General features: G+C 39.9%; 1 protein-coding gene and 1 pseudogene across 2 annotated transcripts; both read right to left on the reverse strand.

Moving 5' to 3' along the window:
- Nucleotides 1–407: 407 nt before the first annotated feature.
- Nucleotides 408–2,347, reverse strand: LOC306872749 (protein-lysine methyltransferase METTL21E-like; the record flags this gene model as incomplete). Its single annotated transcript, XM_079421509.1, has 3 exons — nt 2,204–2,347; nt 2,018–2,135; nt 408–724 (listed from the first exon to the last, which is right to left on the reverse strand). The coding sequence occupies exons 1-3, from the start codon at nt 2,324–2,326 to the stop codon at nt 408–410; spliced, it is 558 nt and encodes a 185-aa protein (XP_079277635.1). The 5' UTR covers nt 2,327–2,347.
- A 3,031-nt stretch (nt 2,348–5,378) lies between these two features.
- Nucleotides 5,379–21,157, reverse strand: LOC306872750 (DNA excision repair protein ERCC-5 homolog; annotated as a pseudogene). The gene is made up of 10 exons: nt 21,083–21,157; nt 18,104–18,247; nt 17,817–18,006; nt 16,062–16,709; nt 14,509–14,741; nt 10,369–10,609; nt 9,467–9,611; nt 7,817–8,022; nt 7,690–7,760; nt 5,379–6,010 (listed from the first exon to the last, which is right to left on the reverse strand). The product of its transcript is annotated as a DNA excision repair protein ERCC-5 homolog (transcript).
- Between the last annotated feature and the right edge of the window lie 50,932 nt (nt 21,158–72,089).

Here is a 72,089-nt window from a genome sequence, read left to right on the forward strand (position 1 = left end):
GATGGTTTAACTGTTTGTTTGTGAGTTTGCAGTGGATTGTGGGGAATCTGCTACACTTTTGGACCAAAAGTCAAATCCACCATCCAGTGCTTCTCCACAGATCACAACGGTGATGCTTCTTTGTCACATTATTATATTATTGATGGAAACTTAAAGAAATAGTTCACCAAAAAATTAAAACTTGCTGAAAATTTGCTCACTCTCAGGCCATCAGAGATGAGTTTGTTTCTTCATCAGGTTTGTAGAAATGTGTCTCTGCATCAGTGTCTCAGCAATGGATGCTCTGCAGTGAATGGGTGCCGTCAGAATGAGAGTCCAAACAGCTGATAAAAACATCACAATAATCCACACCACTCCAGTCCATCAGTTATCATCTGGAGAAGACAAAAGATGAAATAAATCCAGCATTAAGATGTTTTTAACGTTCTATAATCCATAATAACTCTTCCTCCAGTGGAAAAGTGCATCTCCTGTTGTCTCTCTGAGCTCAGGTGCATGAAGGTCTCCATCAGCTCCTGCAGGTACGGATGCGCATACACCACATCTGCGGCCATGATGTAGTCAAAGTGACAGGTGTCTCGCGGGAATCGCTCCTCCAGCTGTATCCCCCAGCTGAGCTCTGTTACTAGCGGCTCGTGTCTGCAGAGTCCTCTGGTGTTGCGCTTTACATTATGTCTCAGGTTTCCCAGGACATCCGGCAGGTCCGTGGAGGTCACCTTTGCACCTGCAGGTGGAGAACAACATTGTGGTATGGTTTTGCTAATATCTCCTCAAATATAACTAAATAATGTTATATTGTTTATTTAATTTGTGTTACATTTATATAATTTAAAACTAATATTTAAATTAAAAAATATATATATTTTCATTTTTTATCAATTTCTTATAAATACAATTTTGTTACATTTAAAAAGAAAATTTTAAATATTAAATTTTCACTAAATTGAAATAATTAAAAATAATATATTTTATCAATTTTAGTCGTTTTTAAATAATTAGATTTTTTGCTAAATTTCATTAATACATTTTTGCTAAGAAAAATCATTAGAAAGAAATATATTAAAATATTTAAAAATGTTAAAATAATTCTTAAATCATTTTAATTTTCACTATAAATTTCATATTAATACATTTTCGCTACATTTTAATTTAAAAAAGGATAAAAAATGTTACAAATAATTATTTAATAGTTTTAATTTTCACTAATAATTAAAAAACGAATATATTTTTATATTATAATACTGTTACATATTTTAAGTTATTTAAATGCAGTTAAACATTTAATAAATTTGATTTAAATGCAATAATGAATTTTATATTCATACATTTTTGTGAAGTTCTTTAATTAAAAAAAAAATAAAAATATGAAAATAATGAACATAATTAAAATTAAATACGTTTACATTTGGCTAAATGTCATATTGATACATTTTCATAAAATTGAATTGTTTTAAATAAGTAATAAAAAAATATTTCAAATATTTTCAAATCATTCTTAAATATTATTTAATTGACCTTTTCATTGAAATATTTTTTATAAATTGCATATTTATACATTTGTGTTGAATTTAAATATATATAAAAAAAAAAACTAATATTTTTTAAATCATTTCTGAATAATTAAAATTTTTTATTAAAATTATTACTCTTTCATTTTAAAACTATTAAAAATAAAATTTCATATTCGTAAATGTGAATATAGTAAAGCCAAACCTTTTGTATTTGATTCTTGAAAAAGAGACTGGAATATCAGGCCTATTCTTTATTCAGATGACAAGAAAGCTGTTCGCTATTAGCCTTTAATGTATGTTATTGTATTTCTATTTGCACTTTGAGTTTTTTGTGTGTCTGTTTTTACTTTACTGGAATTCAATGGGAAAAAACAATACCATGTACTAATACTATTCCAATACCAATGCCATGGGTTTTTTTGTGGACACAACTATGATGGTGATACCATTGTATTATTTGAAGTATTTCTGCATAACTAATGCACATTCTGATTGGCTGCTCTCACCCAGGAGGCTGGTTACTATGGTAACGAGGCCGGTTCCGGCGCCCAGCTCGATGATGCTCTTGTCCATCAGGTTATACTCGTCTCGGTGAGTGTCGAGGAAGTGACACAACACCATGGCCTGCGAACAGAGAATGCTTAGTGTTTTACTCGTGCTCCGTCTGAAGCATGTGAGCGAGTGATACTCACCGAGGGCCACAGAACGGCCCCGTAACAGTCCGTCGACTCCGTGATTTTGATCTCCATTTCTGCGAACTCGTATCCTTCCCACGCTTCGGTTCTGATCAGCGACGGACGAAAGTGTCTCTTCATAATTGCCGCTGTCAGCTCAGCGTCTGCAAACACGCACAGATCTCTCACCTTTACTGTTTTTATGCTTTTATTTTATGCTAATAGATTTCAAAGGCCCCTCATTGTCCAACACAATATTCAAAGGCCCCCATTTATGCTATAAAATGATTTTTCAAAAATTGCAAAGTAGTGCATTTTACAAAAAATACTATTTTAGTTTTTCTTCTTCACAATGTCACATTTAATTCAGTGTTGCTTGCTGTTTCTTCCTAATCACACTCTCGTGCTTAAAAGCTTCTTCACAGCGATGCCATAGAAGAACCATTCAGCCAAAGAACCATCTCTTTCTGACCTTTTTATAATCTGAAGAACCTTATTTCACCACAAAGAAGCTTTTGTGAAACAGAAAGGTTCTTCAGATGTTAAAGGTTCTTTATGGAACCATTTAGACAAAAAGGTTCTTATGTTCTTCTATGGCATCATGAAGCACATTTATTTTTAAGAGTGCATTTGTGAAATTTACTCGCAATTTCTGAGTAAAAATTGCTTCTACATAATTTTTAAATTTTTATTTTAGGTTAAAATATCAGTATTTCAAGAAGATATCAGCTGTAATTATAACAAAATGACTGTGTTAATAATATTAATTAACTGTGATTCATTTTGTGATTCCATAAGATTCAAGGACTGGATGTTAAATAAAGCCAATAGTTATTATTTTGAGTTTTAATACTTCAAATAACATTCTTTTAATATGTAATTCGAATACATAAGTCATTCATAATATAATTATTAATTGCTCGACCGGTTGAGTTTCTGGGAAACGTTTCTGTTTAACTCGATGGAAGCTTTTCATCAGAAAGTTGCTTGTGTATTTGTTTTAAACATTAAAAACAAACAGAATGTTTTTATTTTAAATTTTGTGCTAAAGTAGTTTTTTTTTATTTTAAGGAAAAGCAATTAACATCAGTAGCTGCTGAGAGGTTAATTATTAAATGTGCAACACTGTAACAAACTGTATTGCATTTCATATTTTATTGTTTATTGCTATATGAAATAACAAAACCACACAAATAAGGGATTTAACAGGTGTTTTTTTTAGATATTTCAACAGCTGCAAAAATGGCAGTCCTCTAATTAAATTATGAATTAAATGTATTAAAAGTATTATTAATATATTATTATTATTATTATAAAGAAATAATAATAATAAAAGATAATATAAAAAATAAAATTAAGACACATTTTCCCCAGTTCTTGAAACTTCTGCAGTCACAAAATTAATGATGATTAATTAATATACTGACATTCCCACGCTGAAAAAATTATACTAGATTTTTTTTTAAGGTAAGTGGTTGCAAACAATTTATTTTTAGCTACATTTAATAAAAAAATATTTTTTAAATTGTCAACTAAATTTGTTTATTTAAATGTAGCTAAAATAAGTTGATTGCAATTTTTGTAAATTCGACGTATTATTTTTTTCAGTGAGCAGCTTTGCCATAATTTCAGCTGAAATACTGAAGAAAAGATTTTATCCTTCATTCAATTTGGTGTAGGATTTACTTTGAAACAATTACTATTCTACAGGTATTTGGGCAGCAGAGGAGGAACACTATTATACAGAAATCACCAACAAACAAGTAACACATTGAATTAAACATGACATTTTCATGTAGAATGACTAAAATATTATTTTCTTGTAAAACATACTACATTAATCTTTATTTCCAACATTGAAAAATAATTTTTACAGTGCATACAGGGGCCTTTGAATATTGTGTTGGACAATGAGGGGCCTTTATTAATTGTTTTAATAATTAATAAATAACTTTTAATATTTTGACTTCTAAAGTTGATACACATCATTTTTAAAGATGCTCCTTTCACACATGAACGCAGAGCTGATCTATAGACGTTTCAGCAGCGAATGAAGCACATTTCTCATCTACTCTCTGTGGATTTTCTATGTTAGTGGCGTATGAAACTATAGAAAGCAATATATTCACACCCACCCTCGTTGTTTTCATCCTGCTCCATTTTTGTGTCTGAAAGCCAAAGGTCAGTCCTTATAAGAGCAAATTCATACGAGTGCTTTGCTTCCCCTCATTGGTCTCTGTGTGTGTGTGTGTGTGTGTGTGTGTGTGTGAGTGTGTGTGAGTGAGATGATTGACAGCAGCAGCCGTGCAGTAAATGCAGGTCAGTCAGTGAAGGGAAGCCGTCAGATCCTGCAGGAGTAAACAGATCTTCTCAAACACAAGAGACGATCTGGATCCGCTTCTGGAGCAGAATGTAGATTGTTTTACTGAGATCATAATAACATATAAATCAAACACCATGAGCAGCTGAGCTCCTCTGACCTTTACAGTCACACAAACACTCTGCGCCAAGAGTTTCACTGTAGTATTAGTTATATAACTGCAGCAATAATCCAGCAATCTAGGGCAAAAATAGCATCTTTGTTATTCTCCCTTCAGGTCAACACACACACATAAAAATAATTATAAATAAGTGAAATAATCATATATATTTTTAAATTCCATAGCTGAATGTTATTCATGGTTTACAATCTTTATTTCCAATTAATCTATGTTTCTAGTTTAAAAAAAAATAATATATACATATACTGTATATACAATTTAATTTAAGATTTGTACTCACAAATAGAAATTTCTACTCAAATATATATATAAAAACATTTATTAAATATAAACATTTTGGCCACAAAAAAATATAATTTTGCCATATGATAAATTAAGTGAAACCTAAAAAATACATAAAAAGGACATAAAATTGAAAGATGAAATAAAAAGTAAATTTAAAAGTTTTTATTCTTACATCCAGATCCAGCATGCAGGATGGAAAATTGTGGCGTGTAAATTGCAAATTTGCTGTCCTCTATCTATATATATATATATATATATATATATATATATATATATATATATATATACAGGTGCTGGTCATAAAATTAGAATATCATGAAAAAGATGATTTATTTCAGTAATACCATTCAAAAAGTGAAACTTGTTTATTAGATTCATTCATTACACACAAACTGATATATTTCAAATGTTTATTTCCTTTCATTTTGATGATAAAAAAAAGCAATAGTCAAGGTAGTAAAGGTTGGTAGATCTGTTCTAATGTGAAGAAAGTTCATTATTTTTCATGATTTCTTGTTTGGCATTTCTCAAGTAATCACAGTATATTAATTAAACAGCATCATCGTTTATAAAAACAAGACATTTCCCATGTAAACTGTTTATTTGTATGTGTTTATTGTCATCATCATCTGTTTCTGCTCCTTCCTCTTCCTCCTCGTTTTCCCTCTTCCTCTTATTTTGCCCTCGAACACAGAACACGCTGTAACCATAGCAACGCCCCGCCCACGCGCCTCCTCTGAGCTGGAGCTGCTTGACTCCGCCTTCGATGACATAAGCAGTGTGGCCCCGCCCCTCGTCTCGTCCCGTGTGTCTGCAGGTGAGCTCAGGTGAGACACTGGCCCTATGAATCCTCCCGTTAGCGGCCCGTGGCTCCAGGGGCCCTGCTCCTGACCTGCTTAGACAGAGACGGTTCTTCCTCCTCCTCCTCCTCTCTCTCCTTTCTCTTGAGGCAGGTGACGGCTCTGCGCAGACGCTGGCTCCGTATTGACTGCCACTCCTGCTGCTCCAGACGGAAGAATGAATCAATGCGTAGCTGCGTCTGCAGACAGACAGACAACAGTCAGACAATAAATAAATGTGTCCCTGGAGCACAAAAGCAGTCATGAGTAGCACAGGTATATTTGTAGCAATAACCAACAATACATTGTATGGGTCAAAATTATACATTTCTCTATTATGACAAAAATCATTAGGATATTAAGATCATGTTCCATGAAGATATTTAGTAAATTTCCTTCTGTAAATATATCAAAACTTCATTTTTGATTAGTAATATGCATTGCTAAGAACTTCATTTGAACAACTTTAAAGGAGATTTTCTCAATATTTAGATTTTTTTGCTCCCTCAGATTCCAGATTTTCTAATAGTTGTATCTCAGACAAATATTGTCCTATCATAACAAACCATACATCAATGGAAAGATTATTTATTCTGCTTTCAGATGACTCATTTGTCACAATATTGACCCTTGTAACTGGTTTTGTGCTCCAGGGTCACATATAGAAAGCAAACAACTTGTATCTTCTGCTCACCAACGCTGACATTATTTGATCAAAAATACAGTAAATATTGTGAAATACATAAACTAACTGTTTTCTATTGGAATAGATTTTAAAATGTAAATTATTCCTGTGATTAATTAAAATGGATTAAAAAAAGAAGAAGAAATGAATACTTTTTCGATTTCGATTTCAAATAAATGCTGTTCTTTTGAACTTTCTATTCATCTGTGAATCCTGAAAATATCATGGTTTCCACAAAAATATTGTGCAGCACAACTGTGTTCAACATTATAATAATCAGAAATGTTTGTTGAGCAGTAAATCAGTATATTATTATAATTTCTGAAGATCATGTGACACAGAAGACTGGAGTAATGATGCTGAAAATACAGCTGCAGATCACAGAAATAAATTACACTTTAACACATATTCACATAGAAAACAGCTGTTTAAAAAAAATGAAATTCATAATTTCTTAGATTATTTCTTAGATAATTTCTTACTGTAATTTTGATCAAATAAATGCAGCCTTGGTGAGCAGAAGAGACTTCTTTCACAAATATTAAAAATCCAAACAGTTGATTTTCAGTGTACAGAATTTTAAAAATGTGTTCAATAAAACAGTGCTATTGTAAGGGAACTGTTGTGTGTGTGTCATGTGTTCCTGCCTCTTGTGCCCATATTTGGTTTGTTTCCTGTCCTTGTTAAATGTAATCATTAGTTTAATTCTTGTCCAGCCATGTTCGTCTCATTATCTATGATTTACCTGTGTATTTATAGTCCTGTCTGTGTAGTGCCATTTTGTCTGGTCTACTCGTTATCCCCGGTGTTGGATGTCTGTGTCTTACCCTGCCTTGCCTTGTCTTGCCCTGCCTTGATGTCAGTAAAGAATGTTATTTGAGTTTATATCCTCGTCTGCGTGTTCCTGGTTCCTCCCTCGTGTGTGCACCGTGACCGCTATTTTAGAATGATTAATTTTTATACTGTCAGTTTTTATTTTAATTTCATTTATAGTAATTTCATAATGTTTGTCATTTTTAAACCTTTTTAAATAATTATTTCAATTAGTTTTAATATATTTTTTTTGTTTTAGTTATTTCAAACTTATTTCATTTAGTTCTCAAGGCAACATTTCTAAAAGTTTTTCATCTCGTACACATTTTATTTCACCTAATGTTAATAAAAGTAAATGTTGAGTAGTTTTAGCTCGTTCACCTGGAGCTGTTTGAGCACCGGCTGCAGCGTTTCTTCAGTCTTCCTGCTGCTCCATCCGAAGCAAGTTGCAACTCTCACACACACATTCATAACGTGCTAAAAGTCAGCTAGTTTAAATGAGGTGAAGGATATTCTTTGATGAGCTCCAGGTGTGGGCGTCCCCAGCTGAACGAGGCATCTGATTGGTCGACGGTGGGCTCCAGGTAAGCCTGAGCCACGGCAGGGTTCGGGAAACCAGTATGAAGCTGGAGATTCCTCAGTTTCTTCTTCACCTTTGTGTCTCTAGGGTTGGAGGCCAGTTTCTTATTCTCCTGCGCTTCAGTCCACTATTCACTACATCACACACACACACACATGTTGGTTTTTGTGATTTATGGGGACTCTCCATAGGCGTAATGGTTTTTATACTGAACAAACTGTGTGTGCTATTGCCCTACACCAACCCTACACCTAAACTTAGCCCTCACAGGAGACTTTGTGCATTTTTAGATTTTCAAAAAAACACCATTTAGTATGTTTTTTAAGCCTTTTGAATTACGGGGACATAGGCAGTGTCCTCATAAACCACCTTCATATTGTAATACCTCTGTCATACCCATGTCATTATACACATTTGTGTCCTCATAAACCACATAAACATGCACACACACACACACACACACACACACACACACACACATACACACACACACACACACACACACATACACATACACATACACACACACACACACACACGTATAAATTGAGAGTAAAAATGGCAGTGATAGACAGCACTTTACCAAAAACATATGGAAGCATCATTTTAGGTTTTACAGGACTGAACTTAAATTTACAGTAAAAAACTGACAATTTTAATATTCCATTGATAGTAATTAAATCTATTTTGCACCTGTATCGTATGCTGATATAACTGTAATAATACAGGTGTAAAACAGACACATGATGAATCAGAGTACATCACCACAAACAGAAGTAAAAACTAATATACTGATGTATTTTAATAACTAATAACAAATTAATTAATAACAAAGACTAACAAAAAGCATAATTATTTAAACAAAATACCATCAAATGCACATGGAAAAAAATCTAATAATTTTATTACTTAAACATAAAATTGGTCAGAAGTGGCAGTAAATAATATTTATAATGTTACAAAATATACTATTTTAAATAAATAGCAATAGATGACATTTAATTAAAATAGAAAACAGCTATTTTAAATTGTAATAATATTTCACAGTTTTTACTGTATCTTTGATCAAATAAGTGCAGCCTCGGTGAGCAAAAGAGACTTATTTAAAACATTTTAAAAACCATAATTATTCTAAAATTTTGATTTAATTGTAATAATTTGTTCAATAAAACATGAGTCTGATTATTCAGACGATAGCTCTAAGTAAATCCATCAATGGTATTTTAGTACAATTTATATAGTATTTAAATGTGAAATAGCCTTTATTTTTATTAAAAAAAATATATATATTTTTATATAAATTATAAAATAAAATAAAATAAATTCAGTTTTCTTTTTTTTTTTAGTCTTTTCAGTTTTCAGGGAATTGTGGAAATGTCAGATTATATTTTTTTCACTGTAAATTATAAGATTACAATTTTTTACTACCCAAATCTGTGCAATTTAAAGTATTTTTTTTATAGTAAAATGACATAAAATTCCAGTTTTTCACCATATATAGTGTCATTAATGATTTACCGGAGCATTTTTATGGTCTTTTACAGTTAAAATAAGTATATTTTCCGCAGCGTTTCTAACCTGAGCTGAACGAGCGGCTCTAAACCGGCTCCGGGAAACTCGTTGAGGATCTCCATCCCAGAAACGTATCCCACCCCCGGAACGCCTTCGGTGTAATCACTGCCCAGAAGATACGCCAGATTGATGAGTTTGCTCCTGTCCAGCCCTGCAGACGGACACAAGCTCAGGTCTGTCTCTCTCCTGCAGTTAAACATACATTCAGTGGAGGCCAAAATGATCAGAACACTAGTATCTTCAGCAGATAAAAATGGTTTGAAGTCAGTTATTTGTATCTTTTGCTGTAGTGTGTCAGTAGGAAACATTCATTTAGCCATTAATTGTAATAATCCAGTGAGATTTTTGAGATCATCATCAGTCTGTCTGGAACGACATGAAGAAACAGAACAAACTGAGACTAAATCCAGAAGAACTGTGTCTCTGCTTCAAGAAACCTCCTGCAAAGCTACAGTGCTGTTAAAAGCTTTAGGCACTTGTCTAAAAATGCTGTAAAATGAGGATGCTGTCAAAAATAGATTTTCTTTATCAATTAACTTTATTAACTAAATGAAATCAACATTTGTTGTGAGCATCCTTTGTGTTTAAAGCAGCTTTTGTCCTCGGTGCACTTGAGCAAAGATTCTCAGGAGCTTTGCAGGAGGTTTCTTGAAGCAGAGACACAGTTCTTCTGGATTTAGTCTCAGTTTGTTCTGTTTCTTCATGTCATTCCAGACAAACTGGATGATGATCAGATCAGATCTCAAAAATCTCACTGGAGTATTACAATTAATGGCTAAATGAATGTTTCCTACTGACATACTACAGCAAAAGATACAAATAACTGACTTAAAACCATTTTTAGCTGCTGAAGATACTAGTGTTATAATCATTTAGTTCAATCACTGTACTAATTGATCTCAGCTCACCCAGCTGGGTCTGCATGTCTACACACTGGTAATGCTCCACGTATTTGTTCTGGCTGAAGAAGTTCTTGTAGACGTGGCGTCCGCCGAAGAGCCAGATGTCGCTGTCGTCAGTGATGGTGCCGTGTGTTTGGTCCAGTCGGTCCAGCACCGCACACTGGGCCTCGGCCTCCATCGGCGCCACGATGAACGGCACACCGAACAAACGCAGCAGCTCCTGAACGCCGTCAGAGGAAGAAAAACACTTCATCGTCACGCACACATATGCATCACAGGTGATGTTTACTAGTGCACAGTGTTGGGGAAATTTACTTTTAAAAGTAATGCATTGCAATATTGCGTTACTCCCTAAAAAAGTAACTAAGTACGTTACTTAGCTACTTTTTATGGAAAGTAATGCATTGCCTTACTTTTGCGTTACTTTTTAAATATGAGCAGGGCTTAATTGTTTTTAATACAATAAGTTCTAATTATAGCAAATGTAAAAGCCCTTTCACACCAAAAAGTTTAATGAATAAACCTCAGGCTGAAGGAAAAGTAAATTCACGTCTGTAAAGTAGAACGCAGGAGAAGAGGGTTCAACAATCTTCAGCAAAAAAAAAACAATGAAGCACAATTGTTAATTTATCTAAAGTCATTTTGGCTTATTAGTCTGGTTGAACTGGATCATCAAAGGTCAGCAGCAAAGACATTGGTTAATAAAATGGAATTAGATATATTTGTGTTGTTTAACATAAGTAATGCAGGTTTGCGTCATATTCTGAGTTTGCATTTCACTGTTTTAATTCATTTTGATGAATACTAAATCTGTTTTTTGTGCGAGTGGGATGAATTAATGCACATTCACATTTAGTCTAGAATTACAGTAACAGCATGTTCACAGCGCACTGTCAGTCAATAAATGGGAAAAAAGTAACTGGCGTTACTTTTTTGAAAAAGTAACTCAGATATTTTCTTGTAGATTAAAAACTAAGGCGTTACTTTACTAGTTACTTGAAAAAAGTAATATTATTACGTAACTCGCGTTACTTGTAATGCGTTACCCCCAACACTGCTAGTGCACTACTCATACATCATGTCAATGACCTGTAGCATGTTGCATTATGGGATACAGAATCTCTCACAGTGCACCAAAATGAGATCCTGTATCCCACAATGCAACGAATGTTCTTTCATGTTCCTTTCCAGAGATTTTTACATAAAAATGGATTAAAAATGCAGCAAAGATGATAACTGTATAATAGTTTTTCATGTTATTTTTACTTTTTATTATTCAGTTTCACATACTATTTAAAAAAAGAAGCATTCATAATGCAGTACTAAACCCAAATTATGTTATGACTTTGGATGATTATCAAATTGCAATGGATGCAATTTAATTAAATAAATATGCAGTGTTTTCCATAGGGAACTCTATTTTCTATTATTTTTTAATCATTTACAATGATATATTAGAATAGGATTTGAAAGAAAAAAAATTATTTAATATGGTTATTTAGTAGTAATTATACTCTAAATACTCATAATAAAATTAATCATTATTATTATTATTAATTTTAATTAAATTTGATCATTTTTATTTAGCCATACGGATATATAATCACAATATATTGCCCAAATTGTGCAGCCCTACAAATAATCACAGCAAACTTGGAGCTCATAATAATTATACTTATAAGAAAATGAATGATAATTGTTATAATTAATTTCAATTAAATTAATGATAATAATTATTATTCATTTCAATTAAATTATAATTATAATTATTTATTCATAAAGATATATAATCACAATATTTCAACCAAATTGTGCAATCTTATAAATAAGTTAAAAAAATATATATATATAAACAGAAATGATTCTCTTATAATAAAAATCACAATTAGATATTTCTAAAATCACACAGCCCTGTTACGCAGGGATGTCACAGTCTTTAAAAAGTAAAATTAAATTGAGCTAATCTCCTGTAATCCAGCTGAACTCTGGGACAAAGGACAAAGAGTGTTTATCCAGTGCGCGCTGAAGCCTGTGCTAAAGCTTAAACAAACACGGCCGTGTGAATCAGGAATATGATGTCTCTGAACTCTGAACACTGACGGATCAGTTACACAACCAGATTTACACCAGATCCTTCAGGTGCACCTGCTACCATCACACACACACACTCACACACACACTCACACTCACACTCACACACACACACTCACACACACACACACACACACACACTCACACTCACACTCACACTCACACACACACACTCACACACACACACACACACACACACACACACACACACACACACACACACACTCACACTCACACTCACACTCACACTCACACTCACTCACACACACACACACACACACGCTTTAATAAGAGCAGTTATAAAGCTGTCATACAGAATTAACAGATGAGAAGATGCACACACACGTTCTGACAGAAAATAACAAGATGTGAAATTCACTCTTTAACCTTCACAATCACAGAAAAATGCAAACATCAATATCCATGTGCAATAATGTCTGTGTTTGTTGTCATGACAGCAGCAGCTGTAATCATAATTTTTATAATTTTTTCTCCTGTAAATCACGTATTATATTTTCAGGTTTCAGCAGAGCTTTGACTGGGAAGCATTTTGTGTTGTGAATGTTGCTCTGGTTTTATTATAGATGGCTCTGGTGCCATCTATAATAATAATAATTATAGATAGAAGGTTTTGGTCTTTCATTAGAGCAGTGCAGCAAGAGTGAAATGTGTAACCTTATGCTTTACATGTCATGATCTATTTCTTCCCTAAAGGTCACAGAGCCATGTCAGGAGGTAAGGGTGACCTCCCATCTACGCGAGCAACAGTATCTGAGACTTACGTGTGTGCTTAAAGAGATATTTGATTTATTAAGAGATCCTGATTTATTCTGTACTTCTACTCTCTAAAATGATGACTGCACAATATGTGTGTAACAAACCATACTGATAAAATTCTAGCTAGGGTTGGTTTGGGATCAGTAAGATTTTTAATGTTTTTTTCTGCTCAAAATACAGACAAACAATAATATTGTGAAATCTTATTGCAATTTCTAATATTGGTTTCCTATTTTAATATACTTTAAAATATAATTTATTTCTGTGATCTGCAGCTGTATTTTCAGCATCATTACTCCAGTCTTCAGTGTCACATGATCTTCAGAAATCATTCCAATATACTGATTTATTATTGAAGAGTTTTGAAACTGTTGTGCTGCTTCATATTGTTTTTTGGAACGTGATACTTTTTTCTTTGATTCTTTGATGAATACAAAGTTAAAAAGCAGCATTTGTTCAAAATATAAATCTTTTCTAACAAAGTCTTTACTATGACTTTTTATTAATTTAACACATCCCTCCTGAATAAAAGTATTCATTTCTTAAAAAAAAGAAAAGAAAGAAAAAATTTACTTATCCTAAACATTTGAATAGCGTTGTATATTAACACATAATTTCTTTTTTAAATAAATGCTGTTCTTTTAAACTTTTTATTAATCAGAGAATCCTGAATAAAATATCACAGGTCTCCCCAAAAATATGAAGCAGCACAACGGTTTCCAACATTGACTATAAATCAGCATATTATGATTTCCGAAGGATCATGTGACACTGAAGACTGGAGTAAAATTCAGCTTTGATCACAGAAATAAATTATATTTTACAGTATATTAAAATAGAAAACTGTTATTTTAAATGGCAATAATATTTCACAAAATAAGTTTTTTTCTATATTTTTGATCAGATAGATACAGCCTTGATGCGCAGAAGAAACTTCTTTAAAAAACATAAAAAATCTTACTGATCCCAAACTTTTGAGCGGCAGTGTATATCAAAATTAAAATTTTGATTAGTAATATGCATTGCTAAGAACTTAATTTGAACAACTTTAAAGGAGATTTTCTCAATATTTAGATTTTTTTGCTCCCTCAGATTCCAGATTTTCTAATAGTTGTATCTCAGACAAATATTGTCCTATCATAACAAACCATACATCAATGGAAAGATTATTTATTCAGCTTTCAGATGATGTATAAATCTCCATTTCACAAAATTGACCCTTATGACTGGTTTTGTGGTCCAGGGTCACATATAACGCAGATTTAGTGTGAGACGTACCTTATTGATGTGATCCCACTCGCTTGCAGCAGGAGCCTTATTTACAGACTGATTGACTTCTTCACTCTTATCTGGGCTCTGAACACCAGACTCTTCCTCTCTGCTCTCCTCTTCTTCTGTTCTCTCCTCCTCTTCCTTTTCTGAGGTGCTTTTATCGGCTGCTTCTTCTGCTTTGACGTGAGACTCCTCTGTTTCAGACAGTTCCTCCACATCAGACACCTCGATAAAACTCTCTGCAGGGAACAAATGAGCAGGTATGAAAACAGATGATCACAGGTTTTTGTTTTCCTGAAAAAACCTTTAAATATCCTTTAAGCCAGGGGCTGTGAGTTGATGAAAAGTTTTAAAAATCTGAATAAAACTTATACTCAAAATTACTATAAAATTTTAATACGTAATTTTAAAATAAATAAACAAACACTTTCTAAAAATTTGTTATATCATAAAAATGTAAACAAATAATTCTAAATTAAAAATAATCAAAACATGCTAAGAATATAAATCATAAAATGGAAATAATAAAAATTTAAATTTATAATAAATCGTTTAAAAATAAAAACAATCAAAATAAAACATACTAAAAATTAAGTAAATGATAAAAATAAATAAATAATTCTAATAAAAAATAAATAAAAATAAAACATACTAAAAACTAAACAAGAATTGTAATATATTATTTTAAAATAAATCAATATAAACACAAAATTGTATACATTGTTAAATCATAAAAAAGTAAAAAAAAAAAAAAAAAAAAAAATACACCAAAAATTAAGTAAATCATAAAACTTTAAAATATAAACCATGAAAATGTCAAATTAAAATAAATATATAAATAATTCTAAAATTATAACATTTTAAAATTAACATACTAAAATTAAATAATTTTACTAAATTGTTTAGAACATAAATCAAAATATAACATACTAAAATTGTTAAATAAAAATGTAAAAAATAAATTAATCATAATTTGAAATAAAATATAAAATCATAAAAATGTAATATTAAAATAAAACATTTTAAAATGTGAACAATCAAAAATTAAATCATTAAATAATTAAATGATAAAAAAAAAATCTATAAATAATTTTAAAATTATAACATTTTAAAATTAAAAATACTAAAATTAAATAATTTTACTAAATTGTTTAGAACATAAATCAAAATATAACATACTAAAATTGTTAAATAAAATAAATGTAAAAAAAATTAATTAATCATAATTTGAAATAAAATGTAAATCATAAAAATGTACGATTCATAAATATATTAATATAATAATAAATATAAACCATTTTGAAATTAAAAATAAACAAAAAATAATTACAATTAATATAATGAATTATTAAATATTTTATTAATTTACCTGCATGTCACATGACCATTAACTGGCATTAGAAAACCATAAACCAGCAAATGTGTTGTTAAGTTATTGAAATATTAAAAGGGGCTTGAAGAAAATACTTTAGCCCAAAGGTTTGGAAATCACTACTTAAAAGCCGTAATCGCTGTGCCAGAAACACAAACAGGAAGTCTGTGTCTGTGCGCATTTGTACCTTCCGAGCTGCTTTCCTCCTCGTCTTCACTCTTCACTTTATTTTCCTCCGTCTGATCCGTTCGGTCTGCATTCACAGGTTTGGGGTCAGAGGAAGTGTTCGCGTGTCTTTGCATTAGAAGAGGATTTACCGCAGGCTCACGTGTCTCCTCCTGGCTTTCAGATCCAGCAGATCTGCGAATCAGAGGCGTTCTGGACTGTGAGGAAACACTGATTCCAGGATCCTCTCCATCACAGCTGCTCCTTATCTCCATCTGCTCCACAGCTTCTTCTTCCAGAGCTTCTTGCATGGCCAGCAGAGTCCTGGGAGAAACGCCTCCTCCTGCATTGACCTCAGTCCCGAGGCTCCTGTCAGGAACCGCTGCTTCATCCTCGTTCTCGGAGCTGCTGCTGATGATGTATGTTCTGCATTTGCGGCCGTCTGCGGGATCTGTCACAGCGCTCTGGATGGCCTGTAGGGTTTGAAGCGAGAGCGGCTCCTCCTCAGCACAGGACGAGGAGGAGGAAGGCTTGTTCTCATCTTCCTCAGTCACGGGCCGCCACAAGGGCTCAGGCTTCCCTTTTGGCCTCCCTTTGTGTTCCCACGAACAGCTGGACCACAGCGCTGGAGCCGACTGACTGTCCGGAGCGCCGGCTTTCTTCTGGGACCCTGAAGAACATGATAACACAAAGACTAAATGCTGCAGGTTTGGTTATACTTTAGTAAAGAAATTCATACTTTTATTCATCAAGGATGCATGCAATTGACCAAAAGTTGAAACCGTGAAAAATAAAATGTCAGAGTTGTTCAATAAAAAAAAAAGGAAAAATTAAAATGAATAATTCTAAAATAAAAACTACCAAAATAAATTAAAGAAGCAATCAAAATAAAACATGAAAGAAGAATCATAAAAATTTTATAATTCTAAAATCTAAATCTAAATATTTACTAAAAATGTAATAAATCATAAAAATTTAAAATGTAAACCATAAAAATGTCAAATTTAAATTAACAATTTAAAAATGTAAACAATCAAAATAAAACCCTTATTTAAAAAAACTTATTAAATATTTTATTTGTTTAGCTGCATCAGAGATCCGTGAACATTAATGAATAACTTAAAATCTTTTTAGCTCAAAAACTTTGGGGATCCCTACTTTAAGCTGTAATTTCTAAATTACAAAAAGTTTAAAAGTTTTTATTAATCAAGGATGCATTAAATTGATAAAAAGTGACAGTAAAGACAATTGTAATGTTACAAAAAATGTTTTATTTCAAATAAATGCTGTTCTTTTGAACTGTCTATTCATCAGTGCATCCTGAAAAATCAAATGTATCACAGTTTCCACAAAAATATTGAGCAGCACAACTGTGTTCAACATTGATAATAATCAGAAATGTTTCTTGAGCAGTAAATCAGTATATTAGAATGATTTCTGAAGATCATGTGACACTGAAGACTGGAGTAATGATGCTGAAAATACAGCTGCAGATCACAGAAATAAATTACAGTTTAACACATATTCACATAGAAAACAGATATTTTTTACTGTATTTTAGATCAAATAAAAGCATAAAAAAGCTACACTTATGAACTAAAAGCCACAAACTGTTTAAAATCATAATTATGATGAGATTAAGAAGTCATAATTATGAGGAAAACTTTAAAATTATTAGATAAAAAAGTCCTAATTATGACTATTTCATAATTATGTTCATACACATTTGAACTAAAAGCCACAAAGTTTATAGCACCTCTGTGGTATTTTTGCAGACCTTTGATGAGGATGTAGTGTGAGGAGTCCTCGGACACCAGACGGCGGATCTCTGTGTGCTGGTCTCTGCTCTGATCTGCTGCTCCAGAGCTGCGCTGGTTCGTCTCCTGCTCCACTCCCTCCAGACGCTGGTTGAGATTGTTCCTCTGCAGGAGACCCGCCAGCTGATACTGAGAGAACTCGCCCCACCTCTGACACACCAGCATAAAGAGATTAACAAGACAATATGAGGAAAACATTAGTGTTAACCTGTAATAATGCTCCAATCGCTCGATTCTCAGTGCTCACCTCTGGGGGTTTCTGGAACAGGGTGCGTCGCCTCTTGCTGAACTCCTTCATTTCTTTCAGGATTTCGTGTTTGATCTCCGGTGGCATGAGGGAAAACTCCTCAGAGTTGATGTCTACGGAGTTTGGGTTGTCATAGACCTCCTCCTGAACAAGTCAAACATATCAAAGACGTACGTCTTGTGTCATGCACTCGGCTGCGTGATTGTTTATATCGTCACTAAAAAAATGGCATATAATGCCATAGTTAAAATATAAAAAGCCAAATTCTGAGAAAAAAGTTATTTTAATTATGAGATTTAAAAAAATCTAAATTATGAGGAAAAAGTCAAAACAATGAAATTAAGAAATCATAATTATGAGGAAAACATCAAAATGATTAGTTTAGAAGTCATAATTATGATATTTAAAGTCATCATTATGAGATTAAGAAGTCATAATTAGGAGTTTTAAAGTCAAAATTATGAGGTTAAGAAGTCATAATTAGACGTTTTAAAGTCATAATTATACATTTATACATACATTTATTCATTTAGCTGACGCTTTTATCCAAAGCGACTTACAATTGCTATATATGTCAGAGGTCGCACGCCTCTGGAGCAACTAGGGGTTAAGTGTCTTGCTCAGGGACACATTGGTGTCTCACAGTGGATTCGTGAATTATGAGGGAAACGTTAAAACATTGAGATTAAGAAATCATAATTATGATATAAAAGTCGTAATTATAAGGAAGTCATCAAAATGATTAGTTTAGAAGTAATAATTATGATATTTAAAGTCATAATTATGAGAGAAAAGTCATAATTATGAGATTAAGAAATCACAATTATGAGAAAAAAATAAATAAATATAAGATTTAAGAAGTCATAATTATGATATTTAAAGTCATGAGGAAAAAGTCAAAATTATGAGATTTAAAATCATAATTATGAGGGGAACGTCAAAACATTTAATATTAAGAAATAATTATGAGATAATAGTCATAATTATGAGGAAAAGTCAAATTGACGAGATGAAAAAAATCTAAATTTTAAGATGAAATAGTCATACTTGAGATAAATCATAATTATGAGAAAATCTAAATTTTGAGATTAAAAAGTCATATTTCTGAAATAAAAAAACGAATTTGTGTCATAATTTGGACTTTTTTTGCTATAATTTGACTTTTTCCTTATATGTTGACATAGTATGTCATCATAATTATTTTTGTCATAATTTTTCTCTCTCAATTATGATATTTTGTCATATTAATGATTAACAAATGCATGAATTTGTCTTATGTGACTAAAAAATTTCAGAGCTCAGAGTACAGCAGATTGAAGTTTATACAGGATACTCAAATACATGTGTTATCCGCACACATACAGTACACAGCTATATATACTATATATCAAATCTCAGCTGCTTGATTGTTTATATTGTCACAAAATGTGTGAATGCACACATTTGAATTTTAAATGAATGCAACTATGAGGCATGAAGATGTTAAAATATTAACATTAATATTTATTCTTATTTTTTTGTAAAACTCTTTGAAACAGTGTGTTGTGAAAAGCTCTGGATGTATTATTGGTCTTTTGTTGGTTTTGATTGCTTCTATCGTCCTCATTTGTAAGTAAAAGCGTCTGCTAAATGGCTAAATGTAAATGTGAAAGATCTGCTGTAGATCTGCAGTGATTTGTCTGCGACTCTTTCCTCCTCTAAATTGCAGCAGCATTTATTTAAAGACACGAATGAGAGCATGTTCCTTCGTTATCATCATGTCTCATTAGTGTTCTTCTCACCTGCTCTCGTGTCTGGTCTCATCAGGAGGAATTGCAGGCAGAACGTACATGTCGTCCTGATCGTCTCATCTCACAGACGATAGGCTGGAAATCGCCTCTTTACTGCAGAAAGAGAAAAGACGTGAGCATGCTATTCAGTGGAGTAACTAGGGTTGGGTATTGTTTGAATTTGATCAATTCTGATTCCGATTCTTATCAATTCCAATGTGGTTAAACATTTGGATATCAAACATATTTATTCTGCGTCTCTTTTTGCAAAACATTTAATTGCTGAATACATGAACAAATATCAGCCAGCTGCATAAAAACTGGACTCGATTAAGAGCTGTTTGTGTGCAAAATAGAGTTGATTCTGGATACATTGAGACTTTTTTTTTTTTTTTTTTTGAAGAAAAAAATATTAGACTGCTAAATAAAATCTGATGGAATGATTCAATGACTCACTCAAGATTTACTCGTTTCATTACTGGATGAATAAGTGTTTTTGAACAAATCCTTTGAATGAATGATTCAAAAACTTTTATTATGATTTAGTGCTGTCAAACAATTAATCACGATTAATCACATCCAAGATACAAGTTTTTGTTTACATAGTATATGTGTGTGTACTGTATATATTTATCATGTATATATAAATACAAACACATGCATGTATATATTTAAGAAAAATATGTTATGTTTATATATTAAATATATTTATATATAATATAAAATATAAGAATATAAATGTATATACATGTAAATATTTTATATTTATTATAAAATAATAAATATACTCAGTACACACATATATTATGTAAACAAAAACTTGTAATTTAGATGCGATTAATCGCAATTAATAGTTTGACAGCACTATTATTATTATGTTGGAAACAGCTGAGTAGAATTTTTTCAGGTTTCTTTGATGAATAGAATGTTCAGAAGAACAGCATTTTGTAATATTATAAATGTCTCACAATTCTGAGCAAAAAATATTAGACAACTAAACTAAATCTGATGGAATTTGTGAATTAAATGATTCAATGACTCACTCAAGATTGACTCGTTTCATTACTGGATGAATCAGTGTTTTTGAATGAATCTCTTGATTTAATTAATGATTCAAAGATAAATAAATTTTTTAACAGCCCCTTTTCACCACTTACATAAAAGATGTGCACACAGGAATTGATAGATGGAACTGAAATTTTAATTTTACAACAAGCATCCGATTCCTCATCTCCTCCCTCCGCTGTCTCCTGAGGGCCTGAGGAGGTTCAGGACAGTCAAGCATAATTCGCTCTGCTCACGTTTTACATGCACTAGCAGTCATTAGATTTTGAATTGTAAGATTTGTATTGTTTTTTGAAAGAAGACTCTTCTGCTCACCAAGCCTGCATTTATTTGATCTAAAATACAGCAAAAACGAAACAATATTTACAAAAAAAAATATTTTTACTATTTAAAATAACTGCTTTCTATTTGAATATATTTTAAAATGTAATTTATTCCTGTAATTTCAAAGCTGAATTTTCAGCATCATTACTCCAGTTACATGATCCTTCAGAAATCACTCTGATTTGCTGCTCAAAAAACATTTATTATTATTATTAATTTGATCAATATTTAAAACAGTAGAGTAAATTTTTTCAGGATTCTTTGATGACTAGAAAGATCCAAAGATCAGCATTTATCTGAAATAAAAAGCTTTTGTAACATTATACACTATATACTATTAAAAAGCTTGGAGTCAGTATCTTTTTTGGGGGGGGGGATTACAGAAATGAATACGTTTATTCAGCAAGGATGAATGAATGATGATGATGATGATGATGATGCATTTATATGACTCACTCAAGGATGCTCTAAATTGATAAAAAGTGATGATAAAGACATTTATAATGTTACAAAAGATTTCTATTTCAGATAAATGCTGCTCTTCTAAACTTTCTATTCATCAAATAAACCTGAAAAAATCTATTGTTTTCAACATAATAATAATAATAATAATAAATGTTTCTTGAGCAGCAAATCAGAATATTAGTATGATTTCTGAAGGATCGTGTGACGGATTCTGAAAATTCACCTTTGAAATCACAGAAATAAATTACATTTTAGAATCTAATCAAATAGAAAGCAGTTATTTTGAATAGTAAAATATTTTACTGTTTTTGCTGTATCAAAATTTGGATCAAATAACTGCAGGCTTGGTGAGCAGAAGAGCCTTCTTTAAGAAACATTTAAAATCTTACAGTTCAAAAACTATTGACTATGGAAGCCCGTTTCCACCACTGAATAAAAAATAAAAAAAGGTTATTGAGGCTTTTTTTTCTCTAGCCCGGATCATGTGGGCCTCCCGTGGCGTGAGCGGGTGTTGTCATTTAACCAACCCGGGCAACTGGATGTGTCGTAAGCTTGACTCAGTAGGACACCATTTGTGGTATGGACTTCAGAAATACTTCAAAGGAACTATTTATTGCTCATCTAAATGTTAGGAGCTTACTTCCAAAGATTTCTGAGATAAGACTGTTATGTTCTGAGCTCAAGTTGTCAGTACTTGGGTGTAGTGAAACTTGGTTGGATGGATCGATTTTGGATTCTGAAATTGAAATCGTAAACTACAATTTGATAAGAAGCGATAGAAATCGCAAAGGTGGTGGTGTATGTGTATATGTTAGATCGGACTTGACGTAAAATGTTAGGAATGATTTGGAGAGTGCTTCTATTGAGGCCGTGTGGATGGACATTTTATTACCAAAGGGTAAGCCCATTTTAGTCGGGTCACTTTATCATCCTCCTGAGTTGCACGTGGGGGCCAACGACATCAAGCTGCGGCAGACGGAGACACTGAAAAGGGACTACAGGAGCCTGATCGAGACGGTACGCAGCACATCGCCCGCGGCGACGATCATCGTGTCAGGACCGCTTCCCACGTATCGACAAGGAAACGAAAGGTTCAGTAGACTGTTTGCTTTAAACGAATGGTTATCGTCATGGTGTAAAGAACAGAAACTGCTCTTTGTTAATAATTGGAATCTTTTCTGGGAGCGTCCTAGGCTTTTCCGTGCTGATGGCCTGCACCCCAGCAGAGTCGGAGCGGAACTCCTGTCGGACAACATCTCCAGGACGCTACGCTCCATCTGACTAGTAAGCCAATTCTCAAATAACTGCTATGATGACTTTTGTTCTACCCACTTAAAAGATAGAAGTACTTGCGTTGTCCAATCTATACAGACTGTGTCTGTTCCCCGAATAGCGAGGTCAAAATATAAATTTAATGCAAGATCTAGAAAAAATCTGATTAAACCAGAAAAACGCAAAATAAATGAACAAAAACTATTTTTAAAACTTGGGCTCCTAAATATTAGATCACTCGCACCCAAAGCAGTTATTGTAAATGAAATGATCACAGATAATCATTTTGATGTACTCTGCCTGACTGAAACCTGGCTTAAACCAAATGAATATTTTGGTCTAAATGAGTCTACTCCACCAAGCTACTGTTATAAATATGAGCCCCGTCAGACTGGTCGTGGCGGCGGTGTGGCAACAATATATAGTGATATTCTCAATGTTACTCAGAAAACAGGATACAGGAGGTTTAACTCATTCGAACTACTTCTGCTTAATGTTACACTGTTAGATATGCAAAAGAAATCTCTCCTATCTCTTGCTCTGGCTACTGTGTATAGACTGCCAGGGCCATATACAGATTTCCTAAAAGAATTTGCTGATTTCCTCTCAGATCTACTAGTTAATGTCGATAAACTGCTAATTGTCGGAGATTTTAACATTCCCATTGATAATACAAATGATGCGTTAGGACTTGCGTTTACTGACCTAATAAACTCTTTTGGAGTCAAGCAAAACGTCACCGGGCCCACTCATCGTTTTAATCATACGCTAGATTTAATTATATCGCATGGACTTGATCTTACCAATAGAGATATCGTACCTCAAAGTGACGATGTTACTGATCATTTTCTTGTATCGTGCATGCTGCCTATTACTGATATTAGTTATATGGCTCCGCATTATCGTCTGGGCAGAACTATTGTTCCAGCCACCAAAGACAGATTCACAAATAACCTGCCTGATTTATCTCAACTGCTCTGTGTACCCATAAATACGCATGAACTAGACGAAATGACTAGCAACATGGGCACTATCTTCTCTAATACATTAGAAGCTGTTGCCCCCCTCAAATTGAAAAAGGTTAGAGAAAAACGTACTGCGCCATGGTACAACAGTTATACCCATTCTCTCAAGAAAGAAACTCGTATTCTTGAGCGCAAATGGAGAAAAACTAAATTAGAAGTTTTCAGAATTGCGTGGAAAAACAGTATGTCCAGCTATAGACAGGCTCTAAAAGCTGCCAGGGTAGAGCATATCCGCAAACTCATAGATAATAACCAAAACAATCCAAGGTTCTTATTTAGCACAGTGGCTAACAAATAAACAGACACCACCCGATCTAAATATTCCCCCACAGTTTAATAGTAATGATTTTATGATTTTCTTTACTGATAAAATAGATAACATCAGAAATACAATATCAAATGTAGATTCTACTGCGTCTAGTATTTCAGCTTCACTCATCGCACCCAAAGAAAAACTGCAGTGCTTTTTAACTATAGGACAGGAAGAGCTAAATAAACTTATCAGTGCATCTAAACCAACAACGTGTTTATTAGATCCTGTACCTACTAAATTACTGAAAGAGTTGTTACCCGTAGCAGAAAAACCGCTTCTCAATATTATTAACTCATCGTTATATTTAGGTCACGTCCCAAAACCATTCAAGGTGGCGGTTATTAAGCCTCTTATTAAGAAACCACAACTAGATTCAAATGAACTGGCAAATTACAGACCCATTTCAAATCTTCCGTTTATGTCAAAAATTTTAGAAAAAGTTGTGTCTACTCAATTATGCTCCTTTTTGCAAAAAAATGATCTCTATGAAGAATTTTAATCAGGTTTCAGGCCCAATCATAGTACAGAAACTGCACTTGTTAAAATTACGAATGACTTACTACTTGTTTCAGATCAAGGCTGCACCTCATTGCTAGTATTACTTGATCTTAGTGCTGCGTTTGACACTATAGACCATAATATACTCATAGATCGATTACAAAACTATATTGGTATTCAAGGACAGGCTTTAAGATGGTTTAGATCCTACCTGTCCGATCGCTACCACTTTGTTCATTTAAATGGGGAGTCATCTCAATTATCACCAGTAAAGTATGGAGTACCACAAGGATCTGTCCTAGGTCCTCTGCTATTTTCAATTTACATGTTGCCCCTTGGAAATATTATTAGAAAACACGGGATAAGTTTTCATTGCTATGCTGATGATACTCAATTATATATCTCAACAAGACCAGATGAAACTTCTCAACTATCTAAGCTAATAGATTGTGTAAAAAGTGTAAAAGATTGGATGACCAATAATTTCCTCCTACTAAATTAAGATAAGACAGAGATATTACTTATTGGACCAAAAAACAGTACACAGAATCTCGTGGATTATAATTTGCAACTAGACGGATGCACTGTTACGTCCTCTAAAGTAAAAAATCTGGGTGTTATTTTAGACAGCAACTTGTCCTTTGAAAATTTGAAAACTTGTCCTCATATTTCCCATGTTACAAAAACAGCATTCTTCCATCTCAGGAACATTGCTAAGCTTCGAAGCATGCTACCTGTTTCTGATGCAGAAAAGCTAGTTCATGCATTCATGACCTCTAGACTGGACTATTGTAATGCACTGCAAGGTGGTTGTCCTGCATCTTCAATAAACAAGCTACAGATAGTCCAAAATGCAGCGGCTAGAGTTCTTACCAGATCAAGAAAATATGATCATATTACTCCAATTTTACAGTCTCTGCACTGGCTACCTATTAAATTCCGTATCATTTACAAATTATTATTACTTGCCTATAAGGCCCTAAATGGTTTAGCACCTGCGTACCTAACTTGTCTTCTACCACGCTATAATCCAACCCGCTCTCTAAGGTCGCAAAACTTTGGTAGTACCTAGGATAGCAAAGTCCACTAAAGGAGGTAGAGCCTTTTCACATTTGGCTCCCAAACTCTGGAATAGCCTTCCTGATAACATTCGGGGTTCAGATACACTCTCTCTGTTTAAATCTAGATTAAAGACACATCTCTTTAGCCAAGCATTCACATAATGCATCTTATAATCTTGTACTGCAGTTATATCTGATCAGACGTACATTATTATTATTCTTTAGCTTGGGTTGAACAATTTATTTTTGCTTAGATGGAACAGCAGCTACGCTAATCATGTCTCTGCTTGTCTCTCCGTTTCTGCTAGGAATTACAGAACTTCAGTCTGGATCCAACCATTACATGATCTGAGATGACCGAACACCTGAGATGGAGGATCAGCGCCGGGAGATGACGTATGTGTCCCTGATCATAGGCAGAGGCCAGACACCTGGATGAACGCCAGAGACAGATCCCCATTGAGGACCCCGCCATTTAGACAGCCATCGGAAAAGACCACTGGAACCAGCTGAGCCCATTCAATCTGACTTGCTGCAGTTTGGAACTGAACTGCTGGTTTGTTTGGCCAGAGGAGAATTGGCCCCCCGACTGAGCCTGGTTTCTCCCAAGGTTTTTTCTCCATTCTGTCACCGATGGAGTTTTGGTTCCTTGCCGCTGTCGCCTCTGGCTTGCTTAGTTGGGGACGGTTCATTTCCAGCAAAATCGTCGACCTGATTGCAAAGACACTATTTAAACGTGACACATTATTTTCCTTTTTTGATATTGTGCAGTGCTTTGACACGATTTGCATTGTAAAAAGCGCTATATAAGTAAAGGTGACTTGACTTGACAAGTCTTTTAAAAGTTTTTGTGATTTTTTTTGTTTTGAAACAAATGATTACAGTGCCAACTAGAATTACGCCAAAAACTCAGTTGTATTATTGATGTAATACTAGTATCTGACACAAGGAAGATAGGCTGTAGTGGTGTTAAGGATTGTTGTATGAGTGATCACTGTTTCATTTATTTATGTAGAAAAGTGCAGAAGATAAAATTTAATGGCATAATACTATATCGGTGAGATCAATGAAAAATCATTGTCCTGAGTTATTTTGTGATGTATTAGGAAAAGTTCAATGGTCATCTGTACCGGGTTGCAGGGACGTTGATAAAGCTTGGGTGCGTTTTACGGAATTATTTAGTAAGGTGTTGGACAGGGTAGCTCCATATAAGAGAGTAAGAATTAACCAGAGATCAGAACCTTGGATAAATTATGATATATTACGGGGGATAAAATTAAGAATTGATTGTTTTAAAAAGTTTAAGAATGATTCAGAAGCTAGCAGCTTTGAGCTTTATAAATTAAGAAGAAATATGGTTAGAGATATGATAAGAGAAGCAAAAATGAACTATTTTAAAAGTTAGGTAAATGAAAATAGACATGAACCAAAAAAACTTTGGGCTGTGTTAAAAATGTAGGTTATTTGAATGCTGCAAAGGTGAAGTCGTCAAAGATTAACCTAAAGATGGAGGAAAGGTTAATCTATATTCCAAAGGAGGTTGCTGAAACTTTTAATCATTATTTCATATCAGTAGCTGATAAATTATCTAACCAACTTCCAGAGCAGCCTGGTATTTATAATGAAATTCAAGTGAAATCTTTTTATGGGCAACGTGGAGTTATTCAAGATTCTTTAAAGTTGAGACCAGTTACCAAAAGGGAGGTTTTTAAATGTTTAAATAAATTAAAAATAAATAAAGCTTCTGTTTTACATAATATTCCTGCTAGATTTTTTAGGGACTCTGCTAGAGTGATTGCTCCTTATATAACATATATCTTAAACTTATCAATTGAACAAGGAAAGGTACCAAGGGAGTTTAAAAGTGCTAGACTTATACCTGTATATAAGCCAGTATATACGAAAGGTTTTAAGTTAAATATGGTTAATTATAGGCCTGTTTCTGTTTTGGGTGCGATGTCTAAGATATTGGAAAGAGTCATCTATGACCAAACTGAAAAATATATCAGTAAAAGTAATATTTTGTATGATTTACAGTCTGGATTTAGGCCGTTAAAGTCAACTGAGACTTGTATATTATATATGACTGATAAAATAAGGAAAGCAGTTGATAATGGTAAGTTTTGTGGGATGGTTATGTTGGACCTTCAGAAGGCTTTTGACACTGTAGACCACAAACTTTTACTGTACAAGTTAAAGGCAGTTGGTTTTGATAAAAATTCTCTTAGGTGGGTTCAGTCTTACCTTGATGATAAAAGCCAGAGGGTTGACATTAAGGCAGCGGTTCTCAATTCCAGTCCTCACGCCCCCCCCCCCCCCTCAAGGGAGTATATTAGGCCCCTTATTTTTTCTTTTATATATAAATGATCTAAAAGCAGGATGTTCAGAGGAACTTATTCTGTATGCTGATGATGCAGTAGTTTTAGTATTTCATCAGGATAAAGGAGTCCTAGAGGAAACTATAACGCAGCAGCTTCAAGTGATGTCAAAATGGTTTTTAGATAATAGACTCTCCCTACATGCAGACTGAGACTGAGACCATTCTTTTTGTGTCAGAGAGTCTCAGTCACCCCAGTCACTGCAGTCATCAGCCACCACTTACCCACGATCTCAGTCACCTGCGTTCTAATCCCCCGCACCTGCCGAACTCTAATCAAGCCATCTACAAAACTCCACTCCACTCACTCACTGATCTTCCGGTCTACCGTTCACTACAGGACCAAACCAGACCCTACCGACTAACCATTGTGCTTTCTCCCAGATATTCCGATGTTTCTCCACCGCTCCTGATCTCCACCGCTTCCTGGATTCCCCCTTTTGCCTGCTATTCCTTCCCTGGCATCGGCTAGCCTGCCAACCGGCCCTCATTCCCTGACTCTGCTCTGATGTACCCCTGGACTCTCACGTCAGTTATCATTAATAAAGTCACCTGTTACCTTACTCCTCTGTGTCTCCTAGCCTGTGTCCTGACAGAAGACCGGACCGAACACAACGGTAGCATGTCATGGAGTCCCAGCCACAATCGGCCGTTGACACACTGGAGGAGCTGGTGAACACCATCCGCGCCTCCCTCCTGCCAGCGCCAGCTCCTCCACCTGCCTCTGCGAGTCCCATGGCCGTACCTTCGACCTTCGCGGGTGACGCCGTGGGGTGTGGCGGACTCCTTCTCCAAGTCTCTCTGTACATTGAGATGCGACCCCAGAAGTTCGTCACCGAACTCTCCAAAGTAGAGTTTCTCACCTCTCTGTCGACCTTATGTGGGCCAAGGCGATGTGGGACTCCCAGAGTGTCTTGATTAACTCCTTTGATGCCTTTTCTAATCACTTCAGGGAGGTTTTCGGAGTAGCCACGGGAAAGCTGTCTGCGCAAGATCGATTGCTACGGCTCCGTCAGAGAGATTTTTCGGTGGACGATTACACTCTGGAGTTCCGCACGCTCGCTGCCACCAGTGGGTGGAATGAAGTAGCGCTGCTGAGCGCCTATCGCCTGGGGTTGTGTCCTCGTCTCCGCGCCCAAATGGCCATCTACGATGACAACGTGGGATTGGCGAACTTCATGCGGCGTGCCTCGCGCATCTCCCAACGCCTCACCACGTGTGATGAGGACATCGCCGCTACCACACCCCTGCTGGCCTCACCTGCCACCAGTCCTCCAGTACCAGAACCCATGACCGTGGATTCAGCACGTCTCTCGCGCACAGAGTGTGCCCGCCGCATTGCGGCAAGACTGTGCTTATACTGTGCTTCTCCTGACCATTACATCAGCGACTGCCCCACGAGACCTCCACGCCCTGCGGTGAGTACTATCCAACTAGAACCCGATGTTTCCTCTCTTTCCTTGCTACCAGTACAACTACTCCCTCCAACATCCTCTGTTTCAGTCTCCGCCCTGGTCGAACTTAAAGTCAGTGAAGGTGCGATAGGCGGAAACGCGCTGATAGAAGTGCTCTCTCTCGCGCGCGCTCCACTTCTTCAGTTCTCATACAGCGCGCGATCAGTTCTCAGTGCTCAAATACACACACAGCAGTCCACAAACTGAATGTATGTCAGTAGGCTATTACATACATACCTTCCGTCTTAAATGGACAGCATTCCTAATTATCTGTCATAAATGTTAACCAACAAAAGATGTTAAATAAATGTATACTTGTTAAGTAAACCTACTGTATCTGAAAAATTTGTTTAATTTATATTTCTAGCAAAAAATGAAAATTTATTCCAGTTTTTCCAAATTCAATCCTTGATTCAAATTTCTCATAACTACGCTTAATTGATTTGGTCTAAAGAGAGAAGTATTGATGACTATTTTTGTTAGAATACTACATATAAAATACCTACCAAAATAAATGTTGGTAACTGCAGTTTGACTAAAAGTAATGACTAAAAGTTGACAAAAATGCAATGACTTTTCGTCGACTAAAACTAGACTAAAACAATGATAGACTCAAATGACTAAAATGTGACTAAGACTATTAAGCATTTTCGTCTCAAGATAAAGACTAAGACTAAATCAAAAATGCCTGCCAAAATTAACACTGGTTGTTGGTTGACAAAAATTGAGCATTGAAGTAAGAATCCCTTACATTTGGTCGGAGATCCATCAAACTTCTCTGGAAAGGCGAGACGAGGGCTGGAGGTGGTGGAAATAGCATGTGCCAGAGGTGGATTGGGAGGTGGAGCAGGATCGTTGGGAGCTTGGAGATGAAGCATTTGTAAAGTCTTTACCAGTTCTTCGGTTATCGAGGTCAATCGGTTGAGCTGCTGCTGGTGTGTGGCCGGGACCGATGCTTGAGCAGAGACTTCGGTGGTGAAGTGGTAGAACGCTGCTGGATCGAGATCTGGCAAAGTCTTCTGTAAAGAGGAGTCAGTGACGTCAGGATCCATGTGCAGCTTTATTAAAACAGAATGCAAGTCAAACAGGCAGATGCCTGCTTCTTTCCTCCTCTTTGTTAACTATCCATCACCTACATAAGCTGAACAACCATCTTACACTGTCTTTACAGCCACTCACATAGCAACCCCTGGGTCTGGGTGTTTCACGCCTGGTCATTTTAAGGAGTTTGAACATGTTCCACTGGATTTGGCCCATATGTAAGCACTCAAAATATTGCAGACCTTTGTAAACCAAGTCCATCTTGGAAGATGGTCTGAGTATGGTTCGCTTTCAGCTATCAGTATGGTTCTCAAACCATGTATTGTGAACACTAATGGCTCCTGGCTTACTTTGTTCATTAATTCCAATTTACCAGATCAACAGATACTTCTGTTCAAAGTGATAATTCCTCATGGCTGCTGCTTCTGTCAGATTCTGGCAAAGTATATTGATGATGTACATTTTCATGTTAAGCCTAAAACAAGCTTGATATTTAATGATATTATTAAACCACTGTACGAATACTTGCATGTGGATGTCACAATTGTTTTATCCCATAGTAAATCAGCACTATCTGGCACACTGGCTTATGAAGAAGGATACTTTAATGGCCTGTATCACCAGTACTTGATGTCTCACCTTTTATATCAAAGTATATTACATTACTTCATTACTCCGTTCTATGGCAGCTTTATGATTAAACTGTGTTACTTATCTGCTGCAGCACAAATTTATCCCTCCGCGCGTCATGTTCACTACCCCATGGTTGAAAGAATGGCCCCCCCAAGCATTTTCTTCCATCAGGACAATTCCATGGAGTGCACTGTTGTCTATTCTTTCAACAAATGCAGATCAAGTTCGGCCGAACTAATGTGGTTCCCCACTTGGTTAATCTGGTCTTCTGTTTGCATTATAATTAAAGCAGAACTTATAACAGGAGTTAAAATTCAAACTGCTGTACTGTCTCTCTCAATTTTTCCCTTTCTGAAATTTAGGTGATTGGCTCCATATTAAATCTGTCGTTCCAGTAAATCATTCCAATTTTTCTATAAACTAATCTTTGGTCAGCAGTGCGCTGCTATTAATTCACGTGGCGACCCCCGGAAGTGCCCGATCAGAGTCGTGCTGTCCTTTTTGCAGCAGGGGTTGGAGCGAAGGCTGTCTCCCTCCACCCTTAAAGTCTATGTGGCTGCGATTGCTGCCAACCATGACCCCGTGGACAGGAAGTCGGTGGGTAAGCATGACTTGGTCATCAGGTTCCTTAGGGGGGCGAGAAGGTTAAATCCTCCACGGCCCCCCTCTATACCCTCTTGGGACCTGTCTCTAGTGCTCAGAGCACTACAGCAGGGCCCATTTGAGCCTTTGCAGACAGTTGAGCTGAAGTTTCTTTCAATGAAGACTCTGCTCCTGCTTGCATTGGCCTCCATCAAGAGGGTAGGGGACTTGCACGCATTTTCGGTCGATGATTCATGCCTAGAGTTTGTGCCCAAGGTTCCCACTACTCCCTTCAGGGACCAGGTGGTGAGCCTGCAAGCGCGGCCCTCAGAGGAGGCAGACCCAGCCATAGCTTTGCTTTGTCCCGTCCGAGCATTGAGATGCTACGTTGACAGGACGCAAAGCTTCAGGACCTCAGACCAGCTCTTTGTCTGTCATGGAGGCCGGCAGAAGGGGAATGCCATCTCCAAGCAGAGGATGGCCCACTGGATAGTGGACGCAATCACCCTGGCTTATCAGGCACAGGGTGTGCCCTGCCCGTTCAGGTTGAGAGCCCACTCTACTAGAAGTTTTGCATGTTCCTGGGCATTGGCTCGTGGCGCCTCGCTGGTGGATATTTGTAGAGCTGCGGGCTGGGCGACCCCTAACGCATTCGTTAGGTTCTGTAGCCTTCGTGTGGAACCGGTTTCCTCCTGTGTTCTCACCTCAAACGGGTAGAAGCACTGAGAGGCTTCGGTTTCGGGTCGGCTTGCTAAAACTGCTCCAGAGAGTCTGTACTGTAGACCCTGTCGAGCTCCACCATTCCCTCGGCAGTCAGACGTGGCGGAGCGTCTGATGCCAGGCCCTCACTCGATGAATCCGTGAGAACCGGTAGAGGGCTGGGTTCCATATGCGAGACCTAATTGGATCCCATATGTGTGAAGTCTACGGTATAGCCTTAGAGCCCGTGTTTCCCCGGCAGATGTTCTGCCATTGTCCAAGAGGCTACAATCATCTCTAATCTTCCATATGCACCGACGAACAAGTTCCACTTCAAGGCGAAGTGGAACTCGCCTCGCTCTTGCCGAAGTAATGGTGTCAACTACCTCTTGAGGTAGGTCACCTAGAACCTCTGCGTCCCATCCAGGGACCAGACATGAAGTTTCCAGAGGTCTGGACGCGGGTGCCATAAAGTACCCCATCTCTGAGTCAGTAGATCCTTCCTCAGAGGAATCTGCCAAGGAGGGGCTGTCACGAGGAGCATCAGTTCTGGGAACCAAGTCCGAGTGGGCCATGAGCAGGACCTGCTCCTCGTCCTCCCTGACCTTGCACAGTGTCTGTGCGGGAAGGCTCATTGGGGGGGAACGCATACTTGCGAAGGCCCCGCGGCCAGCTGTGTGCCAGTGCGTCCATGCTGAGTGTTCCCTTGGTCAGGGAGTAAAACAACTGGCAATGAGAGATCTCTAGAGACGCAAACAGGTCTACCTGAGCGGGTCCAAAACATCTCCAAATCAGCTGGACCGTCTGGGATGGAGTCTCCACTCTCTGGGGAGTGCAGCTCGTGACAGCTTGTTGTCCCGGTTGAGCAAGCCCGGAATGTGAATGGCACGAAGCGACCTCAGATGCTTCTGACTCCAGAGGAGGAGGTGGCGGGCGAGTTGAGACATGCGACGGGAGCGTAGACCACCTTGTCGGTTGATGTGTGCAACGGTCGCAGTGTTGTCCGTGCGGACCAGTAAGTGTTTGCCTTGTAAGCGCCTCTTGAGACGGATCAAGGCCAGGCGTACTGCTAGCAGCTCTAGGCAATTGATGTGCCAGTGCAGTTGGGAGCCCGTCCAAACCCCCGACACTGCAAGCCTGTCGAACGTGGTGCCCCAGCCGGTGGTGGAGGCATCTGTGTAAACCACAGCATGCCGGGAGACCTGTTCCAGGGGCACTCCTGCACGAAGAAATGAGAGGTCTGACCACGGGGTAAGGGTTCGGCGGCAGGTTGGTGTGACTTGGACCCGGTGAGGGCCGCGTTGCCACGCCCACCTCGGGACTCGACAATGGAGCCAGTGTTGAAGCAGTCTCATATGAAGAGGCCCCAGCGGTGTGACTGCCGCCGCAGCTGCCATATGCCCCAGGAGCCTCTGAAATTGTTTCAGTGCGACCACTGTCCTGTTCTTGAACGTATTCAAGCAGTTCAACACCCACTGAGCACGTTCCTGTGTGAGGCGTGCTGTCTGATTGACCGAATCCAACTGCATACCGATAAAAGAGATCCTCTGCGTCGGGGAGAATTTGCTCTTTTCCCATTTGACCCGAAGGCCCAACTGGCTGAGGTGCGAGAGCACCAAGTCCCTGTGTTCGCACAACTGGTCCTGAGACTGAGCCAGTCGTCAAGGTAGTTGAGAATACGAATGCCCTGTTCTCTCATGGGAATAAGGGCTGCATCCGCAACTTTCGTGAAGACACAGGGCAACAGGGATAGCCTGAAGGGCAGGATCTTGTACTGATATGTCCGTCCTTCGAATGCAAACCGCAGGAATGGCCTGTGGCGCGGAAGGATCGACACATGGAAGTACGCGTCCTTCAGGTCGAGCGCTGCAAATCAATCTCAGGGACGGATGCACCCGAAGATGCACGTCTTGAACCAGGCGCTTCAAAAGCTTCCGTTCAAGATGCACACGCAGATCCAAGATTGGTCTCAACCCACCACCTTTCTTGGGTACAATGATGTAGGGGCTGTAGAAACTCGTCCTCATATCGGCTGGAGGGACCATCGGAATCCAGTACAGGATTTGCTCCGATCCAGTCGGCCTCAGAATCCCGTCCAGGATTTGCTCCAATCCAGGAGACCTCAGAATCCAGTCGTCCTCAGAATCCGGTACAGGTTTTGCTACGATCCAGGAGACCTCAGAATCCAGCCGTCTTCAGAATCTGGTCCAGGTTTTGCTCCGATCCATGAGCCCTCAGAATCCAGTCCAGGCTTTGCTCCAATCCATGAATCCTCAGAATACAGTCCAGGATTTGCACCAATCCAGGAGACCGAAGTATCCAGTCGTCCTCAGAATCCGGTCCAGGTTTTGCTCCAATCCAGGAGACCTCAGAATCCAGTCGCCCTCAGAATCCAGTCCAGGATTTGGTCCAATCCAGGAGACCTCAGAATCCAGTCGTCTTCAGAATCTGGTCCAGGTTTTGCTCCGATCCATGAGCCCTCAGAATCCAGTCCAGCTTTTGCTCCGATCCATGAATCCTCAGAATCCAGTCCAGGATTTGCTCCAATCCAGGAGACCTCAGAATCCAGTCGTCCTCAGAATCCGGTCCGGGTTTTGCTCCAATACATGATTTATGAAAATGTCCATCTGAAACACATGATTTTTTAAAACAATTTGCATCTGAAATACATGATTTTTGAAAATTATTTCCATCTGAAATACATGATTTATGAAAACAATTTCCAATGTGAAATTCATGATTTATGAAAATGTCCATCTGAAACACATGATTTTTTAAAAAATTTCCATCTGAAATATATGATTTATGAAAATGTCCATCTGAAAAAAATGATTTTTGAAAACAATTTCCATCTGAAATATATGGTTTATGACAACGATTTATGAAAATGTCCATCTGAAATAGGGTTAGGGGATAAAAAAAAATTAAAACAAAGTCCAATTTCTGTTGTGCACTGTCCTTCCACTCCTTCTGGCCACTTTCCAGTCCCACTCGGGCCTGGTCCCAAGCCCAGGGCCCACCATCCATCCGAGTTCCTTGACTTTCAGCAAATTGAATTATTTCTGGTTAAATTCACACATTCTCCTCTTTAATCATTTATTTGCTTTAAGCATGTATAAATGATCTTATCATGAATCTATGAAGGCCTCATTTGTACTGTGTAGTATCTCTATTTCAACTACCCATACTGACATTAATTTATCATGTCTAAAATAGATTTCCAAAATGAATCCGGTCTGGGTTTTGCTCCAATCCAGGATACCGCAGAATCCGGTCGTCCTCGGAATCCGGTCCGGGTTTTGCTCCAATCCAGGAGACCGCAGAATCCGGTCGTCCTGAGAATCCGGTCCAGGATTTGCTCCAATACATGATTTATGAAAATGTCCATCTGAAACACATGATTTTTTAAAACAATTTCAATTTGAAATACATGATTTTTGAGAATTATTTCCTTCTGAAATACATGATTTTTTAAAATAATTTCCAATGTGAAATACATGATTTATGAAAATGTCCATCTGAAACACGATTTAAAAAAAAAATTCCATCTGAAATACATGATTCATGAAAATGTCCATCTGAAACACATGATTTTTGAAAACAATTTCCATCTGAAATATATGGTTTATGACAACGATTTATGAAAATGTCCATCTGAAACAGGGTTAGGGCTTAAAAAAAAGAAAAAAAAAAAAAAGTCCAATTCCGGTCGTCCTCAGAATCCGGTCCGGGTTTTGCTCCAATCCAGGATACCATAGAATCCGGTAGTCCTGAGAATCCGGTCCGGGTTTTGCTCCAATCCAGGATACCGCAGAATCCGGTAGTCCTGAGAATCCGGTCCGGGTTTTGCGCCAATCCAGAAGACCGAAGAATCCGGTCGTCCTGAGAATCCGGTCCGGGATTTGCTCCAATCCAGAAGACCGCAGAATCCGGTCGTCCTCGGAATCCGGTCCAGGATTTGCTCCAATACATGATTTATGAAAATGTCCATCTGAAACACATGATTTTTTAAAACAATTTCAATTTGAAATGCATGATTTTTGAGAATTATTTCCTTCTGAAATACATGATTTTTTAAAACAATTTCCAATGTGAAATACATGATTTATGAAAATGTCCATCTGAAACACATGATTTAAAAAAAAATTCCATCTGAAATACATGATTCATGAAAATGTCCATCTGAAACACATGATTTTTGAAAACAATTTTCATCTGAAATATATGGTTTATGACAACGATTTATGAAAATGTCCATCTGAAACAGGGTTAGGGCTTAAAAAAAAGAAAAAAAAAAAAAAGTCCAATTCCGGTCGTCCTCAGAATCCGGTCCGGGTTTTGCTCCAATCCAGGATACCATAGAATCCGGTAGTCCTGAGAATCCGGTCCGGGTTTTGCTCCAATCCAGGATACCGCAGAATCCGGTAGTCCTGAGAATCCGGTCCGGGTTTTGCTCCAATCCAGGATACCGCAGAATCCGGTAGTCCTGAGAATCCGGTCCGGGTTTTGCTCCAATCCAGGATACCGCAGAATCCGGTCGTCCTGAGAATCCGGTCCGGGTTTTGCTCCAATCCAGGATACCGCAGAATCCGGTCGTCCTCGGAATCCGGTCCGGGTTTTGCTCCAATCCAGGATACCGCAGAATCCGGTCGTCCTCGGAATCCGGTCCGGGTTTTGCTCCAATCCAGGAGACCGCAGAATCCGGTTTTCCTCGGAATCCGGTCCGGGTTTTGCTCCAATCCAGGAGACCGCAGAATCCGCTCGTGCTCAGAATCCGGTCCGGGTTTTGCTCCAATCCAGAAGACCGAAGAATCCGGTCGTCCTGAGAATCCGGTCCGGGTTTTGCTCCAATCCAGGATACCGAAGAATCCGGTCGTCCTGAGAATCCGGTCCAGGATTTGCTCCAATACATGATTTATGAAAATGTCCATCTGAAACACATGATTTTTTAAAACAATTTCAATTTGAAATACATGATTTTTGAGAATTATTTCCTTCTGAAATACATGATTTTTTAAAACAATTTCCAATGTGAAATACATGATTTATTAAAATGTCCATCTGAAACACGATTTAAAAAAAAAATTCCATCTGAAATACATGATTCATGAAAATTTCCATCTGAAACACATGATTTTTGAAAACAATTTCCATCTGAAATATATGGTTTATGACAACGATTTATGAAAATGTCCATCTGAAACAGGGTTAGGGCTTAAAAAAAAAAAAAAAAAAAAAAAAAAAGTCCAATTCCGGTCGTCCTCAGAATCCGGTCCGGGTTTTGCTCCAATCCAGGATACCGCAGAATCCGGTAGTCCTGAGAATCCGGTCCGGGTTTTGCTCCAATCCAGGATACCGCAGAATCCGGTAGTCCTGAGAATCCGGTCCGGGTTTTGCTCCAATCCAGGATACCGCAGAATCCGGTCGTCCTCAGAATCCGGTCCGGGTTTTGCTCCAATCCAGGATACCGCAGAATCCGGTCGTCCTCGGAATCCGGTCCGGGTTTTGCTCCAATCCAGGAGACCGCAGAATCCGGTTTTCCTCGGAATCCGGTCCGGGTTTTGCTCCAATCCAGGAGACCGCAGAATCCGCTCGTGCTCAGAATCCGGTCCGGGTTTTGCTCCAATCCAGAAGACCGCAGAATCCGGTCGTCCTCGGAATCCGGTCCAGGATTTGCTCCAATACATGATTTATGAAAATGTCCATCTGAAACACATGATTTTTTAAAACAATTTCAATTTGAAATACATGATTTTTGAGAATTATTTCCATCTGAAATACATGATTTTTTAAAACAATTTCCAATGTGAAATACATGATTTATGAAAATGTCCATCTGAAACACATGATTTAAAAAAAAAATTCCATCTGAAATACATGATTCATGAAAATGTCCATCTGAAACACATGATTTTTGAAAACAATTTCCATCTGAAATATATGGTTTATGACAACGATTTATGAAAATGTCCATCTGAAACAGGGTTAGGGCTTAAAAAAAAAAAAAAAGTCCAATTCCGGTCGTCCTCAGAATCCGGTCCGGGTTTTGCTCCAATCCAGGATACCACAGAATCCGGTAGTCCTGAGAATCCGGTCCGGGTTTTGCTCCAATCCAGGATACCGCAGAATCCGGTAGTCCTGAGAATCCGGTCCGGGTTTTGCTCCAATCCAGGATACCGCAGAATCCGGTCGTCCTGAGAATCCGGTCCGGGTTTTGCTCCAATCCAGGATACCGCAGAATCCGGTCGTCCTCGGAATCCGGTCCGGGTTTTGCTCCAATCCAGGATACCGCAGAATCCGGTCGTCCTCGGAATCCGGTCCGGGTTTTGCTCCAATCCAGGAGACCGCAGAATCCGGTTTTCCTCGGAATCCGGTCCGGGTTTTGCTCCAATCCAGGAGACCGCAGAATCCGCTCGTGCTCAGAATCCGGTCCGGGTTTTGCTCCAATCCAGAAGACCGAAGAATCCGGTCGTCCTGAGAATCCGGTCCAGGATTTGCTCCAATCCAGAAGACCGCAGAATCCGGTCGTCCTCGGAATCCGGTCCAGCATTTGCTCCAATACATGATTTATGAAAATGTCCATCTGAAACACATGATTTTTTAAAACAATTTCAATTTGAAATGCATGATTTTTGAGAATTATTTCCTTCTGAAATACATGATTTTTTAAAACAATTTCCAATGTGAAATACATGATTTATGAAAATGTCCATCTGAAACACATGATTTAAAAAAAAAATTCCATCTGAAATACATGATTCATGAAAATGTCCATCTGAAACACATGATTTTTGAAAACAATTTCCATCTGAAATATATGGTTTATGACAACGATTTATGAAAATGTCCATCTGAAACAGGGTTAGGGCTTAAAAAAAAGAAAAAAAAAAAAAAGTCCAATTCCGGTCGTCCTCAGAATCCGGTCCGGGTTTTGCTCCAATCCAGGATACCATAGAATCCGGTAGTCCTGAGAATCCGGTCCGGGTTTTGCTCCAATCCAGGATACCGCAGAATCCGGTCGTCCTCGGAATCCGGTCCGGATTTTGCTCGAATCCAGGATACCACAGAATCCGGTAGTCCTGAGAATCCGGTCCGGGTTTTGCTCCAATCCAGGATACCGCAGAATCCGGTAGTCCTGAGAATCCGGTCCGGGTTTTGCTCCAATCCAGGATACCGCAGAATCCGGTCGTCCTGAGAATCCGGTCCGGGTTTTGCTCCAATCCAGGATACCGCAGAATCCGGTCGTCCTCGGAATCCGGTCCGGGTTTTGCTCCAATCCAGGAGACCGCAGAATCCGGTTTTCCTCGGAATCCGGTCCGGGTTTTGCTCCAATCCAGGAGACCGCAGAATCCGCTCGTGCTCAGAATCCGGTCCGGGTTTTGCTCCAATCCAGAAGACCGAAGAATCCGGTCGTCCTGAGAATCCGGTCCAGGATTTGCTCCAATCCAGAAGACCGCAGAATCCGGTCGTCCTCGGAATCCGGTCCAGCATTTGCTCCAATACATGATTTATGAAAATGTCCATCTGAAACACATGATTTTTTAAAACAATTTCAATTTGAAATGCATGATTTTTGAGAATTATTTCCTTCTGAAATACATGATTTTTTAAAACAATTTCCAATGTGAAATGCATGATTTATGAAAATGTCCATCTGAAACACATGATTTAAAAAAAAAATTCCATCTGAAATACATGATTCATGAAAATGTCCATCTGAAACACATGATTTTTGAAAACAATTTCCATCTGAAATATATGGTTTATGACAACGATTTATGAAAATGTCCATCTGAAACAGGGTTAGGGCTTAAAAAAAGAAAAAAAAAAAAAAGTCCAATTCCGGTCGTCCTCAGAATCCGGTCCGGGTTTTGCTCCAATCCAGGATACCATAGAATCCGGTAGTCCTGAGAATCCGGTCCGGGTTTTGCTCCAATCCAGGATACCGCAGAATCCGGTAGTCCTGAGAATCCGGTCCGGGTTTTGCTCCAATCCAGGATACCGCAGAATCCGGTCGTCCTGAGAATCCGGTCCGGGTTTTGCTCCAATCCAGGATACCGCAGAATCCGGTCGTCCTCGGAATCCGGTCCGGGTTTTGCTCCAATCCAGGATACCGCAGAATCCGGTCGTCCTCGGAATCCGGTCCGGGTTTTGCTACAATCCAGGAGACCGCAGAATCCGGTTTTCCTCGGAATCCGGTCCGGGTTTTGCTCCAATCCAGGAGACCGCAGAATCCGCTCGTGCTCAGAATCCGGTCCGGGTTTTGCTCCAATCCAGAAGACCGAAGAATCCGGTCGTCCTGAGAATCCGGTCCGGGTTTTGCTCCAATCCAGGATACCGAAGAATCCGGTCGTCCTGAGAATCCGGTCCAGGATTTGCTCCAATACATGATTTATGAAAATGTCCATCTGAAACACATGATTTTTTAAAACAATTTCAATTTGAAATACATGATTTTTGAGAATTATTTCCTTCTGAAATACATGATTTTTTAAAACAATTTCCAATGTGAAATACATGATTTATTAAAATGTCCATCTGAAACACGATTTAAAAAAAAAATTCCATCTGAAATACATGATTCATGAAAATTTCCATCTGAAACACATGATTTTTGAAAACAATTTCCATCTGAAATATATGGTTTATGACAACGATTTATGAAAATGTCCATCTGAAACAGGGTTAGGGCTTAAAAAAAAAAAAAAAAAAAAAAAAAGTCCAATTCCGGTCGTCCTCAGAATCCGGTCCGGGTTTTGCTCCAATCCAGGATACCGCAGAATCCGGTAGTCCTGAGAATCCGGTCCGGGTTTTGCTCCAATCCAGGATACCGCAGAATCCGGTAGTCCTGAGAATCCGGTCCGGGTTTTGCTCCAATCCAGGAGACCGCAGAATCCGGTTTTCCTCGGAATCCGGTCCGGGTTTTGCTCCAATCCAGGAGACCGCAGAATCCGCTCGTGCTCAGAATCCGGTCCGGGTTTTGCTCCAATCCAGAAGACCGCAGAATCCGGTCGTCCTCGGAATCCGGTCCAGGATTTTCTCCAATACATGATTTATGAAAATGTCCATCTGAAACACATGATTTTTTAAAACAATTTCAATTTGAAATACATGATTTTTGAGAATTATTTCCTTCTGAAATAAATGATTTTTTAAAACAATTTCCAATGTGAAATACATGATTTATGAAAATGTCCATCTGAAACACGATTTAAAAAAAAAATTCCATCTGAAATACATGATTCATGAAAATGTCCATCTGAAACACATGATTTTTGAAAACAATTTCCATCTGAAATATATGGTTTATGACAACGATTTATGAAAATGTCCATCTGAAACAGGGTTAGGGCTTAAAAAAAAAAAAAAAAAAAAAAGTCCAATTCCGGTCGTCCTCAGAATCCGGTCCGGGTTTTGCTCCAATCCAGGATACCACAGAATCCGGTAGTCCTGAGAATCCGGTCCGGGTTTTGCTCCAATCCAGGATACCGCAGAATCCGGTAGTCCTGAGAATCCGGTCCGGGTTTTGCTCCAATCCAGGATACCGCAGAATCCGGTCGTCCTGAGAATCCGGTCCGGGTTTTGCTCCAATCCAGGATACCGCAGAATCCGGTCGTCCTCGGAATCCGGTCCGGGTTTTGCTCCAATCCAGGATACCGCAGAATCCGGTCGTCCTCGGAATCCGGTCCGGGTTTTGCTCCAATCCAGGAGACCGCAGAATCCGGTTTTCCTCGGAATCCGGTCCGGGTTTTGCTCCAATCCAGGAGACCGCAGAATCCGCTCGTGCTCAGAATCCGGTCCGGGTTTTGCTCCAATCCAGAAGACCGAAGAATCCGGTCGTCCTGAGAATCCGGTCCAGGATTTGCTCCAATCCAGAAGACCGCAGAATCCGGTCGTCCTCGGAATCCGGTCCAGGATTTGCTCCAATACATGATTTATGAAAATGTCCATCTGAAACACATGATTTTTTAAAACAATTTCAATTTGAAATGCATGATTTTTGAGAATTATTTCCTTCTGAAATACATGATTTTTTAAAACAATTTCCAATGTGAAATACATGATTTATGAAAATGTCCATCTGAAACACATGATTTAAAAAAAAAATTCCATCTGAAATACATGATTCATGAAAATGTCCATCTGAAACACATGATTTTTGAAAACAATTTCCATCTGAAATATATGGTTTATGACAACGATTTATGAAAATGTCCATCTGAAACAGGGTTAGGGTTTAAAAAAAAGAAAAAAAAAAAAAAAGTCCAATTCCGGTCGTCCTCAGAATCCGGTCCGGGTTTTGCTCCAATCCAGGATACCATAGAATCCGGTAGTCCTGAGAATCCGGTCCGGGTTTTGCTCCAATCCAGGATACCGCAGAATCCGGTAGTCCTGAGAATCCGGTCCGGGTTTTGCTCCAATCCAGGATACCGCCGAATCCGGTCGTCCTGAGAATCCGGTCCGGGTTTTGCTCCAATCCAGGATACCGCAGAATCCGGTCGTCCTCGGAATCCGGTCCGGGTTTTGCTCCAATCCAGGATACCGCAGAATCCGGTCGTCCTCGGAATCCGGTCCGGGTTTTGCTCCAATCCAGGAGACCGCAGAATCCGGTTTTCCTCGGAATCCGGTCCGGGTTTTGCTCCAATCCAGGAGACCGCAGAATCCGCTCGTGCTCAGAATCCGGTCCGGGTTTTGCTCCAATCCAGAAGACCGAAGAATCCGGTCGTCCTGAGAATCCGGTCCGGGTTTTGCTCCAATCCAGGATACCGAAGAATCCGGTCGTCCTGAGAATCCGGTCCAGGATTTGCTCCAATACATGATTTATGAAAATGTCCGTCTGAAACACATGATTTTTTAAAACAATTTCAATTTGAAATACATGATTTTTGAGAATTATTTCCTTCTGAAATACATGATTTTTTAAAACAATTTCCAATGTGAAATACATGATTTATTAAAATGTCCATCTGAAACACGATTTAAAAAAAAAATTCCATCTGAAATACATGATTCATGAAAATTTCCATCTGAAACACATGATTTTTGAAAACAATTTCCATCTGAAATATATGGTTTATGACAACGATTTATGAAAATGTCCATCTGAAACAGGGTTAGGGCTTAAAAAAAAAAAAAAAAAAAAAAAAAGTCCAATTCCGGTCGTCCTCAGAATCCGGTCCGGGTTTTGCTCCAATCCAGGATACCGCAGAATCCGGTAGTCCTGAGAATCCGGTCCGGGTTTTGCTCCAATCCAGGATACCGCAGAATCCGGTAGTCCTGAGAATCCGGTCCGGGTTTTGCTCCAATCCAGGATACCGCAGAATCCGGTCGTCCTCAGAATCCGGTCCGGGTTTTGCTCCAATCCAGGAGACCGCAGAATCCGCTCGTGCTCAGAATCCGGTCCGGGTTTTGCTCCAATCCAGAAGACCGCAGAATCCGGTCGTCCTCGGAATCCGGTCCAGGATTTGCTCCAATACATGATTTATGAAAATGTCCATCTGAAACACATGATTTTTTAAAACAATTTCAATTTGAAATACATGATTTTTGAGAATTATTTCCTTCTGAAATACATGATTTTTTAAAACAATTTCCAATGTGAAATACATGATTTATGAAAATGTCCATCTGAAACACATGATTTAAAAAAAAAATTCCATCTGAAATACATGATTCATGAAAATGTCCATCTGAAACACATGATTTTTGAAAACAATTTCCATCTGAAATATATGGTTTATGACAACGATTTATGAAAATGTCCATCTGAAACAGGGTTAGGGCTTAAAAAAAAAAAAAAAAAAAAAAGTCCAATTCCGGTCGTCCTCAGAATCCGGTCCGGGTTTTGCTCCAATCCAGGATACCGCAGAATCCGGTAGTCCTGAGAATCCGGTCCGGGTTTTGCTCCAATCCAGGATACCGCAGAATCCGGTCGTCCTCGGAATCCGGTCCGGGTTTTGCTCCAATCCAGGATACCGCAGAATCCGGTCGTCCTCGGAATCCGGTCCGGGTTTTGCTCCAATCCAGGAGACCGCAGAATCCGGTTTTCCTCGGAATCCGGTCCGGGTTTTGCTCCAATCCAGGAGACCGCAGAATCCGCTCGTGCTCAGAATCCGGTCCGGGTTTTGCTCCAATCCAGAAGACCGAAGAATCCGGTCGTCCTGAGAATCCGGTCCAGGATTTGCTCCAATCCAGAAGACCGCAGAATCCGTTCGTCCTCGGAATCCGGTCCAGCATTTGCTCCAATACCTGATTTATGAAAATGTCCATCTGAAACACATGATTTTTTAAAACAATTTCAATTTGAAATGCATGATTTTTGAGAATTATTTCCTTCTGAAATACATGATTTTTTAAAACAATTTCCAATGTGAAATACATGATTTATGAAAATGTCCATCTGAAACACATGATTTAAAAAAAAAATTCCATCTGAAATACATGATTCATGAAAATGTCCATCTGAAACACATGATTTTTGAAAACAATTTCCATCTGAAATATATGGTTTATGACAACGATTTATGAAAATGTCCATCTGAAACAGGGTTAGGGCTTAAAAAAAGAAAAAAAAAAAAAAGTCCAATTCCGGTCGTCCTCAGAATCCGGTCCGGGTTTTGCTCCAATCCAGGATACCATAGAATCCGGTAGTCCTGAGAATCCGGTCCGGGTTTTGCTCCAATCCAGGATACCGCAGAATCCGGTAGTCCTGAGAATCCGGTCCGGGTTTTGCTCCAATCCAGGATACCGCAGAATCCGGTCGTCCTGAGAATCCGGTCCGGGTTTTGCTCCAATCCAGGATACCGCAGAATCCGGTCGTCCTCGGAATCCGGTCCGGGTTTTGCTCCAATCCAGGATACCGCAGAATCCGGTCGTCCTCGGAATCCGGTCCGGGTTTTGCTCCAATCCAGGAGACCGCAGAATCCGGTTTTCCTCGGAATCCGGTCCGGGTTTTGCTCCAATCCAGGAGACCGCAGAATCCGCTCGTGCTCAGAATCCGGTCCGGGTTTTGCTCCAATCCAGAAGACCGAAGAATCCGGTCGTCCTGAGAATCCGGTCCGGGTTTTACTCCAATCCAGGATACCGAAGAATCCGGTCGTCCTGAGAATCCGGTCCAGGATTTGCTCCAATACATGATTTATGAAAATGTCCATCTGAAACACATGATTTTTTAAAACAATTTCAATTTGAAATACATGATTTTTGAGAATTATTTCCTTCTGAAATACATGATTTTTTAAAACAATTTCCAATGTGAAATACATGATTTATTAAAATGTCCATCTGAAACACGATTTAAAAAAAAAATTCCATCTGAAATACATGATTCATGAAAATTTCCATCTGAAACACATGATTTTTGAAAACAATTTCCATCTGAAATATATGGTTTATGACAACGATTTATGAAAATGTCCATCTGAAACAGGGTTAGGGCTTAAAAAAAAAAAAAAAAAAAAAAAAAGTCCAATTCCGGTCGTCCTCAGAATCCGGTCCGGGTTTTGCTCCAATCCAGGATACCGCAGAATCCGGTAGTCCTGAGAATCCGGTCCGGGTTTTGCTCCAATCCAGGATACCGCAGAATCCGGTAGTCCTGAGAATCCGGTCCGGGTTTTGCTCCAATCCAGGATACTGCAGAATCCGGTCGTCCTCAGAATCCGGTCCGGGTTTTGCTCCAATCCAGGATACCGCAGAATCCGGTCGTCCTCGGAATCCGGTCCGGGTTTTGCTCCAATCCAGGAGACCGCAGAATCCGGTTTTCCTCGGAATCCGGTCCGGGTTTTGCTCCAATCCAGGAGACCGCAGAATCCGCTCGTGCTCAGAATCCGGTCCGGGTTTTGCTCCAATCCAGAAGACCGCAGAATCCGGTCGTCCTCGGAATCCGGTCCAGGATTTGCTCCAATACATGATTTATGAAAATGTCCATCTGAAACACATGATTTTTTAAAACAATTTCAATTTGAAATACATGATTTTTGAGAATTATTTCCTTCTGAAATACATGATTTTTTAAAACAATTTCCAATGTGAAATACATGATTTATGAAAATGTCCATCTGAAACACATGATTTAAAAAAAAAATTCCATCTGAAATACATGATTCATGAAAATGTCCATCTGAAACACATGATTTTTGAAAACAATTTCCATCTGAAATATATGGTTTATGACAACGATTTATGAAAATGTCCATCTGAAACAGGGTTAGGGCTTAAAAAAAAAAAAAAAAAAAAAAGTCCAATTCCGGTCGTCCTCAGAATCCGGTCCGGGTTTTGCTCCAATCCAGGATACCACAGAATCCGGTAGTCCTGAGAATCCGGTCCGGGTTTTGCTCCAATCCAGGATACCGCAGAATCCGGTAGTCCTGAGAATCCGGTCCGGGTTTTGCTCCAATCCAGGATACCGCAGAATCCGGTCGTCCTGAGAATCCGGTCCGGGTTTTGCTCCAATCCAGGATACCGCAGAATCCGGTCGTCCTCGGAATCCGGTCCGGGTTTTGCTCCAATCCAGGATACCGCAGAATCCGGTCGTCCTCGGAATCCGGTCCGGGTTTTGCTCCAATCCAGGAGACCGCAGAATCCGGTTTTCCTCGGAATCCGGTCCGGGTTTTGCTCCAATCCAGGAGACCGCAGAATCCGCTCGTGCTCAGAATCCGGTCCGGGTTTTGCTCCAATCCAGAAGACCGAAGAATCCGGTCGTCCTGAGAATCCGGTCCAGGATTTGCTCCAATCCAGAAGACCGCAGAATCCGGTCGTCCTCGGAATCCGGTCCAGGATTTGCTCCAATACATGATTTATGAAAATGTCCATCTGAAACACATGATTTTTTAAAACAATTTCAATTTGAAATGCATGATTTTTGAGAATTATTTCCTTCTGAAATACATGATTTTTTAAAACAATTTCCAATGTGAAATACATGATTTATGAAAATGTCCATCTGAAACACATGATTTAAAAAAAAAATTCCATCTGAAATACATGATTCATGAAAATGTCCATCTGAAACACATGATTTTTGAAAACAATTTCCATCTGAAATATATGGTTTATGACAACGATTTATGAAAATGTCCATCTGAAACAGGGTTAGGGTTTAAAAAAAAGAAAAAAAAAAAAAAAGTCCAATTCCGGTCGTCCTCAGAATCCGGTCCGGGTTTTGCTCCAATCCAGGATACCATAGAATCCGGTAGTCCTGAGAATCCGGTCCGGGTTTTGCTCCAATCCAGGATACCGCAGAATCCGGTAGTCCTGAGAATCCGGTCCGGGTTTTGCTCCAATCCAGGATACCGCCGAATCCGGTCGTCCTGAGAATCCGGTCCGGGTTTTGCTCCAATCCAGGATACCGCAGAATCCGGTCGTCCTCGGAATCCGGTCCGGGTTTTGCTCCAATCCAGGATACCGCAGAATCCGGTCGTCCTCGGAATCCGGTCCGGGTTTTGCTCCAATCCAGGAGACCGCAGAATCCGGTTTTCCTCGGAATCCGGTCCGGGTTTTGCTCCAATCCAGGAGACCGCAGAATCCGCTCGTGCTCAGAATCCGGTCCGGGTTTTGCTCCAATCCAGAAGACCGAAGAATCCGGTCGTCCTGAGAATCCGGTCCGGGTTTTGCTCCAATCCAGGATACCGAAGAATCCGGTCGTCCTGAGAATCCGGTCCAGGATTTGCTCCAATACATGATTTATGAAAATGTCCGTCTGAAACACATGATTTTTTAAAACAATTTCAATTTGAAATACATGATTTTTGAGAATTATTTCCTTCTGAAATACATGATTTTTTAAAACAATTTCCAATGTGAAATACATGATTTATTAAAATGTCCATCTGAAACACGATTTAAAAAAAAAATTCCATCTGAAATACATGATTCATGAAAATTTCCATCTGAAACACATGATTTTTGAAAACAATTTCCATCTGAAATATATGGTTTATGACAACGATTTATGAAAATGTCCATCTGAAACAGGGTTAGGGCTTAAAAAAAAAAAAAAAAAAAAAAAAAGTCCAATTCCGGTCGTCCTCAGAATCCGGTCCGGGTTTTGCTCCAATCCAGGATACCGCAGAATCCGGTAGTCCTGAGAATCCGGTCCGGGTTTTGCTCCAATCCAGGATACCGCAGAATCCGGTAGTCCTGAGAATCCGGTCCGGGTTTTGCTCCAATCCAGGATACCGCAGAATCCGGTCGTCCTCAGAATCCGGTCCGGGTTTTGCTCCAATCCAGGAGACCGCAGAATCCGCTCGTGCTCAGAATCCGGTCCGGGTTTTGCTCCAATCCAGAAGACCGCAGAATCCGGTCGTCCTCGGAATCCGGTCCAGGATTTGCTCCAATACATGATTTATGAAAATGTCCATCTGAAACACATGATTTTTTAAAACAATTTCAATTTGAAATACATGATTTTTGAGAATTATTTCCTTCTGAAATACATGATTTTTTAAAACAATTTCCAATGTGAAATACATGATTTATGAAAATGTCCATCTGAAACACATGATTTAAAAAAAAAATTCCATCTGAAATACATGATTCATGAAAATGTCCATCTGAAACACATGATTTTTGAAAACAATTTCCATCTGAAATATATGGTTTATGACAACGATTTATGAAAATGTCCATCTGAAACAGGGTTAGGGCTTAAAAAAAAAAAAAAAAAAAAAAGTCCAATTCCGGTCGTCCTCAGAATCCGGTCCGGGTTTTGCTCCAATCCAGGATACCGCAGAATCCGGTAGTCCTGAGAATCCGGTCCGGGTTTTGCTCCAATCCAGGATACCGCAGAATCCGGTCGTCCTCGGAATCCGGTCCGGGTTTTGCTCCAATCCAGGATACCGCAGAATCCGGTCGTCCTCGGAATCCGGTCCGGGTTTTGCTCCAATCCAGGAGACCGCAGAATCCGGTTTTCCTCGGAATCCGGTCCGGGTTTTGCTCCAATCCAGGAGACCGCAGAATCCGCTCGTGCTCAGAATCCGGTCCGGGTTTTGCTCCAATCCAGAAGACCGAAGAATCCGGTCGTCCTGAGAATCCGGTCCAGGATTTGCTCCAATCCAGAAGACCGCAGAATCCGTTCGTCCTCGGAATCCGGTCCAGCATTTGCTCCAATACCTGATTTATGAAAATGTCCATCTGAAACACATGATTTTTTAAAACAATTTCAATTTGAAATGCATGATTTTTGAGAATTATTTCCTTCTGAAATACATGATTTTTTAAAACAATTTCCAATGTGAAATACATGATTTATGAAAATGTCCATCTGAAACACATGATTTAAAAAAAAAATTCCATCTGAAATACATGATTCATGAAAATGTCCATCTGAAACACATGATTTTTGAAAACAATTTCCATCTGAAATATATGGTTTATGACAACGATTTATGAAAATGTCCATCTGAAACAGGGTTAGGGCTTAAAAAAAGAAAAAAAAAAAAAAGTCCAATTCCGGTCGTCCTCAGAATCCGGTCCGGGTTTTGCTCCAATCCAGGATACCATAGAATCCGGTAGTCCTGAGAATCCGGTCCGGGTTTTGCTCCAATCCAGGATACCGCAGAATCCGGTAGTCCTGAGAATCCGGTCCGGGTTTTGCTCCAATCCAGGATACCGCAGAATCCGGTCGTCCTGAGAATCCGGTCCGGGTTTTGCTCCAATCCAGGATACCGCAGAATCCGGTCGTCCTCGGAATCCGGTCCGGGTTTTGCTCCAATCCAGGATACCGCAGAATCCGGTCGTCCTCGGAATCCGGTCCGGGTTTTGCTCCAATCCAGGAGACCGCAGAATCCGGTTTTCCTCGGAATCCGGTCCGGGTTTTGCTCCAATCCAGGAGACCGCAGAATCCGCTCGTGCTCAGAATCCGGTCCGGGTTTTGCTCCAATCCAGAAGACCGAAGAATCCGGTCGTCCTGAGAATCCGGTCCGGGTTTTACTCCAATCCAGGATACCGAAGAATCCGGTCGTCCTGAGAATCCGGTCCAGGATTTGCTCCAATACATGATTTATGAAAATGTCCATCTGAAACACATGATTTTTTAAAACAATTTCAATTTGAAATACATGATTTTTGAGAATTATTTCCTTCTGAAATACATGATTTTTTAAAACAATTTCCAATGTGAAATACATGATTTATTAAAATGTCCATCTGAAACACGATTTAAAAAAAAAATTCCATCTGAAATACATGATTCATGAAAATTTCCATCTGAAACACATGATTTTTGAAAACAATTTCCATCTGAAATATATGGTTTATGACAACGATTTATGAAAATGTCCATCTGAAACAGGGTTAGGGCTTAAAAAAAAAAAAAAAAAAAAAAAAAAGTCCAATTCCGGTCGTCCTCAGAATCCGGTCCGGGTTTTGCTCCAATCCAGGATACCGCAGAATCCGGTAGTCCTGAGAATCCGGTCCGGGTTTTGCTCCAATCCAGGATACCGCAGAATCCGGTAGTCCTGAGAATCCGGTCCGGGTTTTGCTCCAATCCAGGATACTGCAGAATCCGGTCGTCCTCAGAATCCGGTCCGGGTTTTGCTCCAATCCAGGATACCGCAGAATCCGGTCGTCCTCGGAATCCGGTCCGGGTTTTGCTCCAATCCAGGAGACCGCAGAATCCGGTTTTCCTCGGAATCCGGTCCGGGTTTTGCTCCAATCCAGGAGACCGCAGAATCCGCTCGTGCTCAGAATCCGGTCCGGGTTTTGCTCCAATCCAGAAGACCGCAGAATCCGGTCGTCCTCGGAATCCGGTCCAGGATTTGCTCCAATACATGATTTATGAAAATGTCCATCTGAAACACATGATTTTTTAAAACAATTTCAATTTGAAATACATGATTTTTGAGAATTATTTCCTTCTGAAATACATGATTTTTTAAAACAATTTCCAATGTGAAATACATGATTTATGAAAATGTCCATCTGAAACACATGATTTAAAAAAAAAATTCCATCTGAAATACATGATTCATGAAAATGTCCATCTGAAACACATGATTTTTGAAAACAATTTCCATCTGAAATATATGGTTTATGACAACGATTTATGAAAATGTCCATCTGAAACAGGGTTAGGGCTTAAAAAAAAAAAAAAAAAAAAAAGTCCAATTCCGGTCGTCCTCAGAATCCGGTCCGGGTTTTGCTCCAATCCAGGATACCACAGAATCCGGTAGTCCTGAGAATCCGGTCCGGGTTTTGCTCCAATCCAGGATACCGCAGAATCCGGTAGTCCTGAGAATCCGGTCCGGGTTTTGCTCCAATCCAGGATACCGCAGAATCCGGTCGTCCTGAGAATCCGGTCCGGGTTTTGCTCCAATCCAGGATACCGCAGAATCCGGTCGTCCTCGGAATCCGGTCCGGGTTTTGCTCCAATCCAGGATACCGCAGAATCCGGTCGTCCTCGGAATCCGGTCCGGGTTTTGCTCCAATCCAGGAGACCGCAGAATCCGGTTTTCCTCGGAATCCGGTCCGGGTTTTGCTCCAATCCAGGAGACCGCAGAATCCGCTCGTGCTCAGAATCCGGTCCGGGTTTTGCTCCAATCCAGAAGACCGAAGAATCCGGTCGTCCTGAGAATCCGGTCCAGGATTTGCTCCAATCCAGAAGACCGCAGAATCCGGTCGTCCTCGGAATCCGGTCCAGGATTTGCTCCAATACATGATTTATGAAAATGTCCATCTGAAACACATGATTTTTTAAAACAATTTCAATTTGAAATGCATGATTTTTGAGAATTATTTCCTTCTGAAATACATGATTTTTTAAAACAATTTCCAATGTGAAATACATGATTTATGAAAATGTCCATCTGAAACACATGATTTAAAAAAAAAATTCCATCTGAAATACATGATTCATGAAAATGTCCATCTGAAACACATGATTTTTGAAAACAATTTCCATCTGAAATATATGGTTTATGACAACGATTTATGAAAATGTCCATCTGAAACAGGGTTAGGGTTTAAAAAAAAGAAAAAAAAAAAAAAAGTCCAATTCCGGTCGTCCTCAGAATCCGGTCCGGGTTTTGCTCCAATCCAGGATACCATAGAATCCGGTAGTCCTGAGAATCCGGTCCGGGTTTTGCTCCAATCCAGGATACCGCAGAATCCGGTAGTCCTGAGAATCCGGTCCGGGTTTTGCTCCAATCCAGGATACCGCCGAATCCGGTCGTCCTGAGAATCCGGTCCGGGTTTTGCTCCAATCCAGGATACCGCAGAATCCGGTCGTCCTCGGAATCCGGTCCGGGTTTTGCTCCAATCCAGGAGACCGCAGAATCCGGTTTTCCTCGGAATCCGGTCCGGGTTTTGCTCCAATCCAGGAGACCGCAGAATCCGCTCGTGCTCAGAATCCGGTCCGGGTTTTGCTCCAATCCAGAAGACCGAAGAATCCGGTCGTCCTGAGAATCCGGTCCGGGTTTTGCTCCAATCCAGGATACCGAAGAATCCGGTCGTCCTGAGAATCCGGTCCAGGATTTGCTCCAATACATGATTTATGAAAATGTCCGTCTGAAACACATGATTTTTTAAAACAATTTCAATTTGAAATACATGATTTTTGAGAATTATTTCCTTCTGAAATACATGATTTTTTAAAACAATTTCCAATGTGAAATACATGATTTATTAAAATGTCCATCTGAAACACGATTAAAAAAAAAAATTCCATCTGAAATACATGATTCATGAAAATTTCCATCTGAAACACATGATTTTTGAAAACAATTTCCATCTGAAATATATGGTTTATGACAACGATTTATGAAAATGTCCATCTGAAACAGGGTTAGGGCTTAAAAAAAAAAAAAAAAAAAAAAAAAAGTCCAATTCCGGTCGTCCTCAGAATCCGGTCCGGGTTTTGCTCCAATCCAGGATACCGCAGAATCCGGTAGTCCTGAGAATCCGGTCCGGGTTTTGCTCCAATCCAGGATACCGCAGAATCCGGTAGTCCTGAGAATCCGGTCCGGGTTTTGCTCCAATCCAGGATACCGCAGAATCCGGTCGTCCTCAGAATCCGGTCCGGGTTTTGCTCCAATCCAGGAGACCGCAGAATCCGCTCGTGCTCAGAATCCGGTCCGGGTTTTGCTCCAATCCAGAAGACCGCAGAATCCGGTCGTCCTCGGAATCCGGTCCAGGATTTGCTCCAATACATGATTTATGAAAATGTCCATCTGAAACACATGATTTTTTAAAACAATTTCAATTTGAAATACATGATTTTTGAGAATTATTTCCTTCTGAAATACATGATTTTTTAAAACAATTTCCAATGTGAAATACATGATTTATGAAAATGTCCATCTGAAACACATGATTTAAAAAAAAAATTCCATCTGAAATACATGATTCATGAAAATGTCCATCTGAAACACGATTTTTGAAAACAATTTCCATCTGAAATATATGGTTTATGACAACGATTTATGAAAATGTCCATCTGAAACAGGGTTAGGGCTTAAAAAAAAAAAAAAAAAAAAAAAGTCCAATTCCGGTCGTCCTCAGAATCCGGTCCGGGTTTTGCTCCAATCCAGGATACCGCAGAATCCGGTAGTCCTGAGAATCCGGTCCGGGTTTTGCTCCAATCCAGGATACCGCAGAATCCGGTCGTCCTCGGAATCCGGTCCGGGTTTTGCTCCAATCCAGGATACCGCAGAATCCGGTCGTCCTCGGAATCCGGTCCGGGTTTTGCTCCAATCCAGGAGACCGCAGAATCCGGTTTTCCTCGGAATCCGGTCCGGGTTTTGCTCCAATCCAGGAGACCGCAGAATCCGCTCGTGCTCAGAATCCGGTCCGGGTTTTGCTCCAATCCAGAAGACCGAAGAATCCGGTCGTCCTGAGAATCCGGTCCAGGATTTGCTCCAATCCAGAAGACCGCAGAATCCGGTCGTCCTCGGAATCCGGTCCAGCATTTGCTCCAATACCTGATTTATGAAAATGTCCATCTGAAACACATGATTTTTTAAAACAATTTCAATTTGAAATGCATGATTTTTGAGAATTATTTCCTTCTGAAATACATGATTTTTTAAAACAATTTCCAATGTGAAATACATGATTTATGAAAATGTCCATCTGAAACACATGATTTAAAAAAAAAATTCCATCTGAAATACATGATTCATGAAAATGTCCATCTGAAACACATGATTTTTGAAAACAATTTCCATCTGAAATATATGGTTTATGACAACGATTTATGAAAATGTCCATCTGAAACAGGGTTAGGGCTTAAAAAAAGAAAAAAAAAAAAAAGTCCAATTCCGGTCGTCCTCAGAATCCGGTCCGGGTTTTGCTCCAATCCAGGATACCATAGAATCCGGTAGTCCTGAGAATCCGGTCCGGGTTTTGCTCCAATCCAGGATACCGCAGAATCCGGTAGTCCTGAGAATCCGGTCCGGGTTTTGCTCCAATCCAGGATACCGCAGAATCCGGTCGTCCTGAGAATCCGGTCCGGGTTTTGCTCCAATCCAGGATACCGCAGAATCCGGTCGTCCTCGGAATCCGGTCCGGGTTTTGCTCCAATCCAGGATACCGCAGAATCCGGTCGTCCTCGGAATCCGGTCCGGGTTTTGCTACAATCCAGGAGACCGCAGAATCCGGTTTTCCTCGGAATCCGGTCCGGGGTTTGCTCCAATCCAGGAGACCGCAGAATCCGCTCGTGCTCAGAATCCGGTCCGGGTTTTGCTCCAATCCAGAAGACCGAAGAATCCGGTCGTCCTGAGAATCCGGTCCGGGTTTTGCTCCAATCCAGGATACCGAAGAATCCGGTCGTCCTGAGAATCCGGTCCAGGATTTGCTCCAATACATGATTTATGAAAATGTCCATCTGAAACACATGATTTTTTAAAACAATTTCAATTTGAAATACATGATTTTTGAGAATTATTTCCTTCTGAAATACATGATTTTTTAAAACAATTTCCAATGTGAAATACATGATTTATTAAAATGTCCATCTGAAACACGATTTAAAAAAAAAATTCCATCTGAAATACATGATTCATGAAAATTTCCATCTGAAACACATGATTTTTGAAAACAATTTCCATCTGAAATATATGGTTTATGACAACGATTTATGAAAATGTCCATCTGAAACAGGGTTAGGGCTTAAAAAAAAAAAAAAAAAAAAAAAAAAGTCCAATTCCGGTCGTCCTCAGAATCCGGTCCGGGTTTTGCTCCAATCCAGGATACCGCAGAATCCGGTAGTCCTGAGAATCCGGTCCGGGTTTTGCTCCAATCCAGGATACCGCAGAATCCGGTAGTCCTGAGAATCCGGTCCGGGTTTTGCTCCAATCCAGGAGACCGCAGAATCCGGTTTTCCTCGGAATCCGGTCCGGGTTTTGCTCCAATCCAGGAGACCGCAGAATCCGCTCGTGCTCAGAATCCGGTCCGGGTTTTGCTCCAATCCAGAAGACCGCAGAATCCGGTCGTCCTCGGAATCCGGTCCAGGATTTGCTCCAATACATGATTTATGAAAATGTCCATCTGAAACACATGATTTTTTAAAACAATTTCAATTTGAAATACATGATTTTTGAGAATTATTTCCTTCTGAAATACATGATTTTTTAAAACAATTTCCAATGTGAAATACATGATTTATGAAAATGTCCATCTGAAACACATGATTTAAAAAAAAAATTCCATCTGAAATACATGATTCATGAAAATGTCCATCTGAAACACATGATTTTTGAAAACAATTTCCATCTGAAATATATGGTTTATGACAACGATTTATGAAAATGTCCATCTGAAACAGGGTTAGGGCTTAAAAAAAAAAAAAAAAAAAAAAGTCCAATTCCGGTCGTCCTCAGAATCCGGTCCGGGTTTTGCTCCAATCCAGGATACCACAGAATCCGGTAGTCCTGAGAATCCGGTCCGGGTTTTGCTCCAATCCAGGATACCGCAGAATCCGGTAGTCCTGAGAATCCGGTCCGGGTTTTGCTCCAATCCAGGATACCGCAGAATCCGGTCGTCCTGAGAATCCGGTCCGGGTTTTGCTCCAATCCAGGATACCGCAGAATCCGGTCGTCCTCGGAATCCGGTCCGGGTTTTGCTCCAATCCAGGATACCGCAGAATCCGGTCGTCCTCGGAATCCGGTCCGGGTTTTGCTCCAATCCAGGAGACCGCAGAATCCGGTTTTCCTCGGAATCCGGTCCGGGTTTTGCTCCAATCCAGGAGACCGCAGAATCCGCTCGTGCTCAGAATCCGGTCCGGGTTTTGCTCCAATCCAGAAGACCGAAGAATCCGGTCGTCCTGAGAATCCGGTCCAGGATTTGCTCCAATCCAGAAGACCGCAGAATCCGGTCGTCCTCGGAATCCGGTCCAGGATTTGCTCCAATACATGATTTATGAAAATGTCCATCTGAAACACATGATTTTTTAAAACAATTTCAATTTGAAATACATGATTTTTGAGAATTATTTCCTTCTGAAATACATGATTTTTTAAAACAATTTCCAATGTGAAATACATGATTTATGAAAATGTCCATCTGAAACACATGATTTAAAAAAAAAATTCCATCTGAAATACATGATTCATGAAAATGTCCATCTGAAACACATGATTTTTGAAAACAATTTCCATCTGAAATATATGGTTTATGACAACGATTTATGAAAATGTCCATCTGAAACAGGGTTAGGGCTTAAAAAAAAAAAAAAAAAAAAAAGTCCAATTCCGGTCGTCCTCAGAATCCGGTCCGGGTTTTGCTCCAATCCAGGATACCACAGAATCCGGTAGTCCTGAGAATCCGGTCCGGGTTTTGCTCCAATCCAGGATACCGCAGAATCCGGTAGTCCTGAGAATCCGGTCCGGGTTTTGCTCCAATCCAGGATACCGCAGAATCCGGTCGTCCTGAGAATCCGGTCCGGGTTTTGCTCCAATCCAGGATACCGCAGAATCCGGTCGTCCTCGGAATCCGGTCCGGGTTTTGCTCCAATCCAGGATACCGCAGAATCCGGTCGTCCTCGGAATCCGGTCCGGGTTTTGCTCCAATCCAGGAGACCGCAGAATCCGGTTTTCCTCGGAATCCGGTCCGGGTTTTGCTCCAATCCAGGAGACCGCAGAATCCGCTCGTGCTCAGAATCCGGTCCGGGTTTTGCTCCAATCCAGAAGACCGAAGAATCCGGTCGTCCTGAGAATCCGGTCCGGGTTTTGCTCCAATCCAGAAGACCGCAGAATCCGGTCGTCCTCGGAATCCGGTCCAGGATTTGCTCCAATACATGATTTATGAAAATGTCCATCTGAAACACATGATTTTTTAAAACAATTTCAATTTGAAATGCATGATTTTTGAAAATTATTTCCTTCTGAAATACATGATTTTTTAAAACAATTTCCAATGTGAAATACATGATTTATGAAAATGTCCATCTGAAACACATGATTTAAAAAAAAAATTCCATCTGAAATACATGATTCATGAAAATGTCCATCTGAAACACATGATTTTTGAAAACAATTTCCATCTGAAATATATGGTTTATGACAACGATTTATGAAAATGTCCATCTGAAACAGGGTTAGGGTTTAAAAAAAAGAAAAAAAAAAAAAAAGTCCAATTCCGGTCGTCCTCAGAATCCGGTCCGGGTTTTGCTCCAATCCAGGATACCATAGAATCCGGTAGTCCTGAGAATCCGGTCCGGTTTTTGCTCCAATCCAGGATACCGCAGAATCCGGTAGTCCTGAGAATCCGGTCCGGGTTTTGCTCCAATCCAGGATACCGCCGAATCCGGTCGTCCTGAGAATCCGGTCCGGGTTTTGCTCCAATCCAGGATACCGCAGAATCCGGTCGTCCTCGGAATCCGGTCCGGGTTTTGCTCCAATCCAGGATACCGCAGAATCCGGTCGTCCTCGGAATCCGGTCCGGGTTTTGCTCCAATCCAGGAGACCGCAAAATCCGGTTTTCCTCGGAATCCGGTCCGGGTTTTGCTCCAATCCAGGAGACCGCAGAATCCGCTCGTGCTCAGAATCCGGTCCGGGTTTTGCTCCAATCCAGAAGACCGAAGAATCCGGTCGTCCTGAGAATCCGGTCCGGGTTTTGCTCCAATCCAGGATACCGAAGAATCCGGTCGTCCTGAGAATCCGGTCCAGGATTTGCTCCAATACATGATTTATGAAAATGTCCGTCTGAAACACATGATTTTTTAAAACAATTTCAATTTGAAATACATGATTTTTGAGAATTATTTCCTTCTGAAATACATGATTTTTTAAAACAATTTCCAATGTGAAATACATGATTTATTAAAATGTCCATCTGAAACACGATTAAAAAAAAAAATTCCATCTGAAATACATGATTCATGAAAATTTCCATCTGAAACACATGATTTTTGAAAACAATTTCCATCTGAAATATATGGTTTATGACAACGATTTATGAAAATGTCCATCTGAAACAGGGTTAGGGCTTAAAAAAAAAAAAAAAAAAAAAAAAAAGTCCAATTCCGGTCGTCCTCAGAATCCGGTCCGGGTTTTGCTCCAATCCAGGATACCGCAGAATCCGGTAGTCCTGAGAATCCGGTCCGGGTTTTGCTCCAATCCAGGATACCGCAGAATCCGGTAGTCCTGAGAATCCGGTCCGGGTTTTGCTCCAATCCAGGATACCGCAGAATCCGGTCGTCCTCAGAATCCGGTCCGGGTTTTGCTCCAATCCAGGAGACCGCAGAATCCGCTCGTGCTCAGAATCCGGTCCGGGTTTTGCTCCAATCCAGAAGACCGCAGAATCCGGTCGTCCTCGGAATCCGGTCCAGGATTTGCTCCAATACATGATTTATGAAAATGTCCATCTGAAACACATGATTTTTTAAAACAATTTCAATTTGAAATACATGATTTTTGAGAATTATTTCCTTCTGAAATACATGATTTTTTAAAACAATTTCCAATGTGAAATACATGATTTATGAAAATGTCCATCTGAAACACATGATTTAAAAAAAAAATTCCATCTGAAATACATGATTCATGAAAATGTCCATCTGAAACACATGATTTTTGAAAACAATTTCCATCTGAAATATATGGTTTATGACAACGATTTATGAAAATGTCCATCTGAAACAGGGTTAGGGCTTAAAAAAAAAAAAAAAAAAAAAAGTCCAATTCCGGTCGTCCTCAGAATCCGGTCCGGGTTTTGCTCCAATCCAGGATACCGCAGAATCCGGTAGTCCTGAGAATCCGGTCCGGGTTTTTCTCCAATCCAGGATACCGCAGAATCCGGTCGTCCTCGGAATCCGGTCCGGGTTTTGCTCCAATCCAGGATACCGCAGAATCCGGTCGTCCTCGGAATCCGGTCCGGGTTTTGCTCCAATCCAGGAGACCGCAGAATCCGGTTTTCCTCGGAATCCGGTCCGGGTTTTGCTCCAATCCAGGAGACCGCAGAATCCGCTCGTGCTCAGAATCCGGTCCGGGTTTTGCTCCAATCCAGAAGACCGAAGAATCCGGTCGTCCTGAGAATCCGGTCCAGGATTTGCTCCAATCCAGAAGACCGCAGAATCCGGTCGTCCTCGGAATCCGGTCCAGCATTTGCTCCAATACCTGATTTATGAAAATGTCCATCTGAAACACATGATTTTTTAAAACAATTTCAATTTGAAATGCATGATTTTTGAGAATTATTTCCTTCTGAAATACATGATTTTTTAAAACAATTTCCAATGTGAAATACATGATTTATGAAAATGTCCATCTGAAACACATGATTTAAAAAAAAAATTCCATCTGAAATACATGATTCATGAAAATGTCCATCTGAAACACATGATTTTTGAAAACAATTTCCATCTGAAATATATGGTTTATGACAACGATTTATGAAAATGTCCATCTGAAACAGGGTTAGGGCTTAAAAAAAGAAAAAAAAAAAAAAGTCCAATTCCGGTCGTCCTCAGAATCCGGTCCGGGTTTTGCTCCAATCCAGGATACCATAGAATCCGGTAGTCCTGAGAATCCGGTCCGGGTTTTGCTCCAATCCAGGATACCGCAGAATCCGGTAGTCCTGAGAATCCGGTCCGGGTTTTGCTCCAATCCAGGATACCGCAGAATCCGGTCGTCCTGAGAATCCGGTCCGGGTTTTGCTCCAATCCAGGATACCGCAGAATCCGGTCGTCCTCGGAATCCGGTCCGGGTTTTGCTCCAATCCAGGATACCGCAGAATCCGGTCGTCCTCGGAATCCGGTCCGGGTTTTGCTCCAATCCAGGAGACCGCAGAATCCGGTTTTCCTCGGAATCCGGTCCGGGTTTTGCTCCAATCCAGGAGACCGCAGAATCCGCTCGTGCTCAGAATCCGGTCCGGGTTTTGCTCCAATCCAGAAGACCGAAGAATCCGGTCGTCCTGAGAATCCGGTCCGGGTTTTACTCCAATCCAGGATACCGAAGAATCCGGTCGTCCTGAGAATCCGGTCCAGGATTTGCTCCAATACATGATTTATGAAAATGTCCATCTGAAACACATGATTTTTTAAAACAATTTCAATTTGAAATACATGATTTTTGAGAATTATTTCCTTCTGAAATACATGATTTTTTAAAACAATTTCCAATGTGAAATACATGATTTATTAAAATGTCCATCTGAAACACGATTTAAAAAAAAAATTCCATCTGAAATACATGATTCATGAAAATTTCCATCTGAAACACATGATTTTTGAAAACAATTTCCATCTGAAATATATGGTTTATGACAACGATTTATGAAAATGTCCATCTGAAACAGGGTTAGGGCTTAAAAAAAAAAAAAAAAAAAAAAAAAAGTCCAATTCCGGTCGTCCTCAGAATCCGGTCCGGGTTTTGCTCCAATCCAGGATACCTCAGAATCCGGTAGTCCTGAGAATCCGGTCCGGGTTTTGCTCCAATCCAGGATACCGCAGAATCCGGTAGTCCTGAGAATCCGGTCCGGGTTTTGCTCCAATCCAGGATACTGCAGAATCCGGTCGTCCTCAGAATCCGGTCCGGGTTTTGCTCCAATCCAGGATACCGCAGAATCCGGTCGTCCTCGGAATCCGGTCCAGGTTTTGCTCCAATCCAGGAGACCGCAGAATCCGGTTTTCCTCGGAATCCGGTCCGGGTTTTGCTCCAATCCAGGAGACCGCAGAATCCGCTCGTGCTCAGAATCCGGTCCGGGTTTTGCTCCAAACCAGAAGACCGCAGAATCCGGTCGTCCTCGGAATCCGGTCCAGGATTTGCTCCAATACATGATTTATGAAAATGTCCATCTGAAACACATGATTTTTTAAAACAATTTCAATTTGAAATACATGATTTTTGAGAATTATTTCCTTCTGAAATACATGATTTTTTAAAACAATTTCCAATGTGAAATACATGATTTATGAAAATGTCCATCTGAAACACATGATTTAAAAAAAAAATTCCATCTGAAATACATGATTCATGAAAATGTCCATCTGAAACACATGATTTTTGAAAACAATTTCCATCTGAAATATATGGTTTATGACAACGATTTATGAAAATGTCCATCTGAAACAGGGTTAGGGCTTAAAAAAAAAAAAAAAAAAAAAAGTCCAATTCCGGTCGTCCTCAGAATCCGGTCCGGGTTTTGCTCCAATCCAGGATACCATAGAATCCGGTAGTCCTGAGAATCCGGTCCGGGTTTTGCTCCAATCCAGGATACCGCAGAATCCGGTAGTCCTGAGAATCCGGTCCGGGTTTTGCTCCAATCCAGGATACCGCAGAATCCGGTCGTCCTCGGAATCCGGTCCGGGTTTTGCTCCAATCCAGGATACCGCAGAATCCGGTCGTCCTCGGAATCCGGTCCGGGTTTTGCTACAATCCAGGAGACCGCAGAATCCGGTTTTCCTCGGAATCCGGTCCGGGTTTTGCTCCAATCCAGGAGACCGCAGAATCCGCTCGTGCTCAGAATCCGGTCCGGGTTTTGCTCCAATCCAGAAGACCGCAGAATCCGGTCGTCCTCGGAATCCGGTCCAGGATTTGCTCCAATACATGATTTATGAAAATGTCCATCTGAAACACATGATTTTTTAAAACAATTTCAATTTGAAATACATGATTTTTGAGAATTATTTCCTTCTGAAATACATGATTTTTTAAAACAATTTCCAATGTGAAATACATGATTTATGAAAATGTCCATCTGAAACACATGATTTAAAAAAAAAATTCCATCTGAAATACATGATTCATGAAAATGTCCATCTGAAACACATGATTTTTGAAAACAATTTCCATCTGAAATATATGGTTTATGACAACGATTTATGAAAATGTCCATCTGAAACAGGGTTAGGGCTTAAAAAAAAAAAAAAAAAAAAAAGTCCAATTCCGGTCGTCCTCAGAATCCGGTCCGGGTTTTGCTCCAATCCAGGATACCATAGAATCCGGTAGTCCTGAGAATCCGGTCCGGGTTTTGCTCCAATCCAGGATACCGCAGAATCCGGTAGTCCTGAGAATCCGGTCCGGGTTTTGCTCCAATCCAGGATACCGCAGAATCCGGTCGTCCTCGGAATCCGGTCCGGGTTTTGCTCCAATCCAGGATACCGCAGAATCCGGTCGTCCTCGGAATCCGGTCCGGGTTTTGCTACAATCCAGGAGACCGCAGAATCCGGTTTTCCTCGGAATCCGGTCCGGGTTTTGCTCCAATCCAGGAGACCGCAGAATCCGCTCGTGCTCAGAATCCGGTCCGGGTTTTGCTCCAATCCAGAAGACCGAAGAATCCGGTCGTCCTGAGAATCCGGTCCGGGTTTTGCTCCAATCCAGGATACCGAAGAATCCGGTCGTCCTGAGAATCCGGTCCAAGATTTGCTCCAATACATGATTTATGAAAATGTCCATCTGAAACACATGATTTTTTAAAACAATTTCAATTTGAAATACATGATTTTTGAGAATTATTTCCTTCTGAAATACATGATTTTTTAAAACAATTTCCAATGTGAAATACATGATTTATTAAAATGTCCATCTGAAACACGATTTAAAAAAAAAATTCCATCTGAAATACATGATTCATGAAAATTTCCATCTGAAACACATGATTTTTGAAAACAATTTCCATCTGAAATATATGGTTTATGACAACGATTTATGAAAATGTCCATCTGAAACAGGGTTAGGGCTTAAAAAAAAAAAAAAAAAAAAAGTCCAATTCCGGTCGTCCTCAGAATCCGGTCCGGGTTTTGCTCCAATCCAGGATACCACAGAATCCGGTAGTCCTGAGAATCCGGTCCGGGTTTTGCTCCAATCCAGGATACCGCAGAATCCGGTAGTCCTGAGAATCCGGTCCGGGTTTTGCTCCAATCCAGGATACCGCAGAATCCGGTCGTCCTGAGAATCCGGTCCGGGTTTTGCTCCAATCCAGGATACCGCAGAATCCGGTCGTCCTCGGAATCCGGTCCGGGTTTTGCTCCAATCCAGGATACCGCAGAATCCGGTCGTCCTCGGAATCCGGTCCGGGTTTTGCTCCAATACATGATTTATGAAAATGTCCATCTGAAACACATGAATTTTTAAAACAATTTCAATTTGAAATACATGATTTTTGAGAATTATTTCCTTCTGAAATACATGATTTTTTAAAACAATTTCCAATGTGAAATACATGATTTATGAAAATGTCCATCTGAAACAAATGATTTAAAAAAAAAATTCCATCTGAAATACATGATTCATGAAAATGTCCATCTGAAACACATGATTTTTGAAAACAATTTCCATCTGAAATATATGGTTTATGACAACGATTTATGAAAATGTCCATCTGAAACAGGGTTAGGGCTTAAAAAAAAAAAAAAAAAAAAAAAAAAAAAAGTCCAATTCCGGTCGTCCTCAGAATCCGGTCCGGGTTTTGCTCCAATCCAGGATACCGCAGAATCCGGTAGTCCTGAGAATCCGGTCCGGGTTTTGCTCCAATCCAGGATACCGCAGAATCCGGTCGTCCTGAGAATCCGGTCCGGGTTTTGCTCCAATCCAGGATACCGCAGAATCCGGTCGTCCTCGGAATCCGGTCCGGGTTTTTCTCCAATCCAGGATACCGCAGAATCCGGTCGTCCTGAGAATCCGGTCCGGGTTTTGCTCCAATCCAGGATACCGCATAATCCGGTCGTCCTCGGAATCCGGTCCGGGTTTTGCTCCAATCCAGGATACCGCAGAATCCGGTCGTCCTGAGAATCCGGTCCGGGTTTTGCTCCAATCCAGGATACCGCAGAATCCGGTAGTCCTGAGAATCCGGTCCGGGTTTTGCTCCAATCCAGGATACCGCAGAATCCGGTCCTCCTCGAAATCCGGTCCGGGTTTTGCTCCAATCCAGGAGAACGCAGAATCCGGTCGTCCTGAGAATCCGGTCCGGGTTTTGCTCCAATCCAGGATACCGCAGAATCCGGTCGTCCTCGGAATCCAGTCCGGGTTTTGCTCCAATCCAGGAGACCGCAGAATCCGGTTTTCCTCGGAATCCGGTCCGGGTTTTGCTCCAATCCAGGAGACCGCAGAATCCGCTCGTGCTCAGAATCCGGTCCGGGTTTTGCTCCAATCCAGAAGACCGCAGAATCCGCTCGTGCTCAGAATCCGGTCCGGGTTTTGCTCCAATCCAGAAGACCGAAGAATCCGGTCGTCCTGAGAATCCGGTCCAGGATTTGCTCCAATCCAGAAGACCGCAGAATCCGGTCGTCCTCGGAATCCGGTCCAGGATTTGCTCCAATACATGATTTATGAAAATGTCCATCTGAAACACATGATTTTTTAAAACAATTTCAATTTGAAATACATGATTTTTGAGAATTATTTCCTTCTGAAATACATGATTTTTTAAAAAAATTTCCAATGTGAAATACATGATTTATGAAAATGTCCATCTGAAACACATGATTTTAAAAAAAAATTCCATCTGAAATGCATGATTCATGAAAATGTCCATCTGAAACACATGATTTTTGAAAACAATTTCCATCTGAAATATATGGTTTATGACAACGATTTATGAAAATGTCCATCTGAAACAGGGTTAGGGTTTAAAAAAAAAAAAAAAAAAAAAAAAGTCCAATTCCGGTCGTCCTCAGAATCCGGTCCGGGTTTTGCTCCAATCCAGGATACTGCAGAATCCGGTAGTCCTGAGAATCCGGTCCGGGTTTTGCTCCAATCCAGAAGACCGAAGAATCCGGTCGTCCTGAGAATCCGGTCCAGGATTTGCTCCAATACATGATTTATGAAAATGTCCATCTGAAACACATGAATTTTTAAAACAATTTCAATTTGAAATACATGATTTTTGAGAATTATTTCCTTCTGAAATACATGATTTTTTAAAACAATTTCCAATGTGAAATACATGATTTATGAAAATGTCCATCTGAAACAAATGATTTAAAAAAAAAATTCCATCTGAAATACATGATTCATGAAAATGTCCATCTGAAACACATGATTTTTGAAAACAATTTCCATCTGAAATATATGGTTTATGACAACGATTTATGAAAATGTCCATCTGAAACAGGGTTAGGGCTTAAAAAAAAAAAAAAAAAAAAAAAAAGTCCAATTCCGGTCGTCCTCAGAATCCGGTCCGGGTTTTGCTCCAATCCAGGATACCACAGAATCCGGTATTCCTGAGAATCCGGTCCGGGTTTTGCTCCAATCCAGGATACCGCAGAATCCGGTAGTCCTGAGAATCCGGTCCGGGTTTTGCTCCAATCCAGGATACCGCAGAATCCGGTCGTCCTGAGAATCCGGTCCGGGTTTTGCTCCAATCCAGGATACCGCAGAATCCGGTCGTCCTCGGAATCCGGTCCGGGTTTTGCTCCAATCCAGGATACCGCAGAATCCGGTCGTCCTCGGAATCCGGTCCGGGTTTTTCTCCAATCCAGGATACCGCAGAATCCGGTCGTCCTGAGAATCCGGTCCGGGTTTTGCTCCAATCCAGGATACCGCAGAATCCGGTCGTCCTCGGAATCCGGTCCGGGTTTTGCTCCAATCCAGGATACCGCAGAATCCGGTCGTCCTGAGAATCCGGTCCGGGTTTTGCTCCAATCCAGGATACCGCAGAATCCGGTAGTCCTGAGAATCCGGTCCGGGTTTTGCTCCAATCCAGGATACCGCAGAATCCGGTCGTCCTGAGAATCCGGTCCGGGTTTTGCTCCAATCCAGGATACCGCAGAATCCGGTCGTCCTCGGAATCCGGTCCGGGTTTTGCTCCAATCCAGGATACCGCAGAATCCGGTCGTCCTCGGAATCCGGTCCGGGTTTTGCTCCAATCCAGGAGACCGCAGAATCCGGTTTTCCTCGGAATCCGGTCCGGGTTTTGCTCCAATCCAGGAGACCGCAGAATCCGCTCGTGCTCAGAATCCGGTCCGGGTTTTGCTCCAATCCAGAAGACCGAAGAATCCGGTCGTCCTGAGAATCCGGTCCGGGTTTTGCTCCAATCCAGGATACCGAAGAATCCGGTCGTCCTGAGAATCCGGTCCAGGATTTGCTCCAATACATGATTTATGAAAATGTCCATCTGAAACACATGATTTTTTAAAACAATTTCAATTTGAAATACATGATTTTTGAGAATTATTTCCTTCTGAAATACATGATTTTTTAAAACAATTTCCAATGTGAAATACATGATTTATTAAAATGTCCATCTGAAACACGATTTTAAAAAAAAATTCCATCTGAAATACATGATTTTTGAAAACAATTTCCATCTGAAATATATGGTTTATGACAACGATTTATGAAAATATCCATCTGAAACAGGGTTAGGGCTTAAAAAAAAAAAAAAAAAAAAAAGTCCAATTCCGGTCGTCCTCAGAATCCGGTCCGGGTTTTGCTCCAATCCAGGATACCGCAGAATCCGGTAGTCCTGAGAATCCGGTCCGGGTTTTGCTCCAATCCAGGATACCGCAGAATCCGGTAGTCCTGAGAATCCGGTCCGGGTTTTGCTCCAATCCAGGATACCGCAGAATCCGGTCGTCCTCAGAATCCGGTCCGGGTTTTGCTCCAATCCAGGATACCGCAGAATCCGGTCGTCCTCGGAATCCGGTCCGGGTTTTGCTCCAATCCAGGAGACCGCAGAATCCGGTTTTCCTCGGAATCCGGTCCGGGTTTTGCTCCAATCCAGGAGACCGCAGAATCCGCTCGTGCTCAGAATCCGGTCCGGGTTTTGCTCCAATCCAGAAGACCGCAGAATCCGGTCGTCCTCGGAATCCGGTCCAGGATTTGCTCCAATACATGATTTATGAAAATGTCCATCTGAAACACATGATTTTTTAAAACAATTTCAATTTGAAATACATGATTTTTGAGAATTATTTCCTTCTGAAATACATGATTTTTTAAAACAATTTCCAATGTGAAATACATGATTTATGAAAATGTCCATCTGAAACAAATGATTTAAAAAAAAAATTCCATCTGAAATACATGATTCATGAAAATGTCCATCTGAAACACATGATTTTTGAAAACAATTTCCATCTGAAATATATGGTTTATGACAACGATTTATGAAAATGTCCATCTGAAACAGGGTTAGGGCTTAAAAAAAAAAAAAAAAAAAAAAAAAAAAAAAGTCCAATTCCGGTCGTCCTCAGAATCCGGTCCGGGTTTTGCTCCAATCCAGGAGACCGCAGAATCCGCTCGTGCTCAGAATCCGGTCCGGGTTTTGCTCCAATCCAGAAGACCGCAGAATCCGCTCGTGCTCAGAATCCGGTCCGGGTTTTGCTCCAATCCAGAAGACCGAAGAATCCGGTCATCCTGAGAATCCGGTCCAGGATTTGCTCCAATACATGATTTATGAAAATGTCCATCTGAAACACATGATTTTTTAAAAATATTTCAATTTGAAATACATGATTTTTGAGAATTATTTCCTTCTGAAATACATGATTTTTTAAAACAATTTCCAATGTGAAATACATGATTTATGAAAATGTCCATCTGAAACAAATGATTTAAAAAAAAAATTCCATCTGAAATACATGATTCATGAAAATGTCCATCTGAAACACATGATTTTTGAAAACAATTTCCATCTGAAATATATGGTTTATGACAACGATTTATGAAAATGTCCATCTGAAACAGGGTTAGGGCTTAAAAAAAAAAAAAAAAAAAAAAAAAAAAAAGTCCAATTCCGGTCGTCCTCAGAATCCGGTCCGGGTTTTGCTCCAATCCAGGAGACCGCAGAATCCGCTCGTGCTCAGAATCCGGTCCGGGTTTTGCTCCAATCCAGAAGACCGCAGAATCCGCTCGTGCTCAGAATCCGGTCCGGGTTTTGCTCCAATCCAGAAGACCGAAGAATCCGGTCGTCCTGAGAATCCGGTCCAGGATTTGCTCCAATACATGATTTATGAAAATGTCCATCTGAAACACATGATTTTTTAAAAATATTTCAATTTGAAATACATGATTTTTGAGAATTATTTCCTTCTGAAATACATGATTTTTTAAAACAATTTCCAATGTGAAATACATGATTTATGAAAATGTCCATCTGAAACACATGATTTAAAAAAAAATTCCATCTGAAATACGATTCATGAAAATGTCCATCTGAAACACGATTTTTGAAAACAATTTCCATCTGAAATATATGGTTTATGACAACGATTTATGAAAATGTCCATCTGAAACAGGGTTAGGGCTTAAAAAAAAAAAAAAAAAAAAAAAGTCCAATTCCGGTCGTCCTCAGAATCCGGTCCGGGTTTTGCTCCAATCCAGGATACCACAGAATCCGGTATTCCTGAGAATCCGGTCCGGGTTTTGCTCCAATCCAGGATACCGCAGAATCCGGCAGTCCTGAGAATCCGGTCCGGGTTTTGCTCCAATCCAGGATACCGCAGAATCCTGTCGTCCTGAGAATCCGGTCCGGGTTTTGCTCCAATCCAGGATACCGCAGAATCCGGTCGTCCTCGGAATCCGGTCCGGGTTTTGCTCCAATCCAGGATACCGCAGAATCCGGTCGTCCTCGGAATCCGGTCCGGGTTTTGCTCCAATCCAGGAGACCGCAGAATCCGGTTTTCCTCGGAATCCGGTCCGGGTTTTGCTCCAATCCAGGAGACCGCAGAATCCGCTCGTGCTCAGAATCCGGTCCGGGTTTTGCTCCAATCCAGAAGACCGAAGAATCCGGTCGTCCTGAGAATCCGGTCCGGGTTTTGCTCCAATCCAGGATACCGAAGAATCCGGTCGTCCTGAGAATCCGGTCCAGGATTTGCTCCAATACATGATTTATGAAAATGTCCATCTGAAACACATGATTTTTTAAAACAATTTCAATTTGAAATACATGATTTTTGAGAATTATTTCCTTCTGAAATACATGATTTTTTAAAACAATTTCCAATGTGAAATACATGATTTATTAAAATGTCCATCTGAAACACGATTTAAAAAAAAAATTCCATCTGAAATACATGATTTTTGAAAACAATTTCCATCTGAAATATATGGTTTATGACAACGATTTATGAAAATATCCATCTGAAACAGGGTTAGGGCTTAAAAAAAAAAAAAAAAAAAAAAGTCCAATTCCGGTCGTCCTCAGAATCCGGTCCGGGTTTTGCTCCAATCCAGGATACCGCAGAATCCGGTAGTCCTGAGAATCCGGTCCGGGTTTTGCTCCAATCCAGGATACCGCAGAATCCGGTAGTCCTGAGAATCCGGTCCGGGTTTTGCTCCAATCCAGGATACCGCAGAATCCGGTCGTCCTCAGAATCCGGTCCGGGTTTTGCTCCAATCCAGGATACCGCAGAATCCGGTCGTCCTCGGAATCCGGTCCGGGTTTTGCTCCAATCCAGGAGACCGCAGAATCCGGTTTTCCTCGGAATCCGGTCCGGGTTTTGCTCCAATCCAGGAGACCGCAGAATCCGCTCGTGCTCAGAATCCGGTCCGGGTTTTGCTCCAATCCAGAAGACCGCAGAATCCGGTCGTCCTCGGAATCCGGTCCAGGATTTGCTCCAATACATGATTTATGAAAATGTCCATCTGAAACACATGATTTTTTAAAACAATTTCAATTTGAAATACATGATTTTTGAGAATTATTTCCTTCTGAAATACATGATTTTTTAAAACAATTTCCAATGTGAAATACATGATTTATGAAAATGTCCATCTGTAACACATGATTTAAAAAAAAAATTCCATCTGAAATACATGATTCATGAAAATGTCCATCTGAAACACATGATTTTTGAAAACAATTTCCATCTGAAATATATGGTTTATGACAACGATTTATGAAAATGTCCATCTGAAACAGGGTTAGGGTTTAAAAAAAAAAAAAAAAAAAAAAAAGTCCAATTCCGGTCGTCCTCAGAATCCGGTCCGGGTTTTGCTCCAATCCAGGATACCGCAGAATCCGGTCGTCCTGAGAATCCGGTCCGGGTTTTGCTCCAATCCAGGATACCGCAGAATCCGGTAGTCCTGAGAATCCGGTCCGGGTTTTGCTCCAATCCAGTATACCGCAGAATCCGGTCGTCCTGAGAATCCGGTCCGGGTTTTGCTCCAATCCAGGATACCGCAGAATCCGGTCGTCCTCGGAATCCGGTCCGGGTTTTGCTCCAATCCAGGATACCGCAGAATCCGGTCGTCCTCGGAATCCGGTCCGGGTTTTGCTCCAATCCAGGAGACCGCAGAATCCGGTTTTCCTCGGAATCCGGTCCGGGTTTTGCTCCAATCCAGGAGACCGCAGAATCCGCTCGTGCTCAGAATCCGGTCCGGGTTTTGCTCCAATCCAGAAGACCGAAGAATCCGGTCGTCCTGAGAATCCGGTCCGGGTTTTGCTCCAATCCAGGATACCGAAGAATCCGGTCGTCCTGAGAATCCGGTCCAGGATTTGCTCCAATACATGATTTATGAAAATGTCCATCTGAAACACATGAGTTTTTAAAACAATTTCAATTTGAAATACATGATTTTTGAGAATTATTTCCTTCTGAAATACATGATTTTTTAAAACAATTTCCAATGTGAAATACATGATTTATTAAAATGTCCATCTGAAACACGATTTAAAAAAAAAATTCCATCTGAAATACATGATTCATGAAAATGTCCATCTGAAACACATGATTTTTGAAAACAATTTCCATCTGAAATATATGGTTTATGACAACGATTTATGAAAATATCCATCTGAAACAGGGTTAGGGCTTAAAAAAAAAAAAAAAAAAAAAGTCCAATTCCGGTCGTCCTCAGAATCCGGTCCGGGTTTTGCTCCAATCCAGGATACCGCAGAATCCGGTAGTCCTGAGAATCCGGTCCGGGTTTTGCTCCAATCCAGGATACCGCAGAATCCGGTAGTCCTGAGAATCCGGTCCGGGTTTTGCTCCAATCCAGGATACCGCAGAATCCGGTCGTCCTCAGAATCCGGTCCGGGTTTTGCTCCAATCCAGGATACCGCAGAATCCGGTCGTCCTCGGAATCCGGTCCG

This window comes from Barbus barbus (genome assembly GCF_936440315.1).
Source record: "Barbus barbus genome assembly, chromosome: 7".
Classification (NCBI taxonomy): Eukaryota; Metazoa; Chordata; class Actinopteri; order Cypriniformes; family Cyprinidae; genus Barbus; species Barbus barbus.